This window comes from Pipra filicauda, unplaced genomic scaffold (genome assembly GCF_003945595.2).
Source record: "Pipra filicauda isolate LSUMZ 115617 unplaced genomic scaffold, ASM394559v2 scaffold121_size3267253_pilon, whole genome shotgun sequence".
In the NCBI taxonomy this organism is placed as follows: Eukaryota; Metazoa; Chordata; class Aves; order Passeriformes; family Pipridae; genus Pipra; species Pipra filicauda.
Window position 1 is genome coordinate 1,823,030 of NW_024103674.1, and position 67,702 is coordinate 1,890,731.

Below are 67,702 nucleotides of genomic sequence, written 5' to 3' on the forward strand. Positions count from 1 at the left end.
CCGTTTAAGTCTGTCCCCCCCGTCCGTCCCAGTCTGTCCCAGTTGGTCCGAGTCCGCCTGTGCCTGTCCCAGTCCATTCCAGTCCGTCCCAGTCCACCTCTGCCTGTCCCAGCCCGTCCCTGCCTGTCCCATTCTGTTCCAATCTGTCCCAGACCGCCCCAGTCTGTCGCAGTTGGTCCGAGTCCATCCTTGCTTGTCCCAGTCCACCCCTGCCTGTCCCAGTTCATCCCAGTCCATCCCAATCCACCCCCGCCTGTCCCGGTCCATCCCGGTCCATCCCGGTCCATCCCGACCCGACCCCCCCGTCCCTGTAGCGCCCCCTCGCGGGCAGCAGCGGAAGAGTGCGGGGCAGGGCCCGCCCCCAGTGACGTAACGGTGACGTCACCGACACGCCCGCGCCCGGTTGGTCCGCGCGGCCGCCCGTGCCGGGGGGGGGCAGCGCGCGGACACCGCCGGAGGTAACGGGGGGGGCGGGCCGGGGGTCGCGGCCCGAGGGACCCGCGGGACCGGGGACACCCCGGGCCGGGGCTGGGGGGGGCCGGCGGAGCTGCCCGGGCCGCACCTGGCCCCCCCCCGGCCGGTAGGGCTGCACCGGGCGGCCCGCGGGGCCTGGAGCGTGGAGGGGGGGCCCACAGCGATGGGGGGCGGTGAGGGGGCCGGGTTAGGCCTTGGACCGGGCACCGCCCGTCGCACCACAAAGGGCAGGTGTAACACCCCCCCAACACCTCCCCCCTCGACCTGGGGACACCCCCCCCGCGCACCCCCTTTCCTTGCAGCCCCCCAGCCTGCGAATGACCCCAGGGCTCGGGCAAAGGGCCCCACACTGAGCTGACCTTCCTCACACATACACACGCCGTGTGATCTCCTCCTCCCCATGGCGGTGGAGCGAGAACCGGCCTCCACCTGCTCCTCCGCGTTCCAGGGGCTCCTGGGGCAGCGGGAGGGGGAGGTGGCAGGACCCGGGTACGTGCTGGTCTTGCTGGGTCCTGGGTGCTCTCCAGTCTGAAAAACGTAATCAGGGAGTCACCAAGCCAAACCCAGAGCCAGGGAGGGGTGACGTGTCTGGAGGGTGAACGTGGGTCCCAGCCTATGGCATCAGACAGCAGCGCTTCCAAAAGTGGGGCCAGAACCCTCCATGCCCTGGCTGCCCCTGTGGCTCAGCCTCTGAGCTACGGGGCAGCAGCAGCTACTGCCTCCCAGCCTCCCCTGGAGGTGTCTGTGGGGTCAGGGTGGATCTTACCTCCAGTTCCTTGGGGCTGCAGTCAGCCACGCTCACGCTGGTGGGACTGAAGGGGTGGTTTGGGACTAAAATCCCATCTTCTCTGCTCCTAGATCACAGCGCAGACCGGCTTCTGGCACCACCGAGCCAAACTGGATTTCCACCGGTGACCTGTAAGGTGAGATGCCGTGTCCCCCTTCTCCATCCCCAGGCTGTTCCAGGCCATGTGGGGCCCCCAAACCTGCCTAAACTGCCATAGAAAAGGTTTTGTGTCTAATGGGATATTTGCCAGCAAATTCAAGCCACGGACACTATATATTTCTTTATTTGTAAAGGTGTTTGAAGTCCTTGAATTTACCCTTTGGCCACCTTAAATCTAGTTTCTAATCCTCGGCGCAGTTAATCAAATCCACAGTGGTTTGAATTATGAGATGCCTGGGGGGGATTTATAGCTTGTATTGCTGATTATACCTTGACTTTATTATATTGCAAATACCTAACTTATGGTCACGGCTGAGATTTACAATCCTCAGGTAGGTGCTCAGGATAACTTTTAGCAACTTCAGCTGTAATTGGAGGTGAGTGATGGGGCTGTTGCCACAGATAAACATGTAATCTGTAAAATGTTAAGACAGGGAAAGAAGAGGCAGAATAGGTGAAAAAGGATGGATCAACCTTAAAAAAAATAGTCATATAATTGGGTGTACTGCTGAGCAAGGCTCTGGGATGCCTGTTCTGGCTGAGGCATCTCTGCCCAGGAAGGGCTTGTTGGCCTCCAGAAGATACAAGGTTTTAGATCAGGATTTCAGCTTTTAAACTGAAGGGTTTTGGATATTGAAATAGCCCTGGGGAGGGGGAAGGGGTGATAAAAAGAAGTGGGGTGCTCACAGGGCTGACACTGCCTCCCTGGTTCAGGTTTTTCCCATCCCAGGAGAGCAGCAAGTCCCGTGTGGGCACGTGCCCTCGGCCAGCATGACGAGCGAGGTGGTGGAGAACGAGTTTGAGTTCTACTCCAAGGCAGAGAAGTACTGGAAGGACGTGCCCGCCACAGTGGATGGCATGTTGGGGGGCTACGGCCACATCTCCAGCATCGACATCAACAGCTCCAGGAAGTTCCTGCAGAGGTTTCTGCGGGTAGGTGGCATGGTCTGTCATGCTCTTAAAGCCCTGTCCTTCTCCCAGCATGGAGCTGTGCTCTTCCCGCCCAGTTGCTCTGTGGAGTCCTCTGTTGCTGCATGCTGCGAGAGCTTTGCCCTGCAGCAGGTTCCCCAGTCCTGTCCCATGTGGTTTTCCCATTTCTTCTCTGTGGGATTCAGCCCCTCACGGTTGTTGTTCCAGGATGGCCCCAACCGGACGGGAACGACCCGTGCTCTGGACTGCGGGGCCGGCATCGGCCGGATCACCAAGCGGCTGCTGCTGCCCCTCTTCAAGACAGTGGACATGGTGGACGTGACAGAGGACTTCCTCACCAAGGCCAAGAGTTACCTGGGCGAGGAGGGCAGGCGGGTGCGCAACTACTTCTGCTGTGGCCTTCAGGACTTCAGCCCCGAGCCCAACTCCTACGATGTCATCTGGATCCAGTGGGTCATCGGTGAGGGTTGCTCTGCTTCCAACCTGAACTGTCCAGCTTCCCCCGAGGGGCAGGTGCCTCATGCACTGGGGAGAGAGCAGCTTGAGGTCTGCATGAAGGATAAGCATCACAGCATGAGTGGGAGTTTGGGTTGTGAATCTGCCCCCTATCCCTGCCCTACAGAGGGGCATTGAGGGCACTGTGCTTTTCCCCGCCATGGGTCTTTTCCCAGAAGCCCTCCGAGGCCAGGGCAGAGGTGTGGGTTGGATGAGTTGGGTTGTGGGACAAAAGGTGGACACCCCAAGATAAAGCTTCCCCCTGCAAATGGCTCAAGTATTTGGCTACTTGGATCAGGAGGGATCCCAAACGCAGCCTCATGGCCTCCTCCTCCCGGTGACCCTGTGCCTTCTAACCCCTGCTCTGCCCCTCCAGGACACCTCACCGACAACCACCTCTCTGACTTCCTGAAGCGGTGCCGGGCTGGCCTGCGGCCCAACGGCATCGTGGTCATCAAGGACAACATGGCTCAGGAGGGGGTGATCATGGACGATGTGGACAGCAGCGTCTGCCGGGACCTGGACGTGGTCCGCAAGATCATCCGCCGGGCTGGGCTGCACCTGCTGGCCGAGGAGCGCCAGGAGAACTTCCCTGACGAGATCTACCACGTCTACACCTTCGCCATGAGATGAGGGCAGCGGGAGGAGGTCTCTCCCGTGTCGTGACTCCCCCTTCTCTGGGGCTGGTGACAAGGACGGGACTTTGTCTTCCAGGTTGCTGCTGTCTGTGAAAAGAGGTGTTTGCCAAATACATTTTCCTGCTGTTGCACTTCTGCACGTGGGCTGTGTCAGGTGCATGTTGGCTCAGTGTCACCCTCGGGGGGCTCTGGACAGGAGCAAGAGGGTCTCCCATGCAAGAGGTGATCTGTGGGCAGCAGCAGGTTGCTGACCACAGGGTTTCCGGTAGTGAACAGGTGCTTGGAGCACCTTTGGGACAGTCTGGGCTGCATTCCATGTCTGGGTGTTTGACCCTTTCTGGCTGCTCAGAGCAACAGTCTGGGTAAGGGGAACAGGAGAGATCTCTCTGATTTCCCTGCGGTGGGTTGGGGAGGCAACACCAGGTTCTGGGGCTTTGAGGGAGCCTGTCCTTTAAACCCACGAGCAGGTCTCCCACACGTGAAGCAAAAAGGGAGGTGGCACCTGGCTTGGGCCAACCAAACCAAGCCCAGTGCAGCCAACACTGGCAAAGCATGTGCCAGGGGGTCAGCCCATGTGCAGACCCCGACCCTCCAGCCATCCCCCTGAGCCCCCTCCTCCACCCCACCTCCCCTGCAGAAGAAACAAGCCCCTGTCATTATTACAAAAGGCCTTGTTTAATTGCTCAGTTCCCATTCCAGACACCAGGGCAGAATTTGATCACATTACTGGGTTTTTTTTAAACACCAGGTCATCAGGACACACAGCTCCAGTTCCACGGGGCGGGAGAGGGTAAAACTCAGATGCTGCCAGGAGGGTGATGGGGGAGGCAGCCCTTCTGCTGCCAAACTGCCAGTGAATCCCAGATCCACCTGCTGTAAACTGTCCCTAATCAGAATAGATTTTTTCTCTTTTCATCCTCTTCAGCATCTGTTCCCCACGACAAACAAAAAACCAAAACAAAACTGTGTGGGGCTCAGCTCTGCAGCCAGTCTTTGGCATGTCACAAAAAAGCAGATGCTTAGAAGGGGGAGGGAGCCAGGTGGCAAGGCTGGGACTCAAACCCTCCAGGTGCAGCCCCAGAGTTTGCAGGTTCCAGTAGCAGGTTGAAAAGGAAACCCCAGAGTCCTGCTGCAATTCTGTGTTCCTGGGAAGGAGGCACTGGAGAATGAGGACCTGGGAGCAGTCAGCAAGGAAAAAAAACAAGGAACAGGGAGGGAGGCACAAGGCACTCAGCAGTTAGCTGTCTGTTCCTTGTCTTTGCACAGGGAACACACCACAAAGCCAAGAAGCATTCATTTGTCTGTTCTGGAGCCCAGCACCTCCAAGACATGCCTGGTGAATGGTCCTCTGTGCCAGGATGGGGTGCAGAAACACAGAGAGTGTGCAGCAGTTGGCCACCGCTGCCAGCCCTGCTTCCCCTCACTCCCATCCCTGGATTCAGAAGCCCAGATTGAGCAAGGAAAGCATCCACACCCACAGGGTGATGCTGGACCTGCCTCCACCACCAGGACTGGAGGCAGGAAGCCAGGACAGTGCTGCCAGTGCTCTCCTTCTCCCAGCACCCCGAGGCACAACTCCACCAGACACCTAAGGCACTGTCACCCCCCCATGGCAGCACTGGGAGAGAGGGGACACGCTGCCTGTCCAGTCACAGCACCCAACACACTGGTCCTGCCCCCAGGCTTTTGCTTAACCTCCCCCAAAACCAGCCTTCTGCCCCAGTATCTGGCTCCCCAGTGCCCAGGAGCTCTCTCCACCCCAAAGACCCACAGAGCTCTGCCCACCCCCCCCACGATGTGCACCAGAGCGACGAGACCTCCACAGACACACGTGTGATATTGTGCCCAGAATGCCACAGAGACGGGCTCTGTGGGCAGCACTGGCCAAACCATGGGCACATGGACAGCAGCACCTCTTTGCTGTGAGTAAAACTGTCCAGAGCAGAGATGTAGAGGCTGCAGGCACAGCAGGACAGTGGAGGGAGGAGACATAGAGGCACTGTCAGGCTCAGAGGTCCTCGTGCCCGGCAGCAGCATGGTCGATGAGGAGATACCACTTCAGCCTGTCTGGGAGAGGTAGAGCCTTGATTTTGACATCTACTGGCCACGGTTTAAGGCGCTGCCGGATGAACACCCTGCAGAGATGTTTCAGTGCTTGTGGCGAGCGCTCCAGCTGCTTCAGAGAGCAGAACAGAGTCCTGACCTTCTCCCCGTGGTACCTACAGCTGCTGGTGTTGACCTCGAAATTGCTGGGCAGCTGGATGGCTTGTGAGCTGGCCATCATGAGCTCCAGCAGAGTCTGGCCCTTCTGGATGAGGTCTGTGGAGAAGCTGTCATCTTCAGAGACACTGAGGTGCGAGCAGAGGCACTCGAAGACGATGTGGAAGCCTGACCAGCACGAGGGACCGTGGAGGGAGCAGTTGTAGGCAGCTCCTGACTCCAGCAGGAACCGCAGCAGCGGGAAGTGGCATTTGAAGCTCTTGAAGCAGAGGTGGGTGAGGGACTCGGGGGCCGGGCACTCGCTGGGGTTGGCACCGTGGGCCAGCAGCAGCTGCGTGACACGGAAGCAGAAGCGGTTGATGACCTGGGCCTCCTCGGTGTTGCTGCACGCCATCTCCCCCAGTAGGAAGATGATGGAGGTGAAGACAGTGTCACCGTCTTTGGTGGTGGCCCTGACGTCCGCGCCTGCAGGAAAGGACAGAAAATGTAACAGACCATGAGGCCAGGCCAGCACCAACTCTGGCACTGCTGGGCTTTACTCTGCTCCAGTGGGAACATAAAGGAGTCGGGAGGTCAGTGCCTGGTGCTGCACAAAGGATCAGCCAGTGCAGAAAGGGGAGAAGGTTGCCCTCACCTCCTTCCAGCAGGAGCCGGATGCTCTCGGTGTTATGGATCTGGACACCATCACTGCTGGCCAGGGCGTGCAGCAGTGCCGTCTTCCCTGCAATGGAGCAATCGCTCAGCCACGTGACAGCAGGGTGGCACCCCAAAAGACAGGAAGGAAAACAGTCCGCCCCACCCACCAGACAGCCAAACACAGGGAGTCACAACCCTCCTCCTTCTGGTGGAGGCTTCTGTTGCCCCTGTGATGGTGAACAGCTGTGCACACAGGCCACATGTGCAGGGCTGATGGTGGCCTCAGAGGGCACATGTGCCACAGCAGGGTGAGTTTCAGAGCACGTGGGCACCACAGGGCTATGGAGGCACAGTCCCATCCCAACTCTCACAGGCTACGCAGGGCTGGTTTAAACCCTTTTCACACGGCCAGCACACAAGGAGAAAACACCAAGCATGGGGAGGTTCTGCAGCCTGCTCCCAACTTCCAAACCCACTTGTAACCAGGGAGCACAAGCAGCAGCAGGACAGAGGGACCCAGCCCACCCTGGGGGCCAGCAGCAGGGGGAGGTGGATGGGGCACACAGACCGTTTTTGTCAGCAGCGTTTACATCGGCCCCCAGCTGCAGCAGCCGCCGCAGGCACGGCAACCGCTCGGGCTCCTCGCTGGCCAGGTCCAGGGGACTGCTCTCATGGATCTGCACAGAGGGTTAGAGAACACCAGTAAGTATTAAACACTGCAAGAATTAAACACTGCGAGTGCCTCTGGAGAGTCGCTGCTGGGGCATCATCATGCCCAGCGTAAAGAGCGTGTTTGAACCCATGCCCAAAAATCAAAGTGAACCTTCTCCAGTGTATCCATAGGCAGAGGTCTGTCTCCTCCAGCCTCCTCCCACCTGCTGCTCCAAAGCAGAGGCAGGTTTCCTCAGCCAAAGGCAACCTGAACTTCTGCCACAGCATCGGAGCTCTACGGACAACAGGCACAACAGGGCTGTGCCAAGGGGAAGCAGCGTGTGGTGAGGCCCAGGAGAAGGGGAGCAGGGAGGGCTGTCCCCACACAGCAGACCTTGCAGCCAAAGCTCAGGGGGGCTCAGCAGGGCCGTGCCCAGGCAGCAGGGCCCGTACCCGGTCTCTCCGGTTGATGTCGGCGCCGTGGTGCACCAGGAGCTCCACCATGTCCGGCTGGTTGCGCAGCACCGCGATGTGCAGGGGGGTGTAGTAGGTGACGGGATCTGAGGACAAAAACACAGCCAAGGAGAGTGAGGGGCTTTCCCCAGAACAGCCCCAGCACCTGCCAAAAGTGGAAAGAGGCAGCTGGGGAGGGCCCTGAGAACACAGCAATGCCCATGAGAACAGGGCTGTCATAGACCCCTCCCAGGTTCTGCTGCTCCAATGGCTCCATCCTGCCAAAAGCCCCCAAGGTGCAAACTGGCCCCCTGGGTATCCCCCAGTTCATCCTTGTGGCTGGGTCTCCACAAAACACATTCACACTATTCCAGCAAGGAGCAGGGGACTGAGCTGGCAGCTCCCCCTCTTTCTGCCCCAGCTATCCCCAGCTCTAGGGGCAGCTTGTCACCTGCTGGTTCCTCCAGGCCCAGCCCCCTTCCCACCAGCCTCACCTTCAAAGCTGAGGTCAGCACCAAATTCCAGCAGGATTTCTGCAGCAGGGACGAGCCCCAGCTCGGTGACCTTCAGCAGGGCATAGCTCACACCTTCCTGATAAAACGGGGAGTGGGTCTCCCTCTCCAGGACTCGTCTCACAGCCGAGAGCTGGCTCCTGTCACTGCCCAGACAGGCAGGGCTTGAGATACACAAAAACCCACCAGTTACTCAGTGGACAGCACATAGCTCAGGTGTGCAAGGGCCAAAGGGGCACCAGGGAAGAAGAAAAACCAGAATAACAAAAATCCCTGGCCTCCCCTCTGGTCCTGTACCCACCCTCTAATCTGCTCGTTGTGGGCCACAGCTGAGCCCCAGTTTAGGTTTTACTGCCAGGGGTCAGGCAGTTCCAGAGGAGCACACATAGTCCCTGTGTTTGCTCTATTCCACCCCCACATTCCCAAAGAACAGCAGCAAAAGGAGGGGCTATGGGATGAGCAGCAGTGCTGTCTGACCTCTGAGCTCCAATCATCCCCCCCTAATGCCCCCCGGGGTGTTCAGCCCCCTCTGGTTACCTCTCCAGGGAGCTCTGCCTTTCCCTGTCCGGCATCACCAGCAGCCCCAGGAGCTCGTCCACCAGGGGCTGGTACTCAAAGATGATCCTGCGGAATCCGTGCAGGAAAGGCATCGTGCTCTGCTCCGTGCACAGCCCTCCTGGGGCACTCCAGCATGGCACTGCTGGCTTCCCACACAGCTCTCCTTTCCAAACGGCTTTTCCACTCCCTTCAAAACAAACGAGCCTTTTCAGCAGTTTGGCACTCAGAAGAAAACACGGCCTTCCTTCCCCCCTTTCCTGATATAAAAGGCAGCCAAGAGCAGCAGAGGGATCTCCTCCCACACACCACAGAGGTGTATCCAAATTATCTCCTGCATGCAGAGCTGCACATTGGAGTTATCTGGGTGCAGGATGGAAACACACCCAGCGGAGCCCAGGCCTGGGGCAAACCCTTTGTGCCACACCTGGGGGGCTCTGAGAGCACATGGGGGGGTCTGTAACCAGCAAAGCCCTGCCTGGTTTTTGGGAGGGAGAAGGGGCTGCGACCCAGGAGCCACCTCAAGGACCACCAACCCCCCCAGTGCAACCTCAAAGACCCCCAATCTCACTGCCCCACATGGGGAGAGGCACAGCCAGGAGCCCCCAGGCCCACCCTGGGATGAGAAACAAGATGTCACCTGGAGAACACTATGCAAAAGGTCTTCAAAACACACATTCCCATTTCCTTATCACCCTTAAATTAAGCTAAATAGTAGATTTAAAATAATTCATCAAAAAATAAAACTTTTTCGTTGTTGTTGTTGTTTTTGTTTTACAATGTTTCACAGTCGGAATATTTGGGCTATTATCACCACACAAGCGTAAATAAATAAGCATATAGACATACATATAAATATATATTATACATACATATAAATATATATGGATGTATATATATAAATATATATATAAATAAATAAATATAGACAGATAGACGGACGTGCACCACTCCTAGTAGGTTGTGTGTGGTTATATATTATATATTTTTAGATATGTAACACATGCCCATCATTTCTTTCCCTGAGGAAGTAGATCAGGCTACTGCGAGGATAAAAAAAACAAACAAACGAATACAGAAAACCCGGTTCGTTTTCACAAATAAACACCCGCGAACTCCACTGCAACCCTCACCGCGATGGTTTCAGCCGCCCCTCGGTCCCCGAGCTCCATGGGGAGGGAGGAGAAGCCCCCGCTCCCCTCACGGATCCCCCCCGGACCCGCCGCCCCTCACCTGCCCCGGCGCCGCCGGAACCGGAACCCGCCGGGCTCGAGGGGGCGGGGCCTCCTAAGGGGGCGGGGCAGCACTGAGGGGGCGGGGCCGCGCTTGGGGACAAAAATCACCCATTGGGGGCGTGGTCTCGTTGGAGGGCGTTGTCTCGCTGTGGAGGGCGTGACCATGCCCTCTGTGGGCGTGGTCTCGCTGAGGGAGGCGTGGTCTGGGCGGGTGGCGGGTGTGGCGCGGCCGGCAGGGGGCAGCACGCGGCCGCGCGCGGGGCGGGGGGGGCGGGAAGGGACCCCCCGGGAATCCTCGGGAACCCCCTCTGTCCCCCGGGGTGTCCCCCTGCCCGGCCGACCCTCTTCCCCTGTGTCTCCCTCCCACCAGGAGTCCTCTCCCCCGGTGTCCCCCCTCCCCGGGTGTCCCCCACTTCCCGGGTTTCCCGACCCTGGGTGTTCCCCGTCCCCCGCGTGTCCCCCCGCCAGGTGTACCTTCCCCAGGGTGTCCCCCCCCTCCACGGATGTCCCCCTTCCTCGAGTGTCCCCCTCCTGGGTGCGTCCCCCACCGTGTCCCCCTTCCCAACGATGTCCCCCACTCCGAGTGTCTCCCGTCCCCGGGTGTCCCCCCCTTCTCGGGTTTCCCCCTTTCCCGGGTCTCCTCCTCCCCCCGGGTATATCCTCCTACCCCGGGTGTCCCCATTCCCAGGGTATCCTCCATCCCCGGCTGTCCCCTGCCTGTCCCCCCTGCCCCTGGATGACCCACCCAGGACGGGCCGGGGAGGTGGCACCGAGTGGCTGCTGCCTCCGCGGGGCTCGGGGGGCTCGGGTGCTGCTGCCCACAGCGCCCGGGCCCTCCCCTGCTGATCGAGCTACCGGGGGAAGAGTTATCCCGGGATTTATTGGTGTTATTATCACAATCATTATTATTATTATTATTATTATTATTATTATTATTATTATTATTATTATTATTCTGATGGAATCTGCAGGCGCGGGGAGCTCCGGAGAGCGGCAATAACTGAAGCCGCCTTGGGTTTCCTATTTACGTATTTATTTTATTCCGGTGGAGCCCTTCCAGATCTCGGCAGGCAGCCGTGGCCCCGGGGCAGAGGGGGCGAGGACGCTGCGCCGGTTGGGCGTTTTTCTGACATGTTGTCACGCTCCCCCCTCTGTTTCCCACCCTTCCCTTCCCCACACAGAGTGGGGTGCCAGGGTGGGGAACCCCAGTGCCCGCAGCCCCCTGGCCCCAAGCCCACCGCCAGGGCAGGGCAGGGGGTCCCAAGCCCCTTGCAGAGTGGCTGCTGGCTCTGGTGCCACCAGGACTTGGTGCTGTGCAGTGGCACCTCTCTGGGCAGCTGGTGTGGACCCCCTCTTGCAGCCCAGCAGCCCCTGGGGGTGGGGTTTGGGGGGCTCCATCCCTGTGCTGTCCTGAGGAGGGATGGAATAACCGCATCTGACCCTGGGCAGGGACCAGAGGGGGGGAAAGCAGTGAGGAAAGTAAGGGGGAGTGAGAATTTCTCCCTCCACATGGAGGATGTTTTATGCCAGCGTGAGGTGGCTTCAAACCAGCCCAGGTCGGGTGGGCTGGAAAGCTGAGACCTTCTATCCAGTCTGAGCATCTCCTTGCTGGCACCAGGTAGAGCAAGGAAGGGTCACCCCACTGCCACCTCTGACCCCATCCATGAGGGATGAGAGGGAACACTGGGCTGCCCCAAAGAGCTCTGCCAGGCTGGATGTGGCCTCCTGAGCCCCACAGAGGCTTTGCTCCCACTCTGGTAACCCCGTGCTTCAAATGAGGCTTTAGGGGTGCAGTGTGGGACAAAACCTGGCTCAAAACCAGCCCTGGAAGGTGACAAGCTGAGATACTCACGGGCTGAACCCCTTCTTTTGCCATCAGCACAGCGAGTCCAGGCACCCAGGAGTGCTTCCCTGGAGTATCCTGCCATGATCATTCCACAAGCCACAGCCTCCAGGGAGGGGACTCCCCATCCCCACATTTCTTGGGGGATTAAAAAAAAAACCAGGACGTCTCTGTCGGGTTTGAGTGCCCGGATAAAATAACAGCACTGGGATCTGCCCCCTTCCTCCCCATGGCCTTGGCGGGGCGGACTAGGAAGAATGCAAGTTGGCTATCCATCAGGGAGACAGAGCAACAGCCAGCCGAAGAAAGAGGGGCATTTTAGGAGGAAAGCCAGGGAAATTTGATCATTAAGAAATCCTCCTGGCTGTCTGGGGGAATTTAATTAAATTGCTGGAAAGGGCTGTAAGCACATCTGGATCCAATATGTGCAGCTTTGATTTTTTTCTTTCTTTCTTTCTTTCTTTCTTTCTTGCCTTTTTTTTTTTTTTTTTTTTTTTTTTTTTTAGTTCACTCTTTTCCCATCTCGCTGTTGAAGGAGGGGGGGGTTGGAATAAAAGGGAAATAGCAGAGCCACGGAGTATTGGTTCATCTGGGACTGGGATTCCTGGCAGGGAAAGAAAGAGAGGGAGAGAAAGAGCAAAAGAAAGAGGCAGAAACAGAGGGAATAAGAAAGCTGGGAGAAAAACCTTCACCAAGGGGCTGGCCAGGGTGTTTTATAATGCCACTGACCGCAGAGACAGCGTTCTAGGAGGGAATGGGGGGAGTTGTGAGGGCTGGAGGGGAGAGGAGGAGGAGAAGAGCCAGCCCAGGGCACACTGTGCTTTTGGGGTCTGGCAGGGATGGAGGGAGAAAGAGGAGTTGCTCAGTGGATATAGAAATACCATTCCTGCTGGGAAGAGCAGGGCTGGGCACAGGGGGGACTCCCCCAGCAAGTGCCCCCAGCTATCCCCCTGCACAGCCCTGGCCCCTGCCTGGCTGATGCCCTGGTCTGGGGGCAGGAGGGGATGCTCTTGTTCCCATCCTGGGCAGGACACAGGGCTGGACACGGCTCTGGTTTAAGCAGGTGGGGCCAGCAGTGCCCAGAAAGGGACCAAACCCCCGGCACCCACCCTAAGAGCCAGTTACTGGGTCCTGGCTGGGCACTGCCAAGCCCTACCATCTCCCAAGCTCTCCTCCTTACTACCTCCTTACTCTGATCATCCTCCTTACAGTGGAGCAGAGGTGCATCTCCATAGTTAAAGAAACCTTCCCACCCGTGGGAGACATGGGCATCTCAGCCCAGTTCCTCTGCAGGGTAACATCTACAGGGCAAGATTTTGGGAGTGTTAGGAATGAGCACCTGGGTGCCACAGAAAGCAGCAACAGCCCAGGCAGTGCTCCAAGGATGCTGCACTGTCCCATCTCAGCCACCATGGCAGTTTTGGGGTGAGGAGGAGGGCTGGGGCTGGCACAGCACATCCAGATGTTGAGCACTGTGGGAGCAAAAGGTGTTATCACATCATGAGACAAATATCAGGAAACCCCTAGGAGAACACAGAGTGAGAGTACCAAAAAATATAAACATCATGTTTTGGGGCTGCAAACCTGTCAGACTCTGTCCACATCCTCACCCCGGGGAGCCCAGCACAGCCCTGCCAATTTGGTGCCACTTTAGTCCATCGACAGCTCTGGCTCAGCAAAGCTGGACTCAAGGCACACACCCTGCTCAGCAAAACCCAGGTGCTCAGTGTCAGGTAAAGCAAACCCTACTCAGCTTTGTCTCCAAACCACCCACACTTCACCCTAAGCATGGCCAGGAGTCACCTTGGCAGCTCCAAGGTCCAGTTTTAGTCACTTAAACCACAATTTTTTCCAAAAAAACCCCATAAGTGAGAAGAGCTTGCACAAGAGGGTTGGGAAACACCAGGAGTGTGGGTTTCAAGCAACCAGGTCTTGCTTCTGATGCCTCGTGTGGATGGTGGCGTTAAAAAAAATGATGCTGGGGGAAAAAAAAAAAGGGCAAATCCTACAGCTAAAAAGGAAATTGCATTAATACAGATTGTTTTATTTAAAAAAAGCAAGCCCTGACCTCTACTTCAAAAAAGTCATTAGACATTCTCCTTCTGAAAGGCCGACAGGGGATATTACTGAAAGGCCAGTTAATTTCTCAATGACTTACTGTTCTTGCTCTGCTCATGGAAATGTGTAAAGAGTTGGAGGGTAATTTAAGGCACCCTGCAGAAAGGTGTGTAAATCTTTGCATGTCTAAAGAAACTTTACCAGACCGCTAGAATTGGGAAAAAAAAAAAAGAAAATGCTTGCCCTCTTCTTTTTTCTTTTTTTTTTTAACTTCTTTTTTTTTTTTTTTTTTTTTCTACTTTCCTTTGGAACTCTGATCCCCTTTGATCATAAAAAAGGTCATATTTCAACCAAAAAAATATCAGCAATCACAGGGCCCGAGGAAGTGCGAACCCAAGGGGGTTTCACCGACGATTATTCCCTCCATTTAATTATTTAATGCCGCGGACTGAGGGAAAGCCGTCTCCCCTGGAAAAGCCAGACAGTTCAAGAGCAAGGTCTGGCCCTGAACAAGGAGGAGGAAGAGGGTTATAAATGGGGCTGGGGCTGCTCCATCCCCCCTCCTGCCCTTGCCCCTTCATGGGCCAAGACCAGCTGCCCCACAACCCTCCCCAAAATAATCACAGCAAGATGTTCCCAGCCTCTGAGGCCAAGGGGAAATGCTGGGGGAAGGATGGGAGTCCTCACTGCCTCAGCCCTCCTACCAGTCCTCACTGGCTGGTGCCCACTGCTGATGGGTCACTGTCCTCCAAGGGGGTGTTTCCATCTCCCAGGTTGATCCTGGAGCAGTTTTTTCTGGACATGGTGTCATCTCCATCCTGGGAAAGGTCTGCCCCTGCTGCCAGAGTGGAAAAAAGCAGGATCAAGCAGGTATCTGGATGAGGAAGGGTGTCACGAGGCTGGGCTGGGTCCCCTAGGGCCCAGTGGTCCCAGGGGTGATGCAGGAATCTCCCCCTCTGAGAGCATGGAGCAGCCAGGAGGGCTGATGGCAATGTATTCAATCTGTCTTCTAAAACACACACTGAGGGCATAACCAGCATTGTCCTGGCACTGTGTGACACAGGTCCCATCCAGCTGGGTGCTGAGCAGAGGTAAAACACCCACCCAGGGGAGCATCCCCCAGGGAAGCAGGAGCAGAAGCAGCATCACAAGATCACAGAATCACAGAATATGCTGAGTTGGAAGGGACCCACAGGGATCATCCAGTCCAACCCTTAGCCCTGCACAGGACCATCCCCAAGGGTCACACCCTGTGCCTGAGAGTATCATCTGAGAGCTCCTTGAGCTCTGTCTGGATTTACACAGCCAAGGGGGCAGAACCAGACACCAGAGCTGACTCCTGAAGTGCCCTCGGGCCAACAAATTGGACCGATAGAACCAACAAATGGACCCAAAAAAGAAAAAGGAGGGGGGAAGGGAGGTTGGGCTGGCTTGTTTGCACACTGGAGGAGCCCCCTGCAGAGTCGGAGAGAGCCAAAATCTGCCTTCAGCTACACCCCTTCCAGGCTGGAGAGCTCTGGGAAGCTGCTTCCCTGTCAGGAAGATCAGATTTGGCAACACTGGCTGGCTTAAAAATCTGCACGCCTCCGACTTGAAGGGGAAGAGAGCGCAAGAAAAGCTTTCGACAAATGTTAAAATAACTCAGCCAGGGGTTTGCCTCCCTCGGTCGCGCTGGAGCGGGGATGTTTATGAGCTCAGAGCTGGGAGATTTCGCGTGGAACCCTGCGTGTGCACAGCCCCGTCCATATGTGCCGGCAGCGGCGGGCAGGAGAGCGGCTGGAATCGAGGGGAAGGAATAATAACTGTTAACCTCTTCGATTTCTGCTCATCGCCCAGAGCCCAGCCCTCTCCGGACACCAGCAACCAGCCCCACGCTCTGCCCTCCTCCCTCCCTCCCACCGCCTCCTCCCTGCATATCTCTGTGTGTATATATATAAATATATATAATTTTAAAGAGGAAAAACTCCTTTTTCCCGGTGGCTGGTTTTCATTAGGGAGGTTTCTTTCTAACCCCAAGGGAAGCAGCCTATGAGTTTTTAACTGTGGTGCAGGACGTAATTATCTCATTAAGGCGAGAGAGCCAGGCTTTTCCCAGGAGAGGTGACCTTGCTCCGGGGTTGATGGGGACCGGAGGAGGGGGGGGGGGTTGGAGGTGGAGGGGGGCCGTGTCCCCCGCTAACCTGCGGGTCACCTCTCCCTCCAGCCCCTCTCCCAACCCACCCCATCCCTCCCCACGGAGCGCAGCCACTTACACTTGTTGATAGAAGCACTTAAAACAGGGTGAGGGGGGGTGAGTGATGTGGTTGGGGTAAGGGGGGGGGGAGAAGCGGGTCTCCCTCCCTCTCTGCCCCCCCCCTTTCCGCGGCTTGGCTGCCGGCGGGGCTCGGCCCCTGGCCGGGGGGCAGGTCGCGGAGCTGGGGGGGGCGAGGGGCCGCCCCGCTCGGCTCTGAGCAGGGGCGTTTGTTTGAACAGCTCCAGAGCAAAGAGCAGGGGAAGAAAGTTTGGGCTGGGAGCGTGGTTTTTTCCCCAGACGTCAGCACAAGGCGGAACAGGGGCTGGGGAGGGAGCCGGACTCACAGGGCAGCCGTGATTTTTTTTTTCTCCCCCCTATTTAAAAAAAAAAAAAATTATTATAATTTTTTTCTCTTTTTTTTGGGGGGGTGGGTGGGGAAGGGGAAGGGGGCCGGGGAGCGGCCCGGCATCTCGGGGTGGGCTGCGGGCTGGGGGTGGGAGCCATGGACTCGGCGCCAGCCTTCGCCATGGACAAGCCGTTCGCCCCCGGCGCCGTGCGCGGCCCGGAGCCGCCCGAAAACCCTCAGAGCCGGAAAAACTTCAGCGTGAGCCACCTCCTCGACCTGGAGGAGGTGGCGGCCGGTATGAACGGGCCCCCCGCGGCCGGTCCCCCGCCCGCCGGTGGCGGCAAGGCCATCCCGGAGCCGTCGGGAGGCAGCAGCGGCAGCGAGGCAGCGCCCCAGGACGGTGAGTCCCCGCCGCCCCGGGATGGGCTCCCCCGGGCTGGGGCAGCTTTGGGGATGGGGTGTCCCCGCCGTGTCCCTCCTGCCGCGGGCCGGGCATGGCGGACAAAAGGGGGGGGTCGGTGTCTCTCGGTGTCTCCCCGCAGCGGGGTTTGGGGTGAATCGGGGAGCGGGTAGAGGAGGTAGAGGAGAGGGGTGACTCCTGTCGGGGCGAACTGCGGGGGTGCCCACACCCCGACGGCTGGGACAGAGAGACCCCGCACCGGGGGACAGGGACCCCGCACTGGGAGAGAGGGACACTGCGTCGGGGTACAGGGAGCCCGCACCGGGGGAGAGGGACACAGCACCGGGGTCAGGGACCCCGCACCGTGTGAAAGAGACCCCGCACCGGGCCAGGGGGCACGGGGACCCCGCACCGGCCGCCTCCCCTCCGTCAGCGGAGGTGCCGGGTATTGGACGTTCCCGGGAAGTCGGTGCGTCCCTGGGCGGCCTGCGGGGTCCCCCTTGCCCCCAGAGCTCCCCACCTCGGTTTCCGGGCTCGGGGAGCGGGGGCGGCCCGGCGGGGCCGTGGGGACCGGGACGCAGCGGGTCCCATCCCGGCGGCCGCCGCTGCGCGTCCCCGGGCCGGCGGCACCGGCAGCACCGGGCCAGGGGGACAGAGCCGGGGCTCGGAGAGGAGACGGGGATCGACCCGGGACGCGGCTTCGTGGCGCTGGGTCCTGTCCGGGAGTTTGACGTTTCTAACGGGACAATCTCGCCCGCGACCCTCCGCGCCGCTCCGCCGGCCCCGCGCATCCCCTCTCCGCTTTTGGGGCGGGGGCGAGGAGGGTTCGCCCCGTCCTTGGGGCAAAGCCCCGGTCCAGGGGCAGCCGACAAGCTGCCAGAGCCCCCCCGCCGGAGGCGGGTGTCACCTCGGGGCACAGAGGTGACGGAGGGGAGGCAGAGCGTGGAGTGGGAGTGCAGCCCCGCCATCCCCCAGGGCCTGTGCCAGCAGCCCACCGCGAGGGCACCCTGGGGTGGCATCCCCAAAACCTGCCTCCTGGCTGGGCTGTGGTACCCTGAGCTCGTTTTCTGCAGCTCCCAGAGCACAGCCTCGAGGTGCTGATGGCCCTGCCGAGGGCACGCCCCGTGCCTGGCCAGGGTGCACAACTCACCTGGGAAGCTGTGCCCGTGAAGGGGGCTCAGCCCACCCCAGAGGCTGCCCGGACCTGTGGTGAGGGAGGGTTCCCAGTGGGGAACCTCCCCCCGGGTGCTCCCTCCCGGGGCTCCTCCACTGCAGGCAGGTTTGAAGCATCTTCCTCCCACCCACATCTCATTCCCTGCACAACCTCTTTCCTTCATGGAGCAGCCCCACTGAGCCCCCAGCCTGCCTGTGCCTGGGATGCTGAGGGCTGGGTGAGGCTGGGTGCTGTTTCTGGGATGGTATCTGGTATTTTCAGCATTATTTTCCATCCTCCCTCCCTTTCCCTTGGGTTCTGTTTGTACTTCTCACATTGCCTGTGGGACTGTTGGGGTGGTTTTCACCCGGTGATGGGGCTGTACGGGGGACAGTATTCCTTGTGGGATCAGCGCAGCTTTGGGAAACCCAGCCCAGCCCGCAGCACTCGGTTGGTCTCACAGGGCTGTTTGCAAAACAGCAGAGTAACTACTGCCCTGCTGAGCTCCTAAGGCACCCAAAGAGCTCAGTGGGGACCGAGTCTGATGCAAAAAACAGAGAGAGGCAAGGGGCCTGCCTGAGTCACTACAAGCCCATATCTCAACCAAAAAGCCCACTGTTCCTGGGGCAGAGGCCCAGGGGGCTTGGCACCTGCAGATCCCAGCACTGCTGGCCCATGTGAGATATTTCCCATTAGCACCTGTTAGGGTGAGTTTGCAGGGATGAGGAAAACATCAGCATCTGAGATGCTCTGACAGGCTGTCCAGGAGCAGAAGCATTTCTTCCCTTGGTCCTACCTGGAGAGAAGAACACCTAAGAGGAGAATGAGAAGGCAGAGACGAAAACTTGTGCACATGCAAACATCGACCTTTGAGACCCGTTACCTGCGGCCACTGCCTTAACTGGGATGCAATTTCCTAAATTGAGATGAGTAGACTCAAAATCCCAGACGCAAAATCTGAGGCAACTGTCCTGCCTTTGTGAGCGTCAGCCTTTTGCTACACATCTGCGATGCTTTCGGCATCGGCGCGATGACAGCAGAGGAACTTTTACTGGTAACGTTGTCTTTTATTGGCATCCTGAAGTAAAACACCCTCTCAGCATTTTCTCTCGTCTTCTTCTTCACCGTCTTGGGGGTTTTTTTCTGCCAGATGCAAGTTTGGAGCCCCAAAGGTCGGTGGCAGTGGGTTTATTATGAACACAAGTGGACACGGTACCCCAGTGTGTCTCTGCAGGACGTGGCTCTGTGCTCCATCTGGGAACCTGTTAGGGAGCAAGAGCAGCCCTGAACCTGCTGTGAAGCTGCTGGTACCCCTGTGAAGGGCAGGGCTTGCTGCAGGCCAGGGGGTGTGTTGGCAGCGCTGGCACAGGGATGCTTTAGGCAGCCCCAGGCTGTGCTCAGCAGGTTGCAACCTTGACAGAACTCCCTCCCCTTCCCCAGGGAAGCAGCAGCAGGGGGTTTCTGTTCCAGAGGCTGGCAGAGATGGAGAAATTCGGGGCAGGGTTTTATTCTTTGCAGAAGGGGATTCAACCCCCTCCTGCTCTCATTCATTACCTCTGTCCCACACACCTTCCCACTGGAGAGGGTGGCTGGGGGCAGCCCCATGTCTGGGGCCCTCAGCACACCTCTCCTCCAGGAGCAGCCCTTCCACAGTCCCTTTGCAGGGCTAGCACATCCCTTCCTGCTGGCACCAAGAACCAGAGCCATCCCCACCTCCTTCTCCAGCCAAGGGGCCGCTCAGCCCCTGCCTTGGCCCCAGCCCCAAACTGGCCCTGAGGGCACCCAGTGCATCCTCCTGAGACGAAAAGCATAAATATCTGTGCAACACGTTGCTCTCATGACACCGAAAAAATCAGAAATCCCACAAGCCAGGCAAGAGCAAGGAAGAGTCAACAGGGTGGTGAGAGCTTGTCCCCGTCCTCATCTTCATCTTCATCCTCCCCTGGAGCGGTGCAACAGCCTCCCATCGAAAACCTTCGGCACAGCTTCTGAGGTCTTGAAAGCTTGTTCACCTCCTTTCATTAGACTAACAAATAATGTGTAACGCGAAACATCTGTTAACAACAGCCCTTAATGTTCTCAAGATGATAAAGCAGGAGGGTAATTTTAGCCAGCAAGCCTTGACTGATGGCTTTTCAAACAATGAACTTACTTTTGGTGCCGCCTGGGGATGGGAGAGGGAGTCGGGCGCTGGCTCCGGCAGCCGCTTCGGGGCTGAAAACTCAGAAAGAGCCACTTTTGTCACAGCCAAGCTTAGAAGAAGGACTGTGGCCCCTCTGAGGGGACCCTTCAGCATGGGGCAGGCATGTGTTGCCCATTTGGCTGCAGCCGCTGGGACCAGGCAGTGGGATGGGGAGATGTGGTGGTTCCTGGGTATCCCATTTGCAGAACAGCTCCTGCAGCCCCTTGCTCATCCCCAGGGTGGCTGCAACTCTGTGACCCACCCTGGGGCTGTGTGGATGCTGAGCTGAGCAGTGATGAAGTGAGAGGAGAGAAGAGGCTCCACCCAAGGGGGCAGAGGGGATTAAGATGTTGTCACAGCAAATTGGCTTTAATTATGTAAACCAGGGCAGCTGAAAAGGGAGAAGCGAGGCAGGGAGGGACAGGGACCTGATATCAGTGGAAAAGGGACTTGCTCTTGGGATCAAGCAGTGGCTGACTGCCCCAGATAGCCCCAAACTGCTCCCAGGGCTCAGGCACCTTCCTCAAGGCAGAGCCATCCCAGCTGATGTGTCCATGGTGTCCCAGTCCAGGAGCCATGCTGGTCCTGGCTCACAGGGCACAGTTTGGTTCTGCTTCTCTTCCTAAGTGCCACTTGTCCCCACTGGATGTGGGGCACAGCTCAGGGACACCTTGGCTGCTCTGGCTGCCCTGTAACACCATGGCTGGGATGTGTCCCTGGGGGTCTGCTTTCCCTGGGACCTCTGCTTTGCTGCAATTAAACCCAGCATCATTAACTCCTGGCTGATACCCTGTGCCTGGCTCAGGAAAACAGAGTCCTGGGCCCCGGGCCAGCGACATTGGGCCATGGGGAGCCAGTTGGGGCTCCCCTGCCCTGTAACCCCAGACCTGTTAGACCTCTCTCTCTCCAGCACCCATCTGCCTTCCACAGCCCCAAAACTGCTGGAAATCCTGCAAACCTCTGTGCTGGGAAGCTTTACATGGTTTCTGGATGACTGGTCAGGGACAGACAGGGGTGTAGAGACCCCGACTCTGTGGCAGGGGAAGAGGCTTTGAGAAGTATCTGATAGATGTGGCTGCAGCTCTCCAAGGAAAGGTTCTCATGCTTTTGTGCCCAGAAGGAGGGGCACCCCTGCTGCTTGGGGTGGCAACACGACCTGCTCACCCTGGCCTGTGGGATGAGGTTGGGATGCACTGGAGTGGGACACATCCTGCTGGTGAGCAGCAAGGCTGGGGTGCAGTGTTTACAGCACCCATCATCCCTCACTGCTCCCCAAAACAGCACCAGCTGAGGGTGCCTGGCTGCCCTCCCAGGCTGGCAGACTTCCTGCAGGGCCCCAGTGGGGACAGTCCCTGTGTGGCAGAGCTGGGAATGGTGGCATCCAGAGCAGAGGGGGAGGTGAGCCATCTCAGATTTGTAAGGCCAGTGCAGTTGGGATGGGTGACACTGGGACAGGAGCCATCCTTGCATGGACGTGGCTCTCAGTGACCAGACCATCACCTTCCTGTCCCCAGCACCTGCTTGGGGACATTTCCCTGTCTGGAGGGCTCTGAGGGCTGCAGACCCCAAGACAAGGGATTTTTCTCCATGCAAGGATGGTGCCCGTGGAGCTGCTGGAGCAGGATTGTCCCCAGGGGAGGGGACAGCACTTGCCAAGTGCCCAGTGCTGGCAGGTCCCCAGTATAGCATCAGGCAGTGTGTCTTGATCCAATTAATCCACGTGGGAGCTTCCTGCCCCAGCCCACCTCCCAGCCCTCCACATTTGTCTGTGCTTAGTGCAAGGCTGGTGACAGGAGAGGGATGGATGGGTGGATGGATGGGGAGCCTGACAGGTCCCAGCTCACCCAGAAGGTTTCCAGCCACTCACAGGGAGCTCAGCATATCTCAGTCAGGAAAAAAGGGGGCTATGGGAAAGGACCCACCCTGTACCCCTCCCTAATGGAGGACACCCCCTCACCATGGCTCTCATCCTGTGTCACTGCCATGGGACCCGCTGTCCTGCACATGGTCCCCCTGTCCCATGGATGAGGGGAAACTGGTTCCCCAGGTCTTGTCTATCCAAAAACCTCAGTGGGCTGGGAGTGATGCTTTCCTGTGGCACAGGCTGGATAAGAGGCTGAGTTGGGTCAAAGCCCTGGCAAAACCAGCCAGAGCAGCACCAACCGCTACCAGGTGCAGGCAGGGATGGATGAGGGTCATGGCTGGGAGAGCCCAGGTCTCGTGGAGCTTCTGGCATGGGGTTTACCTTGGTACCACTGCTCTGTGCTTCCCTGTGCCCTCCAGCCTTTGAAGGGTGACACACACTCACCATCCTGCTCCTCCCACAGTGACACCCTCTCACCATCCGGCTCCTCCCATGGTGACACGGAGAATTCTCTGTGCCCTGGGGTGCTGTCAGGCTCCTACTGACTGGTGACACCAGGGCTCCAATTTGGGGGCAGTTTGGCCCCAGAGGGGCTGAACACGCCCACCTGGGCTCCAGGCTCCCCCTGCCCCAGCCTGGGGGGGCTCTGGGTCGGAACGGGGGCCCCAGGAAGGCGCTCTGCCCACGCTGAGCCCTCCCCAGGGGCACGGGGAAATACATACCGGCACGTTTCTGCAGCGCCTGCAGGGCTCAGCGGGGTCCCCACACATGCTCACATCTGTGCTGGGGGAGCTGCTGCCAGAGGGTGAAGAGAAAAAAAAGGCAAAAGCAGGGCCTGGGGAGATGGGTCCCCTCTTGCTGGGGGAGCCCAAGAGGCAGAGCAGCCTTGGCTTGGCCAGGAGGGCAGGAAAATCAATTTTCTCCCTGACTTCTCCTTGCTGGGATTTTTCTCCCCTCAGCACCCCCGGTGAGCTGGGTTTTGGCAGGCATTGCTGTGGCAGATGCTCCTTTCCAAGCTCCTTTCCAGCAGGGAAAGGGCACAGGAACACAGGGAAAGTCACTGCACGACAGGGCCTGGAGGGGACAGTGGGGGGGTCCTGTGTGTGGTGGGGACACGGGGCTTTGCCCCACTCCCTTGGGAGCCCTTGCAGCAGCCACTGATGTGCTTTGATCCCCAGCAGCTCAGATGCCCTGTGGCACAGCCATGCCTGGCCCAGGAGGGTGCTGGGGTGTGGGGACACCTTCCCTGTCCCCCCTGGGCTCACTCGACCAGGAACAGCTCAGTGCAAGACTATTTCCCCTCTCCTTTTGGGCTGTTATTTCAGGGAATGGGGCTGATTCACAGGAAAAATATGAAATTTCGACTCTGCACAGCCAAGATGGGCGAATTTCAACGAATCAGCATTTTAAGAGAGCCTGGGTGTGTGTCTGTAGCTGGGAGGCTGATGAAATGATTTGGGGCTTTGAGGCTGCCTAGTTAGAAACCCTCCTCTCTCCCAGGGAGTGGGGCTGATCACCCCTTCTCTCAGGCCACGGGGAATTATCCCCCTAGAGCTCTAAAATCAGGGAGCTGAAGGGATGAGGTTTGAAGCAGGATGGGACCCAGGTGCTTTGGCACTGGCAGAGGCTTGGTGTCCCCAGGATGGCACCTCATCCCCTCCCTGCGATGTGAGCAGCAGCTGGAAGGAATTATCCTTCCAGGATGGGATCCCTGAGCCACGGAGCAGGCTCAGAGCATCCTTTAAAATGCCAGGGCAGTGGGTTATGGCTGGGCTGAGCTGGGACTGGGCAAGGATTTAGATCAGGGTTAATGCAGATCAGGTTTTTCCTGGGAAGTACGGGTGGCAGAGGCAGCCATCCCCTGCCTGGTCACCCTAGCCGGGACAGGGAGGATGGGAAAGGCAAACCCTGTCAAGGAGGAAGGACTGATTTTTAGGGTTTCAAGGCTTTTTTTCCAGTGCCTGTTAGCAAGCACTGCTCTGGTACTGCAGAACCAGGTCGTTTTTCACTGAACAACCCTAAATTTCCGAGAATTAAAAGAAAAAAATCCCACCCTCGCCCTTGAGGCATTCCCAGTGTTTGCATTTGCCCGAGGGACACATGACCGCGGGCGATGTTTTCCAGCCTTCCCACGGCGTGACGAAATGCCCTGTCCACGCTGAGCATCCCTCACCAGACGCTTCCCTGCCCTGTGCTTCCCCTGGGAAAACCGGCCCCAGCGCTGGGACCTGCTGGGGACATCGGGGAGACAAATGGGGTCCCCTCGGCCACCCCCTCCCCTGCAGCCCCATCCGTGCCGGGCTGCAAACGGCAGCTCGGAGGGCGGCGGGTGTTAATTGAGCAGGAGATATAATGCGGCTGCGGTGCTGCTCCTTCGCGCGGGATTGGGGGGAAAACAGCCCTTGGGATCGCGGGCGGGGCTGGGGGTGCAGTTCAGGTCCCGGGGGGGATGCTGGGCGGGCTGGGAACCTTCAGAGAGCGGCAGCTCCAGCCGCCGGCCCCCTCCCCTTCCCTCCTCATCCCCCTTTGAGTGCATATAATAAAGCAGCTTTTCAGCTGCGGCTGCAGTGATAGATCAGGAAGAATTGTATGAGTCTATTAAAGTCTGTGTGTCTCTGAATGGAGACTGTGGCTAAGCCAGGCGCCAGGCTCGCGCATTGAACCAGATGTGGAGAGGCGCCATCCTTTCCAGCCACTGAATCCGAGAGGCTGCAGGCTTCACACGCAAGGAAACTGGAGTGCACATGGCAGGGGAGCCGGGGGAGCGGCGGGGAGCACATGGCAGCGGGGTGCTGGGGAGGGGGCACAGCCCAGCACTCCCAGCCGGCACGGGAGCTGAGCCGGGGGCTGCGGGGAGGAGCCCAGGGACAGAGCTGGGACTGAGGGGTGCAGCTGGTCGAGCCACCCCAGGCTCTGTGGATTGCACCCCGAGTTGTGCAGGGCATCAGGGGAGTGGCTGTGTTGTGTCTTGAGCTGTACAGGGCATTGCAGAGTGTATTTGGGGAGGTGGTGCGTTGCACCCTGAGCTGCACAGGGCATGGCAGTGTGTGAGGGGGGCTGCTCTGCACCCCAAGATGTACAGGGGGTCAGCATTGTACCACAAGTCATGCAGGGCATTGCTCGGGTAGGGTGAGGATTGCATTGCACCCCAGGGACGTACGATATGTGTGTGTGTGTGTGTGTTACATTGCACCTCAGGTCGTACAGGGACATACGAGATGTGTGTGGGGGGAGTTATATTGCACCCCAGGTTGGAAAGGGCAATGCAATGTGTGTATGGGGGGGCTGGCATTGCACCCCAAGCTGTGCAGGGCATTGCAGGTGGAGGGAGTGTTACACTGAGCCATTCAGGGGAGTTATGCAGTACCCCAGGTCATGCAGGGTGGGGGGGATTGTGTTGCACCCCAAGCTGCACAGGACACTGCCAGGGCTGGGGTGGGGGTGTCAGGGTGTTGCAGGGGCTGGGTGGGTCACATAGCTGCAGGGCTGAGCTGGGGGTAGCAGTGGCAGTGATGCTGCAGGGAGCACACAGGGGACCCCACACACAGCCTTGGGGAGCAAAGAGCCTGGTCCAGCAGCAGCACAGCTGAGGAGGGCACGGGATGGGTCACAGGCAGGGGCATCTCCTGTCTCCAAACCCACTGGCAGGCAGAAAAGACAAGGATGCCAACCTGCTGGGGACAGCTGTGGCTGGCAGTTCAGGGTGCTGGTCCCCCCCTGAGCTGGGATCCCATGTCCCCAGCAAAGGTGTGAAGCAGAATCCGTCCATGGGGTGCTGTGGAGGGGACATGAGTGATGTGGGGACAAACACTATGTGGTGCTGCTCGGGGCTGGGCTGGGCTGGGCTCAGGCTGGGGCAGCTGCCACGCTCCCTCCTCACCAATTTCACTTTCTCAGCTGGGCCGGCCACATGGCTGTAATTTGGGGGTTGTAAATACCTCAGGGGAATTTTTAAATTAAAAAAATAACTGTTTTCATTTAAATTAAAAGACACTGAAGCATTTCTATTAGTATTAGGGGTTTATAAAACTTAAAACAAATGTCGAAACTAAACTACCAGGCACCGTCCACTTCGCGAAGCCCTTCATGTGTTCGACATGACCTGATTACCCATCAGGGGTTAAGTTTGGATGGAGTTTGTATGAGAGTGCTGGGATGCCCAGTGTGGCAAGATGGTGCTTGGTCTCCCTGGGGACCAAGAGGGGATGAAGGCTTGGGGTGATGAGGGTGAGGGTCTCAGCTCTGCTGGGCTTTGGTCAGGTGGACCCTGATGCAGATGTCTTCATCCTGACATCTCCAAGGTGTCCCCTGGTGTCCTCCCCGTTGCTGGCACCTGCCCCCAGCAACCTGCCTGCCATCCTGTCCCCTCTGTCCCCACTGTTCCTGCCATCCCTGCCATCCCCACCATCCCCACCATGCACGGTTCTGCTCTAACCTGGAAACAGTTAACCGGGCTGGGTTAAAAAAAAAAAAAAAAAAAAAAGATACGAGCCACTTATTAAAATGAATGTTTTACAATAAATTTGGCGAGAGGCCACCGACCTCAAATGAAAACCAGACTGGAGGACAGTGATGCTGCTCGCTGGCAAAGGTTTCCAGGACGTCTGTGCGTGCAGGCGCCCACGAGGGTCCTCCTTGGAGTGGTGGTGGGATGGGGTCCTGGCTGGGGGCTCCCGCCCACCCCACACCCTGGCCAGACATGCTGGTGTCCACGGCCACAGGACTCTGGTGGTGGCTGTGCGATGGGCTCTCAGCAGGTGCTGGTGCTCACTGGTCAAATGGGTGCTCAGTGGCGTGTTGGGTGTGAAAAACACCCTTTTGGCCTCAGAAAAGAGGGGGGAGTTGGGTCAGTGGCAGTGGGCAGCAGGAGGGGGCACTGGGGATTTTCATCATTCCCCCTGTCCCTCCCTATCTCCTTCCCCTCCTTGGCAATGACCCCGATGCAATGGGGTCTGTGCTTTAACTCAGTGGGCTGGTGTTGAGTTTCCGTGCCAGATGCCATTGGGTCTGGCTTGCTTGGGCTTTTGCCTATTAAATTTCAAAAAATCACCTTTTTTGGGGGGCTGAGGAGGAGAAGAAGGCTGGGATCACCATGCCAGGGGTCCCTGGCTGGGAGCCAGCCCTCTACACAACGTTCCTGCTATGCAGCCCTGGCTGATTAGTTTTATTTTTCAACCACTGAGCAGAAGTCCCAGCGAGCTCTCGACACCACGATGGCCCGAGGCACCCGCCATCCCATCCCCTCCCCGCCCCGGGGGAAACCCACTTTGCAGTTAAAATCGAGGTTTTGGTGGAGCTTTGCAAGCGCAGGCGGGTGCTGCTCCCGCCGGAGTCTCATTAGTGTTAATTAATTACATGTGCCTGTGCCCTGCTGGCAAACCGTGTAACCTGTTGTGTCAGGCGGCCACATGTAAGAGACGCTGGCACCTCCACAGCTGCCTCATGGATGCACCAAAGGGTGCCTAAAAGGTCTGCAGGATGGGGAAGGAAACAGCATCTGCCGTGCTCGGCCCTGATGTAGCACAGTGGGGTCTGTCCTGGCATCGTCCATCCTGGCATCATCCATCCCAGCATCTCCATGGCTGTGGAGAGCCACCCAGGCTATTCCCTCTGCCCAGACCCCTTGTTGCAGTGTCTGTGGCTGACCCAAACCCCAGTGTTTTGGCTGTGGGGTCCAGGCTGGCCATTTCCCTGCACTGCAGAGGCCCGTTCACACATCTGTGAGCCATCACGGTGCTGCCACTCACCATGCTTGGCTATTTTAACACAGGGCATGGCCAGAGCTGAGAAAGCATGGACACTGCATCCCCAGGGGGTACCCAGGGGCTGTGTCCCCAGGAGCATCCCTGGGTGCTGCAGCAGTGCGAGGTGCAGGACAGCCCAAGCACTGGTCTCATCCCGCTCTGAGAAGGTCTCCTGGCCGTAGGATGAAAGCAAGCCCCATGGAGAATGTCTCCTCGCCGGGGAGGCTCCTGGCTGGCGCTGGCTGGGGCAGAGCCAGCGCCTTTTGTTGGTCCCTGGGCCTCCTCTGTGGGGGCTGGCAGATTCGCAGGAGAACAAAATTAAAATTCCTGCTCCCCCGTCGGTCGGTGCTTGGCTCAGACCGGCACGACAAACCCACCGCCGTGTCTCTTCCCGAGGCTCTTGGCTGTGCTGTGAGGGCTTCAGCTCCTACCATCCCCAGCCCTGCGGCCACAGGCGTCCACCTCGGGAGCCCTTTGGTCTGACACGGCCTCTTGGAGCATCCCTGGGAAAGCTGGGAGCTGTGGCACAACACGCACCCCCATCCCCGTATCCGTCCTGTTTCCTCTCTCCCTCTTTGGCGTTTGCAGGAGATATCCCAGACTGACACCATCACAGATGAGTCTTTGGAGGCTCTGTGTGACCCCAGCCCCATACAGGCAAACGGGGTGAACCCCAGAGGGGAGTGAACCCCCTTGAGCTGTGCACGTTCCCCTGCCATGAGTAGGGAAGATTCTAGACCCTGCCAGGCCCTGGCAGCTCAAAGCCACCAGTGTGCCCAGCAGTGACACAGTGCCACCGTCCCCAGCAAACCCACACACGTGATGGACTTTCCCAGGAGGCTTTTGTCCTTACCCTGCCATTTCTTGAGAGGCAAACCAGGGTACTCATTGGGGAGGAGCACCCCAGCTATTCCCCCAGCTCAGCTCCTCCATGGCTCCATCCCCCTGGAGCACTGACACAATGGAGGCAATGGCAGTGCTGGAGCCGGGACAGCCCATTGTGTGGGGCTGCAGCCGCAGCCTCCTCCGAGCACACGGAATGCTCCTGGCAGCTCCCGAAATCCCCGCGCCAGGCTGGGGTCACCCGCCGCACAGGCACGGCCCTGGGAGGGAACATTTCGCTCGCAGACCACCGAGCCCAAGGGATGTGCTCGGCATTCCCGGTCCCAGGCTGGATGCCCTGGGCCGGTGCCACCCGTCGGTGGGCGCAGCCAGGCAGTCTGAGCCCTGCGGCCCCTCACAATGGCCCCGGCTCCGGCTCCCGGGGTGCGCGGGAGTCAGGCGGCTGGGAAAGCACAGCGAGGGGCTGCGCCCGCCCCGCGCCGGGCGCCAGCGCTGTCGCAGGCTCTGAAGGCTGTTCCTGGAGCGGTTGTGTCAGGGGCTGCTCGTGGTGCCAGGCTCTGTGGTCTGGATCCCGGCACGGGGTCGGGATCGGGGCCAGGGTGCTGGGGAACATCCTGGAGCTGTGAGCCTGGGGGCAAGGTCTGTCCGTGTCACCTTCTCCAAAGGTCCTGGGTTCCCACCCCAGGAAAAAGGCAGGTGATGGTGCTTTCTCCTCCAGACCCCTGGGACAGTGGGAGGGAATTTCTTGTGCTGCTCAGCCTTCTCCCACCAGAGCTTTGTGGCCAAAGATGTTCCCCAGCCCCTTCCTGAGCCTTGACAGCATCCCACCAACCCTGCCTCCTCCTTCGGGGAATGTGGCTGCAATTAATTCATTAAATGCTTCCGCTGACGCAGGAGCTGGCCGTGCCAGAACACCGTTCCTGGGGCCTGTGCTTGGCTGGGCGAGCACTGTGCTGGGCTGTGCAGGAGCCTCTAGTCAGGGCAGGAGCCTCTGGCATGGTGGGAAGAGCTGGGAAATGTTCCTGGACTGCTGGGCATGTCAAAGCCTCAGGGCTTTACCTGCAGCCATGTGGATTTCACCAGCTTTCAGGGCATCCTGTTTAAATCACAACACGTGGCTCAGCTGGCTGGTTCCTCACCTGGTTCCCTTCTTCATCTCCTTCATCCCCTCTCTTCCTCCCTCATCACTGTGACCTCCTGATCTTGGCCCTCTGGTGTGCTTGGGTTTTGCAGCAGATACATCACAGCTGCCCTTCCCGGAGAGGCGGCTTTGTATCTGCTCACGGCTCTCACCAGTGAATTTGGTGGCTAACAATAGGCTGGGACCATCCCTAAGAGAAGCAGGGTCCCACAACACAGGGATCTTCCTTTTCAGGTTCCTTCTGTCCCCAGTACCCATCTAAGCATTCCATTCCCAATGCATTTGCTGTGCTAAAGAAGGGGATGAGCCAAAAAGAGGTTTCAGTGCCACCACCGGCTTGCAAGCACAGGTTGAGCACATCCCCACTGGGATGCAGGGATGCTGCTGGCTCAGCCAGCTCTCCAGGACCTTCCCAGCTTGCTCAGGCTTTTGGCTGGACATTCTGTGATGGGTGCTCAGACACCGCACACCATCCCCAGCATCTGGGGGTGCGAGGGGAAAAGCCTTCTGGGCTCAGGAGAGCATTCCTTCTGGGAGTGCTCCATGCAGGCTATGCATGGAACATTCCCAGGGTTGCAGCACTGCCAGGCAAGATTCTCCCAGAAACTGGGTGTCTCTGTGGCTGGGGGTAGTGAACCAAGGCTCTGGGTGGTTTCTGGCTGGTGCAGAGGCAGCTCTATAACCATAAAACAGTCTGCTGCTGCCTGTCAGTGAGCACAGGCTAAGGCCCTCCCGGGACAGCCTTGGCCTCTTTCTTGGTCCAGGCTTTTGCTGCTCCTTTTTAACAGAGACACTTTTCCCCCAGCAAAACTGGCAGCCTGTAAAAACGTGTCAGCGTTTCAGTTTTTTCACAATTAATGAGGTGAAACATCCTCGGAAACATTTCGCTGTAATGTTTCTCCAGTAGCTGAGACTTGCCCCTCTCTTAAATTTTTCATGTGCGCCACTTGAGCCGAGAAAGTTTCCTTCGGACTCAGCACATTTGGACCCCCCTGGCTTCAACCTCCCCCCAGAGCCTCCAGCATTCCCAGGGTCTTCATGAGGCTGAGGTTGGGCTGGAGGGGGAGCAGGGAGTGGTGGTGGGTTGGGATGAGGAGGTCAGAGCCTGCTCCCAGCAGGGAGGGGGATGGGTTTGAACCTCAGAGGGCCAAGAAAAGCCAGGACCAACACCTCTGGGGCAGGGGTTGGTGGCCCCAAGGGGCTTCTCCCCTGAGTAGGGGTGTGAAACCACCCAGAAAACAAGATTTATGCTGATAGGGTTTTGCCCCCAAGCTGTGACGCTGCGTTGGTCCTGTGCACCCAGGCTGGGCTCACTGGTGGGTGCAGGAAAGCGCACAGAACCACAGTTCTGTGACCCAGCACACATGAGGGGGCAGCTTTCCAGCTGCTTCTCAGCCCTCTAGGGTTCCCAAGATGATCTGGGGAGATTTAAGACCTGTAAGTGGCATAGGCAGCTCCCACCATCAGTTTTGCAACAAGCCCTGTGCTGCCTGTGCCTGCGAACAGGGACAATTGTCTGTCTTCCCTCTGGCCTGTGGAGCATCCCTCCTGCCATCCCTCCTCCCTGCAAACCCCTCTCAGGCTCCCAGACTGTCCCCAACCACGTCCCAAGACAGGGCAGTAGCTGGAAGTAGCTGCTGGAAAGGGGGTGCAGCTGCGCTCAGCTGCCCATGCACCCCCAAATCACACCTTCGGGTGTCTCAGCTGACGGTTACGGGACAGCAAGGAGCTGGAGCAGGCAGGCACTGCGGAGGGGCAATTCCCAAACCCCAGAGCTTCGCTCCAGCTCGCTGCGATCCGAGGGGAAACGCTTCCTCCCCATCGCATGATTTAGAGGAACAAGTTAAACAATTGCACATGAAACTCTGGCGCACGTCATCGCCGGAGCTCTCCTCGCTTCCCCCGAGTGTCTAAAGGGATGAAGGGAGTGCACATGTTTACTGAGAGAGACCATGGGAGAAATGAAAGACATTGTTTTTCCAAAGGATTTCTTGGCTGTAAAAGACCTCCACCACCCTGTGGCTTCCCTGATGAAGGCCCAGCGTTAATTTGTTAAATCCACATCAAGTGCCCGGAGAACCCGTTGTTTATTTTTGCTAATTCAGCCGGCCGAGATCAAATTGGGGTTTTATTTGTTAAGGATAAACCTTAATTAATAAAAGCTATTTATTTAGTTAGAGCTGGCCGCAGCCTGAGGGTCAGATATGCCACGATCATTATTTCAAGTAAAACAAACCCAAAACGTCTCTCAACAGTTTGAAAAACGTAGAAACTTAGAGGGCTGAATTTATTTGTCTTAGGAAGAATTTACAGCTAATTCCCTCCAGGCTATTTCAACCCTTAAATTATATCCAAGAAGAAAAGAGGGGAAAAAAAATACCATTCCAGGCGGAGAAGGGAAGTAAATGGTACGGCAGATTTGATCATTTTGGCTGGGGGGGTGTGAAAAATTTAAAGCTTAAAAGGTCTTTGGCAAACTGCTCGCAAATAAATGGAACGTGTGAAATAATTTAATGGCAGAAAACTGTTCGGGGCTGCGGGGTCTGTGGCACAATGGAAAATGAAACACGTTGGGGGAGATGTAGCCTGGGCTTTTTTGCATGAGAGGGTTGAACTCACTCCCTTCTGACCTGGTCCCTGAAAAAGGGGGGGTTTTGCACCTCAAAGCCAAGGGTCAGAGCTGGATGCAGCAAAATCTTTCCCAGGCTGTGATGGTACACACAGAGAGGGTTTGCAGCATCATCTGGGGGAGAGACAGGCTGGCAGTCGGGCAAGGTGACATCGTGCTCTGGGATGAGCATTTTGCAGAGAAACCCCAGAAACTGGGTGTCCAGAGGGGAGTCACCCCACAGAGAGACTGATGGTGATGGAGCCCATCCCTGAAAGCCATCCCAGGGGAGCATCCCTGCCCAGGGACGCCGTGTCCCTGTGGCTCAGGCGTGTGAGAAGCTGGGAATGTCAGCACTGGTTGGGGCTGGCTCCCAGCTGCACCGAGGCCGTTTATCGTGTGCTAATGGAGGTCGTAAGTCAGAGCCGGAGCCTCGGTGGAAATTAGTGAAAATTACCTCTTTACAGCACTCGGCGGCTGCTGCGCGGGAGGTTGGGGGCCCTGCCAGCGTGGGGGCCCTCCTTGGCAAGCCCAGCGAGTCCTTCCTATGGAAAACTAATGGGAACACAGAGGGAAAAGGCAAGAGCTGGAAAAGTGGGCTCGGTTGGTGCCCAGCTGAGCCAGCTGGCTCTGCCCCGCGGGGCTGTTGCCTTTGCAAATGGGGCAGGACCAGTTCACGGCGTGGGGTGTGATCCAGGCTTGCCAGCGTCGGTGCTCCCGCCTGGAGAAGGGGCTTGGGGTGACTCCCAGCGCCCCATGGCACCCGTAGGGCAGAGCTCTGCCCCCGGGCTGGCTGCAGTTCTTGGGCAGGCAGCATTGCCTGGTGCTGGGCAGCCCAGAGAGGAGGCTGGGGGTTACCTAGGGCACATCCAGCACCCCAAAACTCATCCACATCATGGGGGAAAAGTCTCGTGTCTTTCCCAACACACTGGGGCAATTTAAGTCCGGGCCCATCCTGCTCTGTGCAGAGCCCCTGCACCTCCCTCTCCCCATCCTCCCCCGCACGTCATCTTTCATTATTCAGTAATGTTATCCCCCGGTTTTCCCCCTTCTCCTGCGTTTTTTTTTCCCCTTCAGTGGAAACTGTAATCAGTGGAAGATAAATACAGTGAAGGTGGCTGGGGAGAAGGCTCAGGAGCCCCTCTGACCTCGGACAACCAAGCCCTGCCCCAAACGAATCCCCAAATTGTAACTGACAAAGGCAAGGGTTTGGCTTTCTCCAGAGCCTCCCCAGGCACTGCTCTGGGGCAAAATGTAGATGGTGGTGAGCTGGGTTTAACTTTGTGCAGTTACAAACCCTTATTCCGGGAAGCCCATCGGGGTGAGGAAATGGTTTCCAATTCCTCCATCAAGGTGTCAGACAGTCTGGTTAAATCCAAGTCCTGCTGGTGGCAGTGAGATGGCAGAGGGTCTTTGGGGCACCCTCTCCATCCTCTTCCCCATTCCTTCTGTGGTGCCACAGAGAACTTAGCAATGCTCATTTTTGGGAAGCTGTTTTGAGACTGTTAAAGCATTTCTGACAGAAACAATCCAGCCCAACTCTGTACATTGTAAACCTGTCAGACACACACCACCAGCAATTAGGGTGGCATTTATCTGGTCCCACAACCCTGCAGGGCCTGAGCTAATGGGGACAAGATGTATTGGTCTGTTCCAAGGCTCATCCCTGAGCAGAGCAGAGGATCCAGGCAGGCCCCCCAACTGTGGAGCTGCCTCCCTGCCATACAGAGATGGCCTGGAAAAAGTGTGGAAGGTTATTCCATTAAAACCAGCAATAGAGGCTGAACAAAGTGCCCCAACTGAGGCATGGCCCAGGGTCTGAAGCTTTCAAAAAGCCTGGGAACCACTGGCACTCGGACACATCCTGACCCAACTCTGGTCTTAAACCTCGATCCCAGCATGCCTGCCAGCCCCATATGGGAATTGCTCAGCAATGCTCATCTCCTGTGGCCATTTAGCTCTTCCCTCCATGGGTTTGGGGAGAGAGAAACCAGCCAGAAATGTGGCCAGATCCTACAGAATTGGATTGAGAATTAATTTAAGAAACATTTCTGCCTCCTCCTTGCCTTCAGCCAAATTAGAGTGGGTGAGAGAAGCAATCACTTAGGGAAAAGTCCTACAGCCAGGTTTAAATTGGGGATGAAACCAAAAGGGGTTTATAAATTTTATTTATACATTTCCTAAGATTCTGTTGAAATCATTGCTGGTTCAGCGAGGGCAGTGGGTGCCCTTGGTGATGGCAAGTTTTGAACCAAACCCTGGTCTGTCATTTCCCCAGAAGCCCTACAGGGTCATCATAAACCCAATGAGGAAACATCTCTCACCCTGGTACATCCCATAGCTCTTTCCCAGCCTGATGGTTCCCATTTCAGTCCCAGGCTCCCAGAAAACCCAGGGACAACCATGGCTGGACTTCATGTATTTTAATCCAGCGGCTCGTTAGCTTGCTGAAGGAAAACAGGACCAAAAAAGGAGTTTAACTAAAAGGGGCAACTGGAAAGCAGAGACTGGCAGAACATTTGAAGCTGGAGGAACAAGGGCTGGAGGGAATCCTGAGAATTTTATTTGTGAGCCTTTAAACACGATCGGCAGCAAAGGGCAGCCTGTGGTTTCCTGGCTGGGGAAAGGGCCTCTAACCCACACATATTTCAGGCACAGCACTGTCCATCCTGTCTTTACCCAACCAAGAAGGCTGTGTCCCAAATACAAGAGCACAGGCTGTTTCCAGCCCAAGGGATGGTCAACCAAGGTCCAAATGCACTGACAATGCAATAAAAGACCCAGAGAAATGCTGACAGCTGCAGCGAGGCCCTGGGAGGGGGACAGAGCTCCTTTTCCTCCCCTTCACACCCAGGGGTGCTCTCCTCTTCCCAAAGCCCCAGCAGTTTGGCCCCATCATGGTCAAAACGTGGCATTCCTGTATGTGCCTGGGCGATGGGGGACGTGGGGGGTGGTGGTGGCCAGGTCCCACCTCCACACCCCTGCCAGCAGGTGTTGGGGTTTCTCTGGTTTTCATGGCTCGTCCTCAGGTTGGGACAGCTCTTGAGAGTGGTGTACTCAGGCACAAAGGGCCTTAGGGACTTGATGCAAAACTTAGCAGTGGACATTTTGCGGCTTGAATTATTAACAATTTAGGTCCCAAGATGGTTTTTGTGGCCTTAAAGATCTTGGAACCCATAGTTTCCTCCTGCTCAACAGCTTGATGGTGTCTTGGTGCAGGAGAGTTAATATCCCTTGCAGCTGATTTTGTTTGTTGCTCGAGTATCATCTGAAACCCCTGCACTTATTTAATAAGTGCCACGATAACCTATTAGCAAGTATTTAATTCTTGAGCATATTGAGGGAGTGGTGAGTTCTGCCACCGTGGCCCCTGCAATGATATAGAGCAGAAACCCCCAATATAACCCTGCTATGAATCAGAATGTCATAAAATTATTAACATTTCAAATAAATCCAAAATGCTTTCCCACCAGTAGGTACAGATTGGATCCAGATGCTTTATTAACAGAAAGAATCATTAACCAGTACCTCCATAAGGCAGAACGACAGCGAGTCGTGCTCCCCATGAAGCCTTTGCAGGCAGCTGACTGGGTGTCTCGGAAAAAGACTTCATAAACTTGCCTAAACCTTATGATATTAGTGACAAAGAGGAGATTAATCTCAGCCTGGCTGACAGCCCAAGATCAATACTGAGAAACCAAACTACACCCTCAGCTTCATGTTTCCATGAGCCAGCAAAGCCAGAAATAAACACTGTGGAGGCTGAGCTCTGCGAGACGCGGTGCCGTTCGTTCCGAGCTCTGAAGACCGGGGCTGGATGAGCAGATGCTTGGCTGCAGTCCTGTGTCACCCTGGGGACATGCCACGGCTGGGGCTTGAGGTGGGAGCTGAGACCCTCATCTTGGGTGTGTTTTGGTGCTGAATTTCCATGGCTGTTCAGGAAAGCTTGACCTAATGCCTTAGGATGAGCCGAGCCCAGGACACCCTGTGGGCACGTCCCCAGTTTGGATCAAGTGCTGCCCAAAAATCCACAGAGACCGGTATTCAAAATCAGATCCAGGTGATTTTAGCCAGATGTGAAACCACTGCAGGTCTCTGCAAATATTGGGGTTAACCCTCAGCTCCTGCAGGTCCCGGAATAGGTTTAGATTCTCATGGTGACCACAGGGTTGCACATATGCTGCTCCCTCCAGAGTCCCATGTGCCCGCAGGGAGTGCAGACCTCCAGGAGGGCCTGAGCCTGGCTGGGCTGTGGGGTCTGTGGGGTCTCACACAGGTCTGGCTCTCACGTGGCCTCTTCTGTGCTTTCCCCACAGGTGAGAGCCTGAGCCCGAGCCGTGGGGCGGCCAAGAGGAAGAAGAAGCAGAGGAGGAACCGCACCACCTTCAACAGCAGCCAGCTGCAGGCTCTGGAGAGGGTCTTTGAGAGGACGCACTACCCCGACGCCTTCGTGCGGGAGGAGCTGGCGAGGAGGGTCAACCTCAGCGAGGCGAGAGTCCAGGTGAGCACAGGTTTGTGTGGGAGAAAACAACACTCTCTGCCTTGCCCCCAGGCAGGAGCAGGGACTGTCCCCTCTCTGGTTTCATCCTGCACACGACCACGATCGGTAGGACAGACGCTTGGGACACCCCTGCTGACCCCCTTCCCTCCCCACGCAGGTCTGGTTTCAGAACCGGAGGGCCAAGTTTCGCCGTAACGAGAGGGCCATGCTGGCCAACAGATCAGCATCACTGCTCAAATCCTACAGCCAAGAGGCAGCCATTGAGCAGCCCATGGCGCCACGACCCACCGCACTGACCCCGGAGTATCTCTCCTGGACCAGCACCTCCCCGTACAGGTAGGTGGAGGCTTTGGAGGAGCTGGGGAGAGGTGGTCATAGGGCTGCCTAGGGACCAGTCCACTGTAGGAACACAGCCTTGTGCTGCTGCTGGGGATTTAGGGAGTTTTACAGGGCCAAAACGAGCTTGTCTGACTTTGCTTTGGGAACCCCTTTCATCTCTGAGCACCCACTGCCTGTTGCTGAGCAGGCTTCTCTGTCTCCATGCATTTTGGGGCCCTGGTACTCGCAAGGGATTCGCTTGGCCTCATGCTGACCCTTCCCACATCTCGGCACAGGAGGTGACATGGGTCCCTTCTGGTTCCCAGCTGTTCACGACCAGCCATCTCGTCCAAAAGCTCAAGACAGGGCTTCCTGGTGCATACTTTGAGGGGTTCCCACATCCAGCCAGCCATAAAAATGCTGAAGCCTTGGCTGCTCTTGTGGGAGATCTCTGAGAGGGAAGGGGCAGTCTGGCCTGGGAAGCCGGCAGGACCACGAGGGGCATGGGGACTTCTCCACAGGCAACGCCTCATTCCTCCCTGCTCCCTCCCCGCAGCACTGTGCCCTCCTACAGCTCCAGCGGGACCGCAACGCCCACCCAAGGGGTGAACATGGCCAACAGCATCGCCAGCCTGCGCCTCAAAGCCAAAGAGTTCAGCCTCCATCAGAACCAGGTGCCGACCGTGAACTGACCAGGGCAAAGCCTGCCCAGTGGCCTCATCCAGGATACAACGTGGAGCTCCTGTGCCAGTCCAGGACGAATCCGCCACCTGCCCAACACATGTCACTCATCCAGTGTGTCTCAGCACCTCTTCTCTCCTCTTCCCTTCCCTTTTGAAGGTAGAGTCAGTCCCCAGGCCGAAGTGGCACATAATTATAGCCACATATGGAGCAAACTTGGTTAGAAATTTGCTTTTCCGCACACCCTTATAATAACGGCTATATATACACACACATACCCCCCACGCGCTCTTCGAGGACAAACAGACTTGCCAAGGGAACAAGAATTTGCTTCCAAACATGGAAGGATCTTGGACTATTGGATTTGACCAATTTGGGTATCTCGCCCAGAGAGCCAAAGAGTTCTTGGGTCTTCTCCTCCCGCGGGGACGTGCAGCGGTGGGAGGACCACGAGCCGCCCTTTCCACCAGGCTGTGACTTGTGGCGCTCAACCACAAGTGCCGAAGCTGACCTGTGTGTTCACCTCTTTGCGCAGCCCCAGCCACAGCGTTTGGGACTTTGGGAAGCTGACGGCTCACCCATGCCACGGCCAGTCCCAGCCAGCCCTCTGCACTGTGCTGCCTGCATTTAGGAGTAGCCTATTCAATGGCGTCAGGTTTTGTTCCTTCCCAGAGGAGCAAGGAGGGCTGGAGCATCTCACCAGCCTCTCTTGGAGCCTGTGAGCTCTCCTGTGAGCCGGGGGTGCATCACCAGTCCCCAAGCAGGCACTGCTGCCCTGCCTTGGTGGGCTTGCCAGCGATTCTGCAGAGCCCCAGGTCATTGAACCGTCCCAGGGAAAGAGAAAATTGGAAAAAGCTGTTGGGTTTCAGCTGAGTAGGCGGCTCCCAGCGCTTCGTGCCAACGAAGGCTTCGCCTTCCGGAGGCACAGCCTCCCTGTCGGCAGCTCCGCAGATGTGAGCAGGGGTCTGGGGCCGGCGACGCCACGGGGGGAGGTTTCTTTGGTTTTGCAGAGAGGAAATGGTTTCCCCCTCGTCCCACCCTGCCGTGCAGCCTAATGAGGTTGCAAGGTGGGATGTGGGGGGGGATGGACACGGCGGGGGCAGCCTCGCCCCAGCCCATGGGACTGAGCCGTGGAGAGACGCAGCCTCCGCCTTCCCCTGCCAGTCCCGTGGCAATGGGGAACAAGACAGAGGGATGAAGGTGTTACCCTCTGGAAACCAGGTCACCCTTTCCTCACCCGCCACAAAATGCCACCAGCCAGGCGTGGGGACACCACCAGCTCAGAGGGGTGGCCCGGACAGAGAAGGCACCAGCCCTACTTGCCTGGAAGGGCTTGGCTTGGGGACTGTAGCAGCAGGTCTGAGGATGAACAGAGCAACTGCTGAGGTGCTTCCTCCAGATAAACATCCTCTGGTCTGTGACACCAAGGCTGAAAGTGTCACAACTACAAAGTGACCATCTGAGTGCCCACAGCTCCCAGGAACATCCTCTCCCATTCCCACCGGGGCTCTCACTGCAGCTATATGTGGGACCCTCAGCTGCACCCCAGACAACACCAACCCAGGGCTACTCACCCAGCACCCAGCTGGAGATCTGATGGGAGAACAAGGAGAGGAGCACATCTCCTCTGGCTGGGGGTGAACCAGCCCCTCCATCCTGCCTCCAGCCCCAGCTTTCTCTGCTCCACCCAATCTATTTGGGAATGACCACCTTCTCCTCCTCCAGCACGGCAGGCAGGGACAGGGCACAGCCTGACTGACACTGTCCACCCCATCCAGGGAGGAGTGTCACCCTAAGTACCCATGCTCTGCCCCCATCCCTATTTCCAGGGCTGGTATTTCCCCCATTTGCCATGCCAGCAACTCCCCTTACCACACAGAGACTTGCCAAGCCAGGGGGAAGAGGGATCCACTGAGGATCAAATCACCCACCCCGAGAAACACCCCTTGGGGCAGAAGGAGGAGGCCCGGGGGGGGTTCCTATTCCCATGGAAAAGCACAGGGCTCTTTTTTCGGTTATACAAGATGAAACCACAGGGATATAAATGTCGCTGCCTCTTTGAGAACATTAATGAAAATAAACCCGTTTAATAGTTTGCAGATGCCGTTTCTGTAAACCTAAAAAAAGCAGGGAATAAATATTTCTTCACTAAATATCTATATGTATATATATATTTGAAAACATTTGCTCCTAATCTTAGGGCCCCTCCTTCGCCGTGCTCTTGGCAGCTTATCACAGCTTGTCAGTCAGTGCTGAACTCACCGAGACGAGATACAAATTGCACCCACGGAGGGGTAGCAGGACCGAGGGATTATTGTAATCTAAGCTCTCTCTCCCCCTTTCTATTTGTACATTTCAATTACTTGTAACAAGATCCATGGTGGATTTTTTTTTTTGTTTGTTTTGTTTTGTTTTTTTTTCTGCATGTCTGCGTTTCGGAAATTTTTGTAAGGTCTTTTGTAAAAACAACTCTTGTGAAATAATGGAGGAATAAATATTTTACTGAGTAGAGGCGTGTCAGTGCATGTGATGGGGACCTGGCTCTTCCCTCATCAGCCAGTGTGGTTTCCCACCTGCCCTGGACAAGCAGCCCAGGCAGGGGACCCACTGTTTTGGGCAGGGGACAAGAGCCATGATCTGGCCACCTTCACCTTGAGTGATGGTGGCATCTCACAGCTTCTCCCCAAGACCTGGATTTCATCCCAGGCTTCCAGACAAATGGTCCACATGCCCTGGGAGAGAGGCAGGAGCAAGGGGGGAACATGTCAAGGCCCTGTGGATCTGAGAAGGGGTGGAGGGACCACGTTTCTGCAGCAGAAATGCTGGGCTTCCCTCTGGCTTGGGAACCCTCCAGCTGATGCCTGGAGATAGTGGAAATTGAGAGAGCACAGAAAACAGCCTAACAAAGGTTCCTGCATAACAGCTAATTGGAGGGCCTTTCCAGAGCCATCTTATTTCATTCGGGGATAATGAGTGTGGGCTGTTGAGGAAGGGGTGTCAAGGAAGAGGGGTCAGCATGCTCTTCCCCTCCAAAATCCCACTGGGAGTGGCAGAACTTACAGGATCTGTCCTGGGCAGCCCCCATTAATGCCGGTCCCAGTTCACACCCACGGCTTTGGGAGCAGCACCCCCATTTCCCCCCAGCAGCAAGGGAATGGGCTGAGCTGGGATGCAGCCAGGAGCAGGCAGCAGAGCCCCTGCTGCAGGGTTACCAGGTCAAATCCAGCGTTGTAAGTGGGAATGGAAACCTGCAAACAGTAATTGATACTCCACAGACATCAGAGATGGGCATCTGTTAACAGACCTCCCATTCTCTGGAGACAGGGCCCGTCCATGGTCCCAGCAGAGACTAGCAGAGAGTTATCCCACAGCCCTGGGAGCCAGAAAGGGGCAACACAGAGATCTGGACCTGCTCAGGGAATTGGAGGCAGTGGAGAAATATGGAGATTTTCTCCTATACTCTCACTGCAGGAACATCCAGGCACTCAGACAGATGCTGCTCTGTCAAGCATGCAGACTGGGTAAAGGCTGGGCAGCACAAACCCAAATCAGCACCAAACCCAGCTCCTCAGGCTCCATCCTGTGCACCAAGGAGGGCACTAACCTGGTGAGCTGGAGGCTGGGCACTGATGGGGCACATGGGAGAGAGCTGGGCCGAGGGGGTGAGATGTGGGACCTGAAGGGCAGCCCAGCCTCACTGAGGGCTCAGCAGAGCCTCACAACTGAGTGGATTTGCAAGGAGCCTGGATTAGAATAGGATGCTGTGAGCAGGATGGCTCCTAGAGAGAGTCACTCACAGGGACCAGAGCAACATGTGGCTCTCTGTGGGTTTTCTGTTCCAGGTCTGCAAAATTTGAGCTGACAGGCAGCAAGAAGGGGCATATTCTGCACAGATGACTAGTTAAAATTTTAAAAGGGTGAGAATAAACTATCAGCTCTGGGATCATGGAGTGCTTCCCAGAGAGCAAAGGCTCACAGGTGCAGAGCAGGCACAGAGCACCCAAAACACGGGGAATCAGTGGTTGGGCAAAGCTGACACCAAATACTTGGGGCAGCCAAAGTTAAAGAGAGCTCCAGGAGCTCACGGTGCATCACCAGTGGTCTTTGGGGCACATGGACCCCGTGGACTGCAAGGTTCAGGAATGGCCCCTCAGCAACACATCCCAGCTTTTCCCAGAGCAGTGCAAGGCTCATCCTTGCATCACCCAGTGGAATCAACTCCCCATGCTGGACATCACCCCAGACCCACCACAGTCCCACACACTTGACCATCCCTGTCCAACTGCTGCACTGCTGCTTTGTAACCACTGATTTATTCATTCAGTAAGTGGCTTGCAGATCATTAATGTCATTTCTCCAACCTCCTGCCTAGAGAATATCACCCAAGCAGCATCCTCACGTCCTCAGTATGTGGCCAGCACAGAGCACCCCTTTGGAGGCCATCCAGCCCCAAGTCAAAAGACCCTTGGAAGTGAAGAGCTTGCAGATCCCAGGGCAGATTCATCCAGTGACTCATTACTGTTGACTGCTGGAAATATGTCACTTATTTCCTGCCTGAACTGTCCCAGCTTCAGTTCATCTCCCACTAGAGCAGAAGGTCTCAACCTTCTCAGCCTGCAGGTCTCAGCCTGCTCCCAGGAGCTGATGGACATCTCCTGAGGGGTCTGCAAACCAGGAGACACACAGGCATGGAGAGCTGTAGCTCACCTGGCAGGGTCTGAACTCCACAGGGGAGGGATGTGCCAGGGGAAGGCTGCCAATGAAGAGGAGCTCAGAGGCATTGTGCTATCTCTCCTTCTCTTCCAGCACAGGGGCATTTTTCCTCCTAGGAAGGGCACATCCATCACCAGAACTAATTTCTGCAGGAGAGCTGGTCTCCACCCATACACCACAACTTCAGGAGCAGGGGAAGGTTGCAAGGCCATTTGCAAACTGTTTCCTTCCTCAAAGCAGCTGGTTTTCAACCAGGGCAAGTCTCAGCTGATGGGAGGATCTCCCTGGACCCCCTTTCCTTGTTTCTGACCCCACAGCCCGACACTTCTGCATGACTTTCCGACTGATGAAAAGTTGAAGTTTGCCCCTACAATGTTTTAATGAGAACAATTTTGTATTGTCATCAGCCTCGGCTGCCACAGCAGCGAAACAAAACAGAGCTCACATTTTCCAGCTCGCAAGGACACCAGCCTGGTTACCCCCATCCAGAATGAAACACAGACATCTCGTGGTTACAGCATCCTCCTCTCCCGTTATCCTCGCGCTGAGCCCTTCTCCCTCTGGTGGTAACGGGAAGGTCTGGAGACCCTCTGAGCCCTGCTGACACCACCTACAACCCGCAGAAACACAGGTACCCGTGACAGCAGCGTGTCACCTCCTAGGAGCCGAGCCCCTCCTGCCCTTTGGGGTGATGCTCCTGTCCCGGGGGGTGTGATGCTCACCCCAAACTCCACAGTCCACCTGGAAGGAGCATCTCCTCCCTGCAGCAGATATTTTGCTTGCTGCTGCTTCTTTCCAGCCCCCACAGGAAAGCAAACTAAGGCAGTAGAGAAGCTTCGAGAAGCTGGATGGTAGCTGTCCATGGGGGGTATAAGGTTTTAAAACAATTTGGGAAGGAAGGAGGAAGCAAAGGTTCCCTTTGTAGCAGGTTGTTACAAAGCCAAGTAAGAGTCATCACATGCAAGGAGGAATAATTGTATGGAGAAGCACAGCATTGCATCCATATACCACAACTTCAGAAGCAGGGGAAAGTTGAAAGGACATTTGCAAACTGTTTTCTTCCTCAAAGCAGTCGTTTTTCAGCCAAGTGAGTCCCAAAGGACAAGTCTGAGCTCCCTGTACTAGGCATCACATCTACCCCTGCTTTGGAGAGGCTGATGGGCGCTGGAGCAGATACGAGCCGGCCCCTCAACCCGTTCGCCAAGGAATGGCACCCTCCCTCCCTCCCTCCATCCCAAACACCTCCAGGCCGGCACTCAGCTCCCTGGTCAGCCACGCCCCGAGCTGGGGGCTCGCTGGGTGCGGGTCCCCGGGGCCGAGGGTCCCCCGCAGGGTGCCCGCAGCCACACGATGGTGCTGCAGCCCCGCGTAGGGAGCGCAGCGCAGCCCGCGGGACCCGCCGGTGAACCCCCATCACATTGTTCTGCTCTGCTCCAACCACCCCACCGGGCCAGGGACCCCCTGTCCCGCTCCCTTTCCCTGCCTGGGGCTCGCACCCACGCCGCAAGCACAGGGTGTCTCACAGCCCAGCCCCAGAGCCGGGTTGGAAAAAACCCCGTGGAGAGTTTTCCTTGTGCCAACTTCATCCTAGTGTGACGAGCAGGGAAGCATCGTTATGTTTTCCAGGGGACTCACCCCTGGGATGTCAATGCCTGTGGAGTTGGCTCCTCTCACTCTCTCTACAAGTCGCAGGAATCCCAGTTCCTTAAGAGGAATGAGAGGATTTGAGTGGCAAACCCCACAGCATGAGATGGAAGGGCCCCACGCCTGCTAGAGGGAATGGGAGATTTTGGGAGGGCAGAGAAGGCAGAGTGACCTGTGTCACAGGAGAGCTGCCCAAGGAGGAATTTTGGTCCAGATGCCGCCAGGGGAAGGCTTGGAGAGGAGAGACTCGGGAAGTGCTGTGGTCAGGTAAGGAAGGGGCAAGTCCAGTGCTCAGGGTTAGGGGGACCTTGGGACTGAACCAGCTGGAATTGTGTGAGGGAAAGTGGCTTGTGCTGGGTCTCTGCTCGCTTTTCCCCCACCTCCAGACACCCTGGGCTCAACAGGGCAGAGGGAAGACACAGCCATGTGGATCATACTTACACATATAACCAGACTGTGAAGTGGTTGGAAAGGTCTTGAAGATCATCTAGTCCCAACTCCCCCTGCCATGGGTAGAGTCACTTCCCACTAGACCAGGTTGCTCAAGGCCTTATCCAACCAGGCTTTGAACACTGCCATGGTTGGGGCATCCACAACCTGTCTGGGCAGCCTGTTCCAGTGTCTCATCACCCTCATGGTAAAAAAATTTCTTCCTACTATAGTATCTAACTAAATTTCCCTCTTTCAATTTGTACCCACTTACGCACCAAACTCTGTTGTTCTGCAGTCCCAGGTGGGTTTCAGTGTTGCCATTTCCTGTTTGAGCCAAGTGTGAAAAACAAGTTGGCACATAAAATGCACGCACCAAAACCCACAGACTGGGTAGATGCAGCCCCTGTCCCTGCTCTCCTGGAGCTGTGGCAGACCCTGGGCACATCCTTCACCCACGCTGATGCTGGAGCAGGAATCCAGTAGCTCTGAGCTTTAGATATTATTTGGAAAAAGGCAGGGGATGCTTTAGTTCATCACTTGCAGGGAACACCACTGGCAGTGTCCAGGGGAAAAACAGCAGCTCTGATCACCCTGTCCTGGGAGAGCCCTGATGGGGATGGGGCTGGTGCTGCCCAGGCAGCCGAACCCGGCTCCATCCTGCCTCCCACAAACCTCCACTGTGCTTCAAAATAAGCACAATGCTTGGGCCTCTCTGAAGTTTGCCTTGTGGGCTTTTGATGTTTGTTTTTTTGGAGCTAGGAGAGTTCACATTCCCAAGCTTTTCCCTGCAGCCAGTACAGCAGGGTTTATTTTTTTTTTAATAAAAAAGAAGAAAGCCGAGCTGTGCATGTAACCTCAACTTCCCTGAGCAGAGCATCAGCCTCAGGCACTGAACAGGCAGCCTAGAAGAGGCTGAAGGAGCTGGGTGAGGGTTCTGCAGCCTCATTTCTTACTTCCCATGCCAAAATCTCAGTCCCAGCCACATCTCCAACCACAGCAACATGTACTGGAGAGAGTCCATTTTATAAAGCTGCTGCCTTTCTTACTTGACATCTAAAAGCATGAGGGGAAAAAAAAAACAATAAAGTGGAGCCATTTTATCCAGCTACAACAGACATAGGACAGCACCTCCCAAACACCAACAACTTAAGAAAATAGGGGAAAACCAGGGAAATGAGGCATTGGCTTCCCAGCAACCTACTGCCAAAAAAAAGGGGACTGCTGAGCTTGGAAACTACAGGCAGTTCCTTTGCAAGTCATAAGCACAGAAATGAGAGCAACCACATCTTACCTGAACTTCTCAAGCTCTCCAGGATTTTTAGGTGAACAACCAAGCTTTGCAACAACCTGCTACTCAGGGAAGGAAAACTGAGCAGGGCTACTGCTGAATTTAAAGGATCAGCACAAATAATGCACACCTGGAAAAGGGATTCCTCTGCAGGGGAGGTGAGTCCAGAGGAAAGGGATGTCTCTTTAGGAGTCCCAGGGTACTCCAGGCTCTGCAGTGGGGTCTAGCAAAGGGCTTTACAGCTGGGGATCCATCCTGCTGGGGTTGGACCCAGCTGCTGCCCAGCTGCATCTGCTGCTCCCAAAGGAAGGATGTATCTGAGCACAATGATTTGTTTTTATTGGGAATATTTGCTTCCTGCCACCAGGATGCATGTGCAGCAGCAGAGAAATGTACAGGGGTTCGAGACCTTGTGCACCATGTGAGGCAGAAAAGGCTTGTTAAGCAGGGTCTGTGTTACCCAGACATCTGCTGAGGCTGAGAGGGAGAGGTGGACAAGAGTAAAAACTGCTGAACCTGCCCACCTTCCTAATGTGGTGGGAGAGCAGAGCATTCCACTCCAAACCTCACCACACAGCTTGGCCTCTGTGCTGGGGTCAGGAATTACCAGGACAGAAGCTGCTACCTGAGCTGTGCAAGGGCTGAGCATCAGTCTGAGCAGGTGTGTCACCAGTGCTCTGTGAGGCCTCAGCAAGAGCATCTCTCAGGACAGCAGAGTTAAGGGAGCAGCCTTAATGAGCAGGGCAGGTGGAAGGGGACTTTATTTTCTGCTTATTCTGGTTTCCCCTGTGGTCTTAGTAAGGCTTTGTGTTGCCCTCAGAGGGGGGAGAGGCACTGAAGACCAGAGGTTTCCTCCTGCCTTGTCCTCCACAGGGATGCTCCATTGTTGCAGTCCCTGGCACCTGGGGACAGAGGAGCTCAGGAGGGTTTGTCACCCTGGTCTCAGTCTCTCCTCTCCAACACAACACTTTCAGGTGACACTGCAGAGAAGTGATACACTCTTCAAAGCCACTTTGCTCGCTTCCAGAGCTTTCTGCAAACCCCAGCTGGTCCAGGCTGCACACGGTGTGGCAGCACTGGACAGCAGGAAACAGCTGAAAGAAAACACCCCCAAAGCGGCCACAGCACATTCCCCAAACAGCAGCGGCCATTCTGCAGCCAGAGAAAGGCTACAAACAGAGGGGGAGAAAGTCAGTCTGCTGCCCTTGAGAGCATAGTCAGGCATTAGTGGCATGTGGACACAGATACCACCCTCAGGAGAAAGCTCTGTCTGCAAACTCCCTGTTTTGTGTGAGCATTTTAGTCTTTCCAGAAGTCCCAGAGATTTGTGTCCGGTTCTCTGCGGGGTAAGTGGTTCCTGCTGGCTGTTCCAGGCACGATGCTCTGCATCTTACTGGGATGAGACTGAGATGGAAAAGCCACGGGTGCTGCTGGCAGGGAGCTGCTGAAGGCTGGCTGAGGGACAGGTAGGATCCTGCCTGCAGTGAGGCTCCTGGCAGGGAGCTGTGTCCCTTGGCATGAGACAAGGTGGCTCTGGGAGCACTGAACACTCCGATGTCTTCACAACATCACCTCAGAGGTTTTGACTTCCATGTTACTCTGTCTGGCAGGCACCTGCCTCCTGTTCTCCTTGTGGGAGAGGGAACCTAAGGGAACTCCGTCCCCACAGACCCACATGGCTGGGCAAGAGGAGGGTGGCTGTTTTATAACCCCCTCTTCTACCTCTGCTGACCAAAAGACTGTGAGACCCTCATGATTTTCCCTTCCTGATTCACGGGATATTTGTGACCAAGGGGAAAAGGCACATCTTCACCTTCCCAGTTCTGAACATAGTTGAGTCAGAAAACCTCCTTTTCTTCAATGAACCCCCTCCTTGAGGGGTAGTTCATGTGCTTTCCCCCTCCTGCTCTCAGCAGGAGCGAGAGAAACCTGACTCTGCATTCCCTTCCTGCTCCACAGGGAGACATGTCCCTTCTCTCCGGCGACTTCCCTGCCGAATTTCAAGAGCACAGGGAGTTTACCAAGGCTGCAGGTGACCTCCTTGGCAACCTACCACGTGCCCACACACAAACACACACACACACACACACACACACACGCACACACACACACACACACATGTTCACACTCACACAGCACCCCGTCCCGCCAGGGAACCATCGGAGTGCAGGATGAGGGGGTTCGGATGGTCGGTCTCTCCGGGTGTTACCAGTACGGGGTGGTGGCGAGGAGGATCTGCAGGGCCATAGAGAAGCAGGGCAGCTGTGCCACGCTGTAGGCCACGGAGCGCGCGGGCGCCTTCAGCCGCAGCAGGTAGGCGATGGTGTGCACGACGCGCCCCACGCAGAAGATGAGGAAGTGGATCCTGGCCACTGCAGGACTGGGGTCCAGCATGGAGTAGATGGCTCCGAGGAAGAGGAAGGGAAAGATGTTCTCCATGTCATTGCGGTGGGCCCTGAGAAGGGAGATAAGGTTGTTCCATCCCACCAGAATTCCCTGCTGTCTCCCTTCCCTTCTAGCCATCCCTGGGTGCTGCTGGCAGCCTCCTCTGGCAGATGGGGCAGACACAGCCCCCAAAAGACTTAGTTCCCCCTTGCACACAGAGGCAGGATTTCACACCCTTGGGATGCTGAGCTCCCGAAGCTTGCTCTCCGTGACTGGGATGCCTTTGCCCTGACAGATGACAGCTCCAGGGTTGGAGCTTTCAAACAAACAAAGCAAAACAAAGACCCTGCAAAGCTGCAAAAAGCTCGAGGCTGGTGCGGTGCCAGCACGGCACGGCCCCAGATGTGGCCACGTTACACAGTAAAAGGCAGTTTCCAGACCACAGCTTCCCCAGAGGAGAATCTCACAGGATGGGAGTGTCTGTGGCTTCGCCACTCCCTAAAAATGCATCCAGAGGCGATCAGGGAGGAGCACCCCAGGCACCCCCATGCTGTGCCAGCAACACCTGGAGGGTGGAGGGATCACGTGGTGACACGTGGCACTGATGGGCCCAAACCCTTTGCTCCAGCTGAACGTGCTCCTGGGTGTCACAGCATCAGCTGCCACCACAGTGGATCCAATCATGCAACCAGTGTAGGTTGAGTCCCTCCTCCCCCAGGCACCATCCTTTGAAGGAGGGAAGTCAGTTCCCAAAGCAACAGGCTGTCCATCACCTCTGCCTCTCCCTTCCACAGCACAGAGTCCCATCCTCATGCTTCCATGGGTGGACTGTCAGGTCATGCTCTGGTTGGTGAGGATGGATGTGGGCTGGAGAGTGACTCAGGCATGAGGTCACTCATTAGGTTTTTTCTGTTATCTCTGAAGGTTTGAGAGGCAGAGATGAAACCTTGATAAGAGCTGACACTGCTTCCCCATTCTTGTGCATGTTTGAATGTTCACAAAGCCAAGAGAAAATTTCAAGTTATTTCTTTGCCAAGACAAAGGCCAGGATACCTGTGCTGCTGTTCTGCACAAGATGAGAAGTTCTCCTACCTGCTCTTTCCACCTGCATAGGAACCAGTCCCTATCTTAAGGGCCACATCCTCAAGCAAGGGGTGGGGTGCATGAACATGGCAAGGAAGCTGCTGGAAACCCTAATTCAGCTGCTCTGTGGGTGCAATTTTGGGACAGCATGGAGGAATTGGCCTAGGAAAGACACTAAAATGAGTCCTGTGTGGTAGCAGTGATGTCAGGAGGACTTGGTGGGGATGAACTGATCAGAGCCTGGACACAGAGATGTATCCTTGTCAAAGCTGGGAGGGAGAAGGGGAGCTGCCGTGGCTCTTCTCCCCTCTTGATACCATCTGGGATGGTCTCTTTTTTTTCCAGGGAAACACCTTGGGTTTAATCTGTCTTTTCCAGGGCTGTGAACAGACCAGCAAGGACTGACTCTGAGTGCTTTAGCTGCCCCAAGTCAGATCCCAGACTTCCCCAGGTCTTTGCTGCAGCTCCAGTTATTTATTTTTATGGAAGTTTGTTTATTGTGAATAATCAGAAGAGGATTATGATTATTATTTCTGCTATTATTTTCTTTTTGCTAGGAAGGAAACAGCTCATTTGTCCTCCTCCTCCCTCTGGCAGCCCAGTGATTAGGTAGCACTGGATGTTTTCAGCTCATTTGCCATCCTACTCCCTCTAGCAGCCCAGGATTAGGTGGCACTGGATGTTTTCTAAAGCAAATGCTGGAAGCCGTGGGAGATGAGTGATGAGGGCCCCACCCACAGCAGAGAGCTGGCAGCTGAGGGCTCAGTGACAGGAGGGCACAGCTCCAGCCCCTTTCCTGCACATCACCCAGCATTCAGGGCACCTCCTTTGGTAAGGGGGACAGCAAATCAAGCCCAGGGCTGAATAACCCCATGTTTTACCTCTGAGGAACTGTGAGCCCCACAGAAGAGGGGGAAGATTCAGAGCTTGCCCATTAGGGAGGCATAAGTTATAGCAACCCTGTTCAGCCTCTTCCCAAATCCCTCAAAAGGGCAGCTGGATACAACACTGGAACCAGTCACACAGTTCCCTGTCCAAGCTGTGCAGGGATCTGGGGGATTCAGGGTCCTGTCGGAGCAGGACAGAAAGAGACTTTGGGTGTGGGTATGGGATGAGACCTCAGGAGCTTGTGGGACTTTGAGCATCTAGGAAAGAGTTTGTGTCCAGAGTCAGCTGTTGGACCCAAACCCGGATCCTTCCACATGTCCTTGCTCCAGCGCACACCCCGCTGCCATTAAAGATTAAACTGCTCCAGTGGCTGGGTCCCACAGCCCAGCTCGAGGCATTCAAACCACTTAGGCAATTACTTAATTAATGAGCCCTTTAGCTTCCCACTGCTCCTTTGCCAGCAGCTGCCAGGGATCCATCCCCCTGTGGAGCAGAGGGAATGCCAGCACCGCCGGGTTCTCACCTGCGGCACCGCTCCACGTCGGGGTCCTCGCGGCAGAACTGCAGCCCCCCGTTGCGCAGCGCGTCCTCCGGGTTTGCAAACGCCTGCAAGACAGTCCCCAGATCCTCACGATGCTTTCAGGAGCCTCAGAGGTAGAAGTCTGGCCCCCAAGACCCGTGGGGATTTCCTCCTGCTCCAGTTTTTCACCACCCTTCACAAGCACGAGGGCAACTGCGCTTCCATGTTTAACCCCTGTCCTGGGGGTTAAACTCTGCACCTCCCCAGGGGTTTTCCTTATCCTCCAAAAAACCCAGTGCTGCCTGCTGATCAGGTACCAAACCTCATCCCAGTCCACTTCTTCCCATGAAACCCATTTGAAGGAGACTGTGCCAACCAGCAAGTGAGATCACTGCTGGCACAGAGCTTGCAGACACACTGTGGCATCTGAAAGATAACAGGACTGACAGATTAGGAAATACTCCCTGGCTGGCTTTTTGGCAGTGGTACCGTGTGATTTTCCCATGGGGAAATGGGATCCTACACTAATAAAGTTACGAATAAAGATGATTTATATGAGCTCCTCACCTATGCTCAGAAGCTGTCCCTCAGGGACCTGGTTACATGTGACAGCTTCATTTTGCAGCCTGGAAAGGGCCCTGGTGCTTTCTTTAATCATGTTACAAGCCTGGATGGTCCCAGGGCTGGAGCATCATTTAAAATCACAAGGGGAGGAGCCACATCAGTTACAATCATGTCACAGCACAGGGTTATCGCTTCGTATTTTTTCTGAGAGCAGAAATCTCTCCCTCCCGCTCCACTGACGGAATTGGAAACCCCTCAAATACTTTAAAACAGATTTTATAAACAAATGAGTTTTGCCAGGAATTCAATTTGGGTTGTGGGTGATAAAAGTCCAGTTAACCCCAAATCCAGACAGCAGCTGGAACTCCAGGTCCTCCCTGTATTTTTTCCCTGTGTCCAAGAACGATTTCCTCTAGCTATTGTTTTTATTCCCCATGACTTTCTGATCTCCTGGAGCATTCCCATAGCCAGTCAGCCTCCAAAAGCTCAAAAGCTTTCTGTTACATTCCAAGAAAAAAAGACCATTTCCATGATTTCTTCTCAAACCTTTTTTTCCCCTCTCCTATTCTTCCAGGCATGGCAAATTAACTGTAAACAGTCTCTTTCTAGAAGCATCTCACCTGCTTGCCATTTTAGATTTGTTTATTGTTTAGATCAGGTTTCAAAAATTATAAACATCAAGCTACAGATGGTAGAAACAAACAAAAAGGACTAAAGAGAAGTGAGATATTTATCTGCTGCAGCTATGAAACTTGTTTTCCTTTCAACTTAAGTCAAAGAAACTCGGTTTGCTTCAGGAAAACTTTGTCGACCTTTACAGGAATAAAAGAAGAAAGAAAAACCACAGAAGCCCAAGGAAAAAGCCAGAAAGGGAGACGAAGGAAAAGGAAACTGGATCTTACCTTCTTTCTGAGTCTCACTTGTCCCGTAATGATGGCAACGACATACATTTTTAAGATCAAAATTGTGCTGTAGAACGTAAATGACAGAAACACTTCGTTTTCCATCATTTTGGGGGAAGGTGCCGCTCGGTCGCCTCAACACTCGGATCCTGTGGAGATCTTGGGAGAGGGGGCAGGAACAGCTGCGTTTAAACACGACACAAATCTCCTCATTTCTCCGGCCAAAGCCCACAGCCCCTGTACCCCCCCGCCAGGCTGATGGGGCGCAGCTGCCGCTCAGCAAAGCCCAGCCAGCCCACGGAACAGGCTCCCCCTGCCCCGCACACCCCGACATCACCAGCTCCGGGGGGATGAGATGCCCCGAGCCGGGATACAGCCACCTCGACCCTGTGGGCCACAGCCAGGCTCAGCCCGGCCACAGCTTGAGCCCCTGCCTCCCTAAAACAGCCCACCACGACCCCCTGTGCCACCTCCCGTGCGTGCCCAGAGGGACAGAGCTGCACGGAGCATCCCTCGCCCAGCCAGGCAATGCTCACCCACAGACAGGAGCTGATCTGCTCTCGAAGGAGGAGTTAGGAAGAAGGCAGGCACCTACCTCAGCCACATCCAGCCCTGTGCTCCTGCGCTCAGTCCGTCCCCTATCCCACAGCCCACCCCTCCACTCCCAGTACGTCCCAGTCCCGCCCAGTCCCGTGGCAGAGGCTCCCAGCCCTCCCCTACACATCCACCTGCCGAGGGATGGACAGCGGACAGAGCTGTCCCTTGGCCCACCAGCGCCCACCCCCCGGGAGCCTGGGCTGTCCCTGCACCCCCGGCTGGGAGGGGAGCCCGGGAATGACCAGCCTGGACCCCAACCGGGCAGGTCCTGGACTGCAAAGCCCGAAAAACTGCAGCAGAAGCAAAGAACAGCCTGCCTAGCCCCAAGGCAGCTCGTCCTGGTTTCTCCGAGAGGATGAATCAAGGCAGTCAGGTGTAATTCTGTCCCTGGTTTAGAAAACGCCACACGAATTTGGAGCTGCCTTTTCCTCAGCCACCAAACACTGTGGATGAAAGAGTAGGATCTGAGCCTCTGGCAGGCAGCTTGGATGGTCTTCCAGCCTTTAACTCCTTCTTCCCCAGCCCTGGCCCCAGTGCTGGCAGCAGCAAACCTCAGTGAGCTGGCAGTGTGGGGGCTGACAGGAGATGTCCATTTTTATTAGTGTGGAAGGGCTGGATTTTTTGTTTATTTCCTTTACACAGGGAAAAAAAAATAAAAAAAAAAAGAAAAATATTTCAGGAAAATGGAGACTTTCAGATATTGAGTGAAAAAAGAATGCTTTGAGGATGCAAGCAGTTTTATAATGAATTGACATGTTGGAATAAAAAAATTTGTTTCAAGCCACAAAAGAAAAAGCCTCAAGAAACAATGAACCGAGTAAGGTTTGTCATTTACAAAATCATGTATCAGAGCATCAGTGCCTCTAGGACTGGTTTCGTTCTTCAAGGCTTTTTAACTTCTTAACTGCCATGGAGCAAAACTAAATCCTGTCCTTTCCAAGAGGGTCCAGAGTATCCCAAGAGGAACACTGCACTAAGCCCAGGACCTGGCCCGTTGCTACAGCCCCTGGACAGGTTTGTCCCCAGCAACAGGATGCTGGAAGCATAAAGCAATGAAGAAAATGCAAAGCTCAGTGTCCAGTGGGGCCCGTGTGGTGCAAGTGCAGCAACCAGATGGAGATGCTGTGGTTTTGTGTTGCCATGGCATCGGGGGTGGGGGTGGGGAACGTGGACCAAGGAGGAGGCTGCATGGCCTCCTTCTTCTACCTGTTACCCAGAAATGTTTTGACAAACCAAAACCTCCTACCAAGAAATATTCTGCACAATGTGCCCACAAAGAACGGGAAGTTTGACCGCAGTCCCACTTGCGGCACTTTGCACCATAGTGGTTAATAAGGTGCAAAAAGCACCCCAGTTTTGTATCTAACTGGGGGAAGAGAATTCAACGTGAAATTGCAGGGACAGATCGACAGGTTTATCCTTCTCATCCTCCCCAGAACAGCTGCCTTTTGGTAAGCCTTGCATCCTCAGCTATGCTGAGTGTTGACCTGGGAAATTCAGCTTGTGGTTGCAATGGTATTGTTAGTGCTCTACAGAGCTACTGGGCAGATAATCACCAGCAATCTGAAAGAACCACACACGTTGCATTCAATAAATTGTGCTATTCCTGAACCCGACTGGCCCTTTTGAACGTGACCAGACCTACAGTTCACCTACTATAGTCCATGAAACATAGTCGGGGCCTTATGGTTACGTTTTTGCAACACTGCACAGAGCCTTTGAAAACCCCAAACACTTGGTTTCAAGGGAGAGGTACTTGCAGCTGGTCACCACCACCCCGGCGTCAGGGCGGCTGCAGAACAAGCCCTGGCACAGCCCTGCGTGGAGCTCCTCAGCCTGGCAATGTGTGCCTGCCTCCAACAGGCTGCTTCCCTGGGGGTGGGAATGGGGACACCAGGACATGCAGCAGCCATGTGGACTCAGCCACTGCAGTAAGAGCTGGGGTGTTCACCACCAAACTACATCCAACCCCACCCACGTCTCCCTGGAGGTCACAGGGTTTCATAAACACCATAATGCCAAGAGTAAGTAGTTGGTGGCAAAGCCACATCCCAAACGCTGCTCCCTCCCTTTTCTCCTCTCCACAGCTGATAGGGATCAACCCACAGCAGAGAAGACCTTGGTGCCTAAGGTCTGGGTTTATGCAGGGCCAGACCAGCCCTGCAGCAGGGATGAGACTTCCCCAGCAGTCCCTTCCCCAGCTCTCCCAAGAGTCTGGGAGAAGCCAGGCAGCCAGACCCTCCACCAGCACATCACACCCTCCATGGAGCCGCTCCAGTTTTTACCAGCTGAGGATCCAGCCCACGGGGTCCTTGGTAGTGAGACCTTTTCCCTTCATGCACCTTCCTCCCCTCCGGAGGCAGCCATGCCTCGCTGAACAGCAGGAATATGCACCTGCAGACAAGCCAGGACTCCTCCTTGCCAGCCAGCTAGACTTCTCCTCCTTGGCATTATTCAAACCCTGGCAGGAAGCCCTGGACAAATTGCACCAGCAACTGGCACAAATTTAAATTGAATGGAGAGATCAAGAAGTGCAGTTTGTTTAGGAATAAGCCCTCGGGGCAAACTCAGTCACACCATCTCCCTGGTGTAAAAAATCACGTGGGCAAGGAAAGTTGTTTATTTTGTGTGTTTATGCATTTCAGACCCTTTCAGTATTACATAGAGTGGAGCCCCAGTGGGGAGGGACGTGGATAGGGATGAGGGGCAGAAGCTGCCTGTAAAGGCAGGTGTAAAGCTCCTGGGATCCCAGCTCCTGCTTGGTTTCCCATGTTCAGGGGTCTCACTCTGGGCAGGACACATCCACACGTGCACCTTCCTGGCTTTTGGAACCCAAGGCAATGCAGCTGCAGGAAGCATGTTTAACCATCCCATTAATCCAGGCGGAAGCAGGCTGTTAATATTAATGGTTTGATCCTCCTCCACAGATCACATTCTTCATTGCTTGAAGGAGACCAGGTCCTTAAACTACAAGCTGCGCCTTAAAGCCTTGAGAACAAGAAGTTTCAACCCAGGACAAGACCCACCCAAAATCAACATCACCAGCCAAAAACACTGATTTTTTTTTTTTGAGAAATTATTAATAATAATCAAGGTCAGGCTTTGAAAGATTAGTCATCAGGTTAGACTGACCCTGGGAGCTGTGGAGAAAAGATGGAGGGTTTTGCTGGAGGAGGAACTGAACTGTAGCCGGTAGAAGGAATGAAAAATTCATGGGACGTGCTTGAGAAAAGTACTTAAAACTAGAAGCCTGTAATAGCAATCCTGCTTTGAAAAGATTACAGAATAAAAATCACCCTCAGTTCCCATACGGGCTGTTATTTATTTGACCAGCTGAATTACACTATAGTATGATAACTACATGTTTTTCCACTCTTGCTATGTTGGGGAATTTCCTGGTGGCAGTGACATGGGAGTTGTGTAATAAATCCTGCACAGTGGAACACTGGCATGTCTGCTGGGGTGGCATGGCCTGGGCTCCAACCTGATCCCAAAGGGCAGCAGACTCTTTGGGCAATTACAACTCAGATTCCCCAAAATTTTCCCAAACCCATTACATCCCACAGCCAGGGCTAGGCAAAGAGCCCGAGGGGACTGCTCCAAGCTGGAGAAGCCGGGCAGGTGGGTGGCACTTCTCCAGCGTGTTCCCACATGTTGGTGGAGAAGGTGCAGAGCCCGGTTGGGGTTTTGCTTGCCCTGGGCCTACAGCTCAGCCCACAGCTCCAAGAAGAGCTGAGCCACATTCCTGGCTTGTTTCAATGCTGCAGTGGACACCAGTACCCTCCTTCCCTGCCATTTCTTCCTGCTGCTCCCAGCGCAAAGCCTTGGAGTCTGCACACGTACCCCAGTGATCACTTCCCCCGGGCTGCACCCATCCTGGGAAATCCCATGAGAGTCTGTGCTGGCTCATGGAGTCAACCACAGCTTTTCAAGTAAAGACATGAGCATTTTAACTATCTGTTAGAGAGAAGGGCGCTCCACCTGCCTTCACTCCTTAGTCTGCACAAAAACTCAACCACCGTGACGCACCTTCTTCTGCGGGTGAGTGAAATCCTGTTGCTTCACCTGCAGCTCCCCGTCCCCAAGCTCCTGGGCTCCTCCTGCCCTTTGCAGCGAGCAGGACACAGAAGATACTGCAAAGTCACTAAGCAGTGGAACCATCAGCATCTCTGGCCTTCAGCATTAGCACCTCCGGAAACAAATGGGATGTTTCAGCCTTTGGCAAACTCCGGCAGATTTTGTCTGGTTTGTATTTTAGAGTGACGGTGCTGGCGGGAGCTGCCTGAGAGGCCTCAGCACGAGGAATGTACGATCAGACTCTCCCAAATTGTCCTTCACACTTGGAAGAGCAGATGCCTGCAGCAGGAGAAAGCCAGCAGGAGAGGCCCAGGGAAGGGGCAGGGGTGTGGTGGCTCTGAGTCCCAGGCAGAGCAGAACGGAGGAAACTGCTGTTCCTCAGCCAGTCCCAGGACAGGGAACTGGTCCAGGGCCAAGTGAGAGGCAGTGGCACGTTGTCCTCCTGCCTTCTCCCTCCAGCTCCACCCACAGTCCCTTCCTGTCTACTCCCAGGCTGCTGCCCTGCTCCCAACCACCCCCCTGACCCAAATTGTACCAAATTGTACCCACCCTGGCTGCAGGGTACTCACTGTGTCCCCTGCTGCTGTGACAGCCAGGAGATGCCAGAAGAGAGGACATCAGGCTGGGACTGTGTGGGAAGTAGATTATTTTCTCCTATTCTGAGCCTCACATGGATTCACGCCTGGGCTTTCTCTTAGAGGAAAGAATTCCTTGGCTAGGCTGCTCTGTGCCTTCAGGGATGCAAATCTGGTGGGAGAGTGGCTGAGGGAAGTTATTTCTCCTCTCTTCTGCTTTCTCCCTCTGCCCCAGCTTGTTTAAGAGCTGCACCTGCCACTGCTGCCACAGGGCAAAGGTGGGAGATGGGGGATCAGGGCTTGGGGTGTGGGGAAGCCACACTGCACTCACACACACTCTCCCTCAGCCACACCGCAGCAACTCGTGATGTGTCTGGCTTCCCAAGAACCAGATCCCATCAGTTGTAAACAACAGGCAAAACCCACTCACATTACTGCCAAAAAAGAGGGAGTTTCCCTGCCAGACCGAGAGAGAAGAGAAACAAATCCTGACACAAAAAATTTTCAAAATTGGGAAACATTTCCTAGACTTCAAGCATTTGCAAAACTACAATGTAAATGCAGATTCCCTGGTGGGATGCTCTTGAGTAAGAGCAAAGGTAACGGGTGCAGCGTGGTCCTGCCTCCACATGCTGTGCTGTGGAGAAATGGGAATCAGGCCATGTTTTACAGCATTAAGAGCACTGGCTCATGAACCCAGGACTGGAAGAGAAAGCAGCTCTGGTCCCAGATCCAGCCCTACAGAGACCTGGCATTCAACAGCAGATGAGCAGCTTCAAGGTGAAAAGTAGAAAACAAACCAAGATGGCCTTTCTCTTTTTCAGTGCCTGTCCAAGGGCTGGAATCTCCTGCTGTGCTGATCCACAGGGCTCTGCTCATCCTCAGAAGTGCAGTGGGGGGCCCAGCTTAAGAACAGGGACCTGTTTTGGCAGGTGGGCACCTCTTATCTCCTGGGCTGTTAACCCTGCCCTGAAACCTAGGAAAAACAGGCTATGGAGCTCATTCATTTTAAAGTCTTTTAAGTCCTATTTTCAACAGAAAGACATTTTCAAATTGTCACACAGACATTGAAATATAGGACAATAGGAAATGGAAAGGTCAGCACGTCACTGCCTGTCCCTGACACGAACTGAGTCATCTCACCATCCTGGTGAGACCAACTCTAAGGAGACCCTTCCTTCATGGCCCTGCCGTAGAGTTTCACTCACCACAAAGCTTTCCAAAATGCAGAGCTTATTTTTAGAACCCCGAGTTCTCTGTGTCCCCTCCATCACCCCTAAATTAAACAGCAGCATTTCCTCCCACCCTTCCTTATAGGTCATGTTTTCTAAATCTCTTTATCGCACATGCTGATCTTCTAAACGCTCTCACTTCACAGAGCAAAGTCCTGGGCAAAAGGAGGGGGACTGTGCTTCCTAGAAGAGACCAGGGCCTCCTCCTCAGGAGCCCTGACTCAGGCAGAAGTCAGAGCTTCTCGGCAGTTTGAGGTTTTATGAGTTGAGTCATTGGTCAGACCACAGCTGGCTCCAGACACATCCTAAAACTTTCCCTTTTCCCTGCCCTGGGTGATGAACAATACATCTTTCGGGTTTAGTTTCAGGCAGAAAGGTGGTCCAGGTCTCAATTCTGATGTTGTTAATAAACACCCGCCCCATGCAGTGCTAAAAACAGCCTCCCCACAATCAGCCTGGAAAGCAGGCAGTAATTTAGCTGTGTTATTTACAGCCCCCCTTGCCTGGATGCTTTTTATGGTGCTGTTGTCTCAGCTGGCCTCCTGCTCACAGCGGTGGAAGCACCAACAGAACATGACCTGGGCTGCACGACCCTGACTTTATCAAGAGCAGAACTTGGCCTGAATGATACAAGGAAGTAGAGAAACCTCTCCATGCTACTCTGCAGGTAGTGATGCTTGGGCTTACCATCCCTTCTCTGCCTGAGTGACCCTTCAGCAGGACTCCAGGAGCCTGCTCAGGTCCCAGGCTTTGATTCCTCTCCTGATTTACAGCATCCCTGCGTCCACAATGCGTGCCCAGGATCTGCTCCACCCTGTGTTTATGCAACCCTGACTGCTCCCCACAGCCCTCCATGAGGGGATAGATACGAGCTCTTTGCAAATATTTACAAAGCAGCAGAATACATCTCTCTAACACAGCACGTTTCTGTTAACAGTGCCACCAACTCAGCCAAAACTGAACAAGAAGTGTTCCCCCATTAGCAGGAGAGAGGCTGGATCCAGGTGGGAAGGCAGCTGCAGGGACAGGAGGCTACGGGATGCTGTGGCCATATTAGTGGGAATAGAGCTGTCCAGCTGGAAGGTGCAGGGAGCTGTGCTGCACTGTAGCACAGCAGGGGAGGTTGGTGTGCATTTTTGGTGGTAGAAGGAGCTGCTGCTCTTCGGTGTGAGCAGGAACCTTGCAGGGTTCCATCAGCCATGGGACACACCGTGGTTTGAAGGTAGGACGTGCCCCTGTGGTAGACAGCAATGGACTGAGACTCTCTATCCCCCTTCACCCTGGTTCATCCAGTCTTCAGGAGCCAGAGATTAACTTAAGCTCTGAATCACAAGGTTTAATTCTGTTTCTTGTAAATTTTTTGTCATACATGACGGTAATGTTGGACAATTACATGCGTCAAGTCACCGTCCAAACGGTTTAAATTAAATTACTTCTTGAGACAATTAAGTTCTGTAATGAAGGATAATTTAAACAATAAACTCCATAATGAAACACAATTTAAAGTAAGATGATGAGGATGATAATGTTTTTATGGGATCTCCTTCCCCTCTTGTTCATGTCACAGACAGACACGCGGAGGAATTAGGAAGAACAGCAGTTCTTGCTCAGCTTTGCCTGACATTCCCCTCCTTCAAAACATGCCTGTGAAAGCACCTCTTACTCAGCTTTACCACAACCCCAATTGCTTTCATCTCTCTTCAAAGGAGATTTCTCCATGCTTTTGATTATCCCAGTCATACTTTCATATTTCCCTCCAAGTAAGCAGATGACCAGCACATGACTGCCAACTCCTTCACCCCTTGCACTCTAAATGTCCTTCAGCCTCCTAAAAGGTCATTTTTCTTTTAAATGCCAGGAGTCCTCGCTGAGGGGTCTAGGATGACTCTCCTCACCTAGTTATTTAGTACTCCTGGGGGGGGGCTACTCCCAAACTGAAGGAATTCCAGCTATGCTCTATAGAAGACAGCCCTGGGACACTCACAGCTATCCAGCAATAGATCTGGCCTGCTCACCCCTGTTCCTTCAGGGCATTTTTGTATCCTCCAGCCAGTCTCCTCTCTCACTGTGCTGTTAGCATGGACTTAACATTGTTCTTTGCAGAGCACATCCGTTCTCCTGTTTTCAACTCGTTCCAGCTCACAGTTGGCCCCAGGGTTCCCAACTCCCAAACACATATTTTAACAATAGATGGAAACTGAAGCCCTGCAGGCAACCTTTTATTTTAGCAGAGTACATTTTTCTTCCTGTTAGATAACATATCTCCTGAAAAAAGAACCTAACATTTTTAGATCCCTTCCTGACCCTCCATCCTTATTTAACATTGATGAATCCTCATGAAAATTATACTTTCCAGGTTGTTCAGTGTAACATTTGAGGCATAAATGAACAGGTCCTCACAGAGTTCTGCAGCTGGACATTGCAGAAGTGGAAGAATTAAATACCTCTCAGTTGGTCCTGCTTAACTAGAGGGACACACTCCTACACGGGGACCTCGGTAAGTGTCCATTTGCAGTCACTTCAGTTCATGCTCCTAAGCTACAATATCCTCCCCAAAATTTCAGCACACGTAAATGTTTAAATTTTTTTTCCTGGATTTTATTTTTCTCTCTTTCAGTAACATAAACCGACCAGAAAGAACCTAGAAAAAAACCCATCAAGCTCTTGGTGACAAGTCACTAAAGAAGAGAGATGCCTTGGCTGTCCTGCAATGACATTCTGATATCTAAGCCACAGAGATGGACAGACAAGGTGCAGCTTCCAGGGAGCCTCCTCACTGTGGCCTCCACAGAAATCATCACATCCCTCCTTGTTCAGGACACCTCACTGCTGGTGCCAGGGTGTGCTGGTTCCTGTTGCCTGTTGTTCTCTGGCTACAGATCCCCTCTGAGGCTCTCCAGCAAACTGGGAGCCTGTGTAGTCCTTTTGCCTTTGCTGCTCTTTCCTGGCCTTGCAACCAGCTGGTAATACTGAGCCTGGCTCCATAACCTCTCCAGCCTTCCAAGGGCAGCCAGACCAGGCCTGTCTGAACAAATGGGGAAGCTATTACAGCAGCAAATAGGCACTTTCTCCTGAGGAACCTACTTATTCCTCAGTGCCAAACGCTAGAGCTGATTAAAACCAGGCAGAGATCTTTATTCAGGCATGAACTGGAGACAGAAGAGCAGGAATAGCAAAGGCACCAGTCAGAAAAGCTGCTTTGCAAGACTAATTTTAGCGACCTGTATTTATGGCTCTTCCACAGAGATGGGTGTAAGAGCAGGGTGTTTAGTTTTGCAAACCCCAAGCCAAACACAGCCTCTGATTCTGGTCCAGCCCCAAACCTATTGAGCACTTTTAAATCCTCTTTCACCTAAGGGTCTGAAAGCATCGGATGGGGCTGTCTGCTTAATAACATCACCACCTAATGTGCTTTGGATGAAATACAAGCCACTGGCCACATCAGAGCCCATGAGTGGAGCGAGGGCACAGCATTACTCATGCCCTAAAATCCTCTTCCTGTAGGAATCCTCCCACACCATGTGAACATCGTGTTTTCTTATTTCATCCAGCTCAAATTTCATCTCCTTCACACAGTTTTTATCCCTAAATTATTATTTACAACAGAATTCTATTTAAGATAGAATATGGGCTCAAGTTTCCCTTATTTCTTGTTCTCTCAGTGAGAGCTATTGCTACACAAGCAGAGAGGCTCACAGGAGAGCTACTCCACTCCAAACCAGCCTGGAGAACAAAACCAGAAAGTAGATCCTGGAGCCCAGTCAAAGACAAACAGGAACAGTGTCCGGTTTCAGATTCTGGGCTCAATTTTAAAAAAAAGGTAAAAACCAAAGATGGGACTGAGGCAGGTGAAGTTCAACTCTAACAGTATCCCATTTTACCAATGAGCACCTACAGCACAAGGATTAATTCTCTTTCTTGCAGATTTGTTGCCATACATGACAGGAATGCTTAATGTTTACACATGTCAAGTTCACCATCCAGACCGTTCAAACCAAATTACATCCTGGGACAATAAATTCATAATGGAACACAATCTGAATTGAGATGATGATCACAATAATCTTTTTATGGGATCTCTTTCCCCTCTTGTCCATGTCACAGAGAGACAAGCGGAGGATTAGGAACAGATGATGTGACTAAGCCAGTGCTGCTGGAGATGGGTGACAGCACCTTGATTTGACCCCTGGAGTCCAAATGCAGTTCTCAGATCTAATCACTAAACCACAGAGGATGTCTGCACCAGGAATGTTTAGTTACAAGTCAAAACAAAGCCTAACTGCCAGCATCGATAGCCCATCCGCGGGTCTATCGCTACCACTTCATACATTATTCATCTCGATCTTGCACAACACAGGCCTTGAAATCAGAACCCGGAGGCAATTAGGCGGGAGCAGAGCCAGGTCTGCAGCGAGGGGTGAAAAGGCGAGGCTGGTAAATGGTAAAGCACCTTCCGTACCCTGCTTTGCTTTCCTGAGTTCCTGCCCCCAGGGTGCCTCTTTCAGCTGCCAACCGAGGTGGATTTGCATGGTCCAGAGGGTGGCTGCTGCTTATTTGCACCTGGCTTTGGGTGGCTCCGTTAGCAGAGAATCACAGAACCATTCAAGTTGGAAAAAATCTCAAAGATCTTCAAATCCAACATTAACCCAGCACCGCCCTGTTCACCACTAAACCACATCCCCAAATGCCACATCCACGCCACTTCTGAACGCTTCCAGTGATGGTGAACCAGACCATGAGCTGCTGTGTGCTCTTGCCCTGCAACAGCAGACACCCAAAACAGCACAAAAGACGCCCATCTGAGCCCCAGGGTCCTCTCAGTACTGGTAGTCAACAAGAGTTAACTGCTAGTTAACTGGTACTTAAACTCTTAACAGCAATTCTCTCCAAGTTAACTGGTACTTAAACTTTTAACAGCAATTCTCTCCAAGCTATACCTTAGTATCTTTATTCCTGACACCAAAATATCAGCCTGGAGGGTGTCCAAGACATAAAAGTCTATTTGAGAAATGGACACCTGCTAAGATCACCCAGCTACAGATTAAATCTCTTCTCCTCAGAGCCTGCCACTATGGCAGTTCTGGCAGCTTCTGCTCATATGAACAGAAACCTCTTATATTTTCCCAAAGCCAAAAGGCTGCCTCCCTCCATCCCTACTCCCTCTGGAGCACACAGTGGCCTGTGGAGGAGCAGAGCCAGTTTGGCTGTCAGGCACTTTAATAACTCCTTGTGCTTGTTCTGAGAAAGACCATCTCCATCCATCATTGCTTGATGGAGTTGATATGAGTGAAAGATCAAACAGGTTCCAGCACCAGGTCTCACTGGAAGCAGAGAAGTGTCCTGCCAGCTTATCACCTTGTGCTTATCTATAAAACATTACATTTCCAGCACGTTCCCACAGGAGGCAAGAAATGTGAGACTTCCCTCACCCACACCGATGCTGACGGAGCATGGCTTTAAACAGGTTCTGTACCTCTCACTCCCACCCCTACCAGGTAACACGACCTGTGTAGCTCCACCTGCTGAAAACCACTTGATATAAGATTCAAAATCACATTGTTTTCCCTCTGCACCACGGCCAAAGGGCACCAGCAGCATTGACAAACCCTGCTCAGTCCCCAGCTGGTCTGGGGAGGTGCTGGGCTGGTGCAGACCAGGTGAAGCTCTGGTCTGGACAACCACTGCATCCAAACCCTGTGAGGTCCTCAGGGCTGGTTATTCACCCTGCTTGTACAGCACAGTGAGTCTCTGCTCTCTGACTGCAGTTCAGGCTCAGGCAAAAGAGATTTGAGGTTGGGCATCTGAGGTTGGGCACTTTTCTCTTGTTGTAGAGAAGAACCTCTCAACTCCATTTTTCAGAGACAGTAACCAGAACAAAAACCAACCCTGACTGGTACATCAGAATTCTACAAGGGCTCAGACATGATCAAAAGAATTATTTCACATGGGCAGATTTATCTGGACAAGTATATAATGTTTTATTTCACTCAGATCCCAAGATCACCCATACCTTTCCCTGTTGGACTACCCTTTACAGAGCACAGCAGCACACACTGACCCAAGGGACTCTGTCATTCTGTACCCCAGACAAGGATTTTTAAGCCTGCCCAAGGCAAATCATGGTTCAAGACAGAAGAGAATTGCTACACCCTTTGCTGTGAACCACCATGCCAAGAAGAACTTTCATCATCCACAAACCTCAGTTTTCCTACCTGCAAGAGAAGGATGACAGGCTCCTGACTCCCTGGGCGTTCCTAGAATTAGAGAACGTCTGCTCAACATTAATGTAGATTTTGGTGTTTTGTGTTATTGCTACTGTCACATTACAGAAAGGTCAGTGAACACATTCCATGAGTCAGAGCCTTTCCACAGCATTAGTGTAGCTCCCAGACCTTAGCCAGGCCCTGTATTTGGACAAAGCCCACCACAATCCCACTCTTAAAAGATTCCAATGTACGTCAGCGTGGCAGCCCTTTCCTGTCACTGCCTCATCTCTGTGTTTAGGGTAAGGAGCACTTGGAAGATGATGCTGAAATTAGAGCGGGGAAAGAAAACAAAAAGAAACCACATATACAGAGGAGGGAAAAAAATGGTAAAAATAAACCAGAGTCCCCTCAGGAAAACCATTAGAGAGCATCTAGCCAGAGTCAGAAATGGAGGGAAACTGAATGTAGGGAAAAATGAGTCTCCCAGCTCTTCTCCAGTTGGAAACCTTCGGCAAGAACCCCTTGACAGCCCTGGAGACATTCCTTGGCTCGCCAGCCAACTGGGAATGTCTGCTGCCTTGTGATTGGAAAGCCATGCTAACCAGCCACATCCCAAATTCTCTAGGCTCTCTGCTGCCCAAAGTCCTGAGAATGCTGACTTTAAACCTAGCAAACTGCAGGTGGGTGACGAAAAATTTCAACACAAAGAAAGTGGGAAAAGGCCAGGCAAAACTCTCCCCCTGGGACTTTCCTCTCTCCTCATCCTTAAATACTCCATCTCTGCATCCCTCATCTCTGCCACACAGACAAAGCCCCAGGGTGCCTCCCCCACCACAACAGCTTTAGCACTCTGCATTACTTCCTGCAAACACCATATCCTCCTGCTACCCAAATCCCTCCCTTCCCTCTCCCTGTAACCCCCCTACCATTGTCCTTTCCTCACCTTCCCACCACTGCTGAGTAACCCCTTAAATCACAGACACCCCAAGCCCATTGCACACCGAGCACCTTTCCAGAGTTCTTCTCTGCTAAAACATTTTCGGTACCTTCAGTCTGTGGTAGTTGATTCAAGATGACCTGCTGCTGGCTGACCACCCCCACCCTCTGTGCTGGTCAGGAGGGCGATGTGAATACACGACAGGGTGCCCAGGGCACAGAAGGGTGTTGAGATGAAACAACAAGGTGTGTTCATCAGCACAACACGACAGGCAGCAAGACACTGCACTGTGGACTGTGTGTTGCAGGGTCTGTGCTCCACTTGGAGCTTCCAGACTGCTGTTCAAGGAAATTGCCATCAATGTCAGCCTCACCACCACTATTAGACATCTCATCCATGTCCAGGCCCAGCTTGAACCCATTTAACTTGTAATGGATAATGAGATAACAGCATGACATGTTGCAGCTGAAGATTATTTAAACACCCATCTGGTACCTGTTATGCAGCATACGTCCTATTGTTGTATAGGAAATATATGCCACCTCCCTCCCACATGGAAAGGAGATCTATAGATGTGTCCCATGCTACCCCTTCTTTTTGCACAGATGAGGTAATTCTCATTCTCTGTGCTGTTTCTATCATATTTATCATGCATTTCCCATCTGTGTTTTGGGAGATGCAGTCCCTTCCAGGCTGGTGAGACTTTGTGAAAAGACACAAGAGCACAATGAAAAATTTGCTAGGGATGTCTCCTTGCTCCCTTCACACATTAATCAGATGTGCCATCCAGGTTTTAAAAGGGGGGAACATAAACCGTGACACTGATTCCCCCTTTGCAAGACACACAACTTGGCCCCACCCTTTGTCCCAGAGGGATTTAAGAGTGACAGTTTGTGTTTGTGGGACCGTGCTCTGTTTCTACAGGGGAAGGGTGAAATACCTGCTGAAGCCTGTGAGGTGAGCAAGGCACCCTGCTTGCACCTTTAATTCAGATGGACAGACGAGAATCTGCAGATCTCAGCTAAACAGCCTCGTTTCTTTATCCAAACTCTCCATCTTCCTCTGGCTGTTCTCAGTCCCCTGCTGAAATTGCTCTCCGTGAACCCTGCTCAGCCACGTGGCGGGGTTGTTGTGTATCCCAAGAAATCACGTTTCACAACACAAGTGGTCAGCTCTGCAGATGTGAGTCCACCCTCCTCTCTCGTCTGTTTTTCTCAAACGTGACTCACTTCTCTGCAAAAAGTTGTTCTTCCTTGTAAATCCTGGACCAAACCCTGTGTCTGACGCCCCATCTAGCGTTCAGCACGGACAGATGCAGGGGGGCACCGGGGCGCCGAGGAAACAGGTGACTGGAAAATTCCCAGCATTTTTTCACCGGTATTAAACCACCTCCGTGAAATTATCATTTGAATGGTCTCCAAGAGAGCTCGGACAGAGCCCAGGCAACACGGAATCCTGCATATCCCACGGCCAATTCCTTCCTCTGGCCTCTCCGCAGCCTCTGGGTGAAATAACGGAGAGATGGCTGATGGAAAGCCCAGGAAACCCAGCTCCTCAGGTGTCAGCTCCCCGGCAGCCCACCCTGGGGCTTGGACCACAGCTGGGTAAACTACTTTGGAATAAGAAGCCAAAGGTCTAAGCTGTGCCCACCTCAAGGCTCGATGGCAGCTGACAGCGTGGATTTTCTTTAAACAGGTAACAACGGTGCTTTCTATGAGTTTGGCAGTTGGCAGCACAGGGCACTCGTTCTTTTTTCACGTCAGATCCTGAGCGTGTATTTTGAATACTGCACAACGCTGCTCAGTGTTTTTTCAATGAGATTTTACACATTTTTGCATTAAAAAAAAGTGTTCGCTGAGAAAATAAAAGCAGTTTCGGTATCTGTCCTTCTCCTCTGCAAACACACTTTTTTGGCAGTGGGGGGGATTCTGAAGTTGCCAGGACAAGAAAATCTGCTCTGAGAACCTGGTTTTATTAAAACAGCTTTCTGACACGTTCA

General features: G+C 54.7%; 5 protein-coding genes across 9 annotated transcripts in view; 3 read left to right on the forward strand and 2 right to left on the reverse strand.

Moving 5' to 3' along the window:
- The first annotated feature begins 394 nt into the window (after positions 1-394).
- NTMT1 (N-terminal Xaa-Pro-Lys N-methyltransferase 1) lies at positions 395-3,622 on the forward strand. 4 transcript variants are annotated; one of them, XM_027729882.2, is made up of 5 exons: positions 395-458; positions 1,333-1,397; positions 2,151-2,353; positions 2,558-2,810; positions 3,222-3,622. In XM_027729882.2, the coding sequence occupies exons 3-5, from the start codon at positions 2,192-2,194 to the stop codon at positions 3,476-3,478; spliced, it is 672 nt and encodes a 223-aa protein (XP_027585683.1). In that variant the 5' UTR covers positions 395-458; positions 1,333-1,397; positions 2,151-2,191; the 3' UTR covers positions 3,479-3,622. The 4 variants fall into 4 exon arrangements, with proteins under 4 accessions (XP_027585683.1, XP_027585682.1, XP_039243932.1 ...); XM_027729881.2 differs by having other exon boundaries at positions 396-458; positions 2,135-2,353; XM_039387998.1 differs by lacking the exon at positions 395-458 and adding an exon at positions 489-580.
- A 514-nt stretch (positions 3,623-4,136) lies between these two features.
- On the reverse strand, positions 4,137-9,758 carry ASB6 (ankyrin repeat and SOCS box containing 6). 2 transcript variants are annotated; one of them, XM_027729879.2, is made up of 7 exons: positions 9,744-9,758; positions 8,493-8,700; positions 7,938-8,119; positions 7,444-7,550; positions 6,908-7,016; positions 6,338-6,424; positions 4,137-6,168 (listed from the first exon to the last, which is right to left on the reverse strand). In XM_027729879.2, the coding sequence occupies exons 2-7, from the start codon at positions 8,603-8,605 to the stop codon at positions 5,492-5,494; spliced, it is 1,275 nt and encodes a 424-aa protein (XP_027585680.1). In that variant the 5' UTR covers positions 8,606-8,700; positions 9,744-9,758; the 3' UTR covers positions 4,137-5,491. The 2 variants fall into 2 exon arrangements, with proteins under 2 accessions (XP_027585680.1, XP_039243917.1); XM_039387983.1 differs by lacking the exon at positions 9,744-9,758 and having other exon boundaries at positions 8,493-9,387.
- A 6,623-nt stretch (positions 9,759-16,381) lies between these two features.
- Positions 16,382-40,169, forward strand: PRRX2 (paired related homeobox 2). Its single transcript, XM_027729820.2, has 4 exons — positions 16,382-16,625; positions 36,477-36,661; positions 36,819-36,997; positions 37,536-40,169. Exons 1-4 carry the CDS (start codon positions 16,382-16,384, stop codon positions 37,669-37,671), a joined length of 744 nt encoding a protein of 247 aa, XP_027585621.2. The 3' UTR covers positions 37,672-40,169.
- A 5,884-nt stretch (positions 40,170-46,053) lies between these two features.
- On the reverse strand, positions 46,054-52,561 carry PTGES (prostaglandin E synthase). Its single transcript, XM_039388014.1, has 5 exons — positions 52,550-52,561; positions 52,080-52,238; positions 50,617-50,699; positions 47,947-48,192; positions 46,054-47,727 (listed from the first exon to the last, which is right to left on the reverse strand). The coding sequence occupies exons 2-5, from the start codon at positions 52,185-52,187 to the stop codon at positions 47,595-47,597; spliced, it is 570 nt and encodes a 189-aa protein (XP_039243948.1). The 5' UTR covers positions 52,188-52,238; positions 52,550-52,561; the 3' UTR covers positions 46,054-47,594.
- A 14,527-nt stretch (positions 52,562-67,088) lies between these two features.
- Positions 67,089-67,702, forward strand: part of TOR1B (torsin family 1 member B) — a 5,058-nt gene continuing 4,444 nt past the window's right edge. The window contains exon 1 of the mRNA XM_027729815.2: positions 67,089-67,398. The gene's annotated coding sequence lies outside the window, so the exon portion shown is untranslated. The remainder of the gene's footprint in view (positions 67,399-67,702) is intronic.

Coding starts and splice junctions, on each gene's coding strand:
- NTMT1 (XM_027729882.2), top strand. CDS start 2,192: ATGACGAGCGAGGTGGTGGAGAACGAGTTTGAGTTCTACTCCAAGGCA. Junction 2,354..2,557: donor TCCTGCAGAGGTTTCTGCGG/GTAGGTGGCATG, acceptor TTGTTGTTCCAG/GATGGCCCCAACCGGACGGG. Junction 2,811..3,221: donor CTGGATCCAGTGGGTCATCG/GTGAGGGTTGCT, acceptor CTGCCCCTCCAG/GACACCTCACCGACAACCAC.
- ASB6 (XM_027729879.2), bottom strand. CDS start 8,605: ATGCCTTTCCTGCACGGATTCCGCAGGATCATCTTTGAGTACCAGCCC. Junction 7,551..7,937: donor TGCTGACCTCAGCTTTGAAG/GTGAGGCTGGTG, acceptor TTTTGTCCTCAG/ATCCCGTCACCTACTACACC. Junction 7,017..7,443: donor ACATCAACCGGAGAGACCGG/GTACGGGCCCTG, acceptor CCCTCTGTGCAG/ATCCATGAGAGCAGTCCCCT.
- PRRX2 (XM_027729820.2), top strand. CDS start 16,382: ATGGACTCGGCGCCAGCCTTCGCCATGGACAAGCCGTTCGCCCCCGGC. Junction 16,626..36,476: donor CGAGGCAGCGCCCCAGGACG/GTGAGTCCCCGC, acceptor CTTTCCCCACAG/GTGAGAGCCTGAGCCCGAGC. Junction 36,998..37,535: donor ACCAGCACCTCCCCGTACAG/GTAGGTGGAGGC, acceptor CCCTCCCCGCAG/CACTGTGCCCTCCTACAGCT.
- PTGES (XM_039388014.1), bottom strand. CDS start 52,187: ATGATGGAAAACGAAGTGTTTCTGTCATTTACGTTCTACAGCACAATT. Junction 48,193..50,616: donor GACGTGGAGCGGTGCCGCAG/GTGAGAACCCGG, acceptor CTCCCTTCTCAG/GGCCCACCGCAATGACATGG. Junction 47,728..47,946: donor CTCGCCACCACCCCGTACTG/GTAACACCCGGA, acceptor GAAATTCGGCAG/GGAAGTCGCCGGAGAGAAGG.